Source organism: Amblyomma maculatum, chromosome 8, assembly GCF_055883805.1.
Source record: "Amblyomma maculatum isolate TAMU_Amacu chromosome 8, ASM5588380v1, whole genome shotgun sequence".
In the NCBI taxonomy this organism is placed as follows: Eukaryota; Metazoa; Arthropoda; class Arachnida; order Ixodida; family Ixodidae; genus Amblyomma; species Amblyomma maculatum.
In genome coordinates, this window is record NC_139351.1 from 98326785 (window position 1) to 98398873 (window position 72089).

The 72089-nt window shown below is 43.3% G+C and overlaps 1 protein-coding gene and 1 pseudogene across 1 annotated transcript; both read left to right on the forward strand.

Annotated features, from left to right (window-relative positions):
- The first annotated feature begins 7790 nt into the window (after positions 1-7790).
- LOC146181929 (uncharacterized) lies at positions 7791-9593 on the forward strand (annotated as a pseudogene).
- Positions 9594-11136: 1543 nt separating this feature from the next.
- Positions 11137-39827, forward strand: LOC146181930 (uncharacterized). Its single transcript, XM_084576932.1, has 4 exons — positions 11137-11255; positions 34340-34381; positions 34864-34912; positions 39625-39827. The coding sequence occupies exons 1-4, from the start codon at positions 11200-11202 to the stop codon at positions 39808-39810; spliced, it is 333 nt and encodes a 110-aa protein (XP_084433058.1). The 5' UTR covers positions 11137-11199; the 3' UTR covers positions 39811-39827.
- Positions 39828-72089: the final 32262 nt, after the last annotated feature.

Below are 72089 nucleotides of genomic sequence, written 5' to 3' on the forward strand. Positions count from 1 at the left end.
GGAAAAGTAGAAAGGTAGGCTTGAAAATCAATATACAGAAGACTAAGGTAATGTTCAACAGCCTCGGGAAGGAACAGCAGCTTACATTAGGTAGCGAAATACTGGAAGTAGTAGGGGATTATGCCTACTTAGGACAGGTAGTAACCGCAGATCCGGACCATGAAAAGGAAATAACAAGAAGAATAAGATTGGGATAGAGCGCATTTGGTAAGCACTCGCAGATTATGACTAGCAACTTACCGGTATCGCTCAAGAGGAAAGTATACAACAGTTGCATCTTCCCTGTACTCACCTATGGGGCTGAAACGTGGAGATTAACCAAGAGAGTTCTACTTAAGTTGAGGACAACACAGAGGGCTATGGAACGAAAAATGGTAGGGGTAACATTAAGAGATAGAAAACGTGCAGAGTGGGTCAGAGAAATAACTCAAGTTACCGACATTCTAGTAGAAATTAAGAAGAAGAAATGGACATGGGCAGGACATGTAGCGCGAAGAGAGGATAACCGATGGTCGCTGAGGGTAACAAACTGGATTCCAAGGGAAGGAAAGCGTAGCAGGGGGCGACAGAAAGTTAGGTGGGCGGATGAGATTAAGAAGTTCGCAGGGGTCAAGTGGATGCAGCTAGCACAGAACCGGGTTAAGTGCAGAAATATGGGAGAGGCCTTCGTCATGCAGTGGGTATAATCAGGCTGATGATGATGATGATGATAATGATGATATTTCTCATCATGACGACAAAGTTATATATCTCCTGGAATGTGGTATCTGAACAGTTCAGCACGGGAAAGAAAAACCTACACCATTCAATATTCTAATCAACAAACACATAACATATTCACGAACAATGCGAGTAAATTACATTCTCTCGTACACTTCAGTTCTCCGATGTCCACGACGTGGCTGGCTATGTGTAGTCACGGAGACGAAGGGCGACTGACTGGGAGTAAACGAACGTAAACTGCATATAACACTAACAACAAACAGTACAGCACATCTTATATAGAAGATAGAGGCGACTTCGCTTCTTGTAAAAGACACAAGCTCAAAACTTAGCCCCGCTTCACAAGTTGCAATGCTGAATAACGCTCAAACTAGCGTTGCTAATCTAGATAGAAATAAAATGTTTAGAATGACCAATCACTTGATTCGAATATTTATTCGCTTTAAATATCCCATTAGTATTGACTTTAATGACACAATAGCATAGTTTCACAAGCAACGGAGCTAAGGATTTGGCACAGCGAGACACGAAGTATGGCCATTTCATGCCTATTCACACATTTGCCACTTACAACAGTATGAAGACGTATGGTAGCTGTTGCCAGTATTCATCTACGCAAAGCTTAATTCTTCTGTGAGTGTGATCAATATCAAAATGCACAACTTGCTCATCTTGATCATAGAGTTTTCAGCAGCAAAATCAGAGTACAGACTGATATATTTCAGTGAACTGCACAAGATGTCTTCTCCGCCGATAGCTATTCTTTAGGGGGAATCAGATTTTAGAGCGCAAACTTTACAGCTACCATTCTCCAAGGTCAGTCATATCTACAATTTTGTATATACAAATCAATATCCAAATGAAAATTTTTGTTTTCTGATATATGGTACAGCAGTGGTCAAAACGACGAAGATAAGAAATTCCAATGCTTTATAAAACCCTCGGCCGGTTCTTCACGAGGGACTAAATGGACAAAATCGTCGACTGTAAAATACTTGTTCTCTTCGATGAGAACAGCTAGGTCTATTACTGCATTGCAAGGGTAGAGATGCTGGACACCAGTTTTGTTCTCTTGTGGCGCTGAATGGATCATGATTTGTATAAACGAAGGTGCTCAAGCACCAGCTTCATCTTCGCCGCGCCACAGCTATGCTGCAAAAAGCATATCAGCGACTGGATTTACCCTTGCCCGATAAACAGATCAATTTTCCGGCCCAGGCGCGACAGCCCTGTGCTCTAGCAGCAGCCGATCAAGCCTCATGTAAAACTGCATCTCACTAGCGTTGTGTAGCAAACATCATTTTCTTCATCACATAGCAACTACAACAAAATTTTGCGCTCTCCACTAAACACCACCGTATTCATAAAGTTTCATCTGCGACAATCATTTGCTTCACCTCGGGAATTATGCCGTTCACATACACCATATAGGCGAGTGCGGGCGGAGCCCCGAACCGAAGTGTTGGGGGAACTCAGCAGGCGGCGTGAAAAAAGGGTGGCCTTGCTTAGAGGAGGTCACTCTCGATAAAGTCACAAAACGCAGCCGTGACAACAGACTACCGGGACCCCGACTACGCCCTTGCCGAGATTTTTATAAGGCGCAGCAGCGTCCAAAGATCGAAGCATCGACAACGATTGCGGCTCCAGCCGATGACTTACGCTTGTGAAACTTGGTTTAGGGACAGTTGAACACCTGTGCTTCTAACTGTACCAGACATGTATCGCCGTGTAATACTGTCATCCCCAAGCTTCGTTGAACATGTTTACAAGCTTCCGTTTTCAGAGTTGCCTATGCTGAAGCCTCAAGCACGAAAGGATGCATAAATATAGGCAATGTGCGTTAAACTAGACATGTGTTTCAAGCGCATCAATGCTTGTAATTTACTTTCATACAGAACCAGCCGCCTTTGTCATGTATAAAAGCTTGTTCGCGCTATCAACTGCTCACATAGGAATTCAGGTCCTACTGAGTGATAATCGCCAACGGAATGGTTTTCTTCTCGAATATTTCTGTAAGGAACGTGATGGTCAGCAGATTACAGTATTTTTAGGCGCTAACGTATACAGCTCGTTCGTTCAAAAAGCCATCGCCGCAGCACAGTTTCAGTTGTAGCACTGTGACGGTTGGAGTGCTGTATTTGAGGTGGTGCCCCTGCCCTCCCTGCATTATTCAGGTGTCCTGTGAGAACAGTTGCAGATACTAAGCCTTCACTTTCCTACAAACTAGAGGGATGTTACCGGCCTTCGGGGCTGGGAACCACAGGACTTTCGCCTTTTCGGCGGAGGCTCCTTTGCCACTGGCGTACTGTATCTGTTGTGCACACCGTCGTTACACTTGCTGTCGCTTCTGTGGCGGACGATGGTTGTTGTATTACACGTCTTTCTCTTTTCCCCCCTAATCTCTCTATAGTTTTCTGTCCGCACGAGGCAGAGCCGGCGGCTTAGCTACCGCCAGTTGGTAGACCCATGATTTGTCCTTTTCGCCATTCTGCGGTCACAACAATAAGAACACTACAAACCTTTTCCCCGGAGGGGGAATCTGTTAAAGCAATGTTTGCGTGTATTGTGCGACACCCTAGACCTCCAGCACCTACGCTTAGCCGTGCGTTGCACCGCCGTGTTCGTGGAAAAGGCGATCCTGGTGTTTGGATCGAGGCTGAGTGTTCATACCTTTAAGGTCATTTGGCAGAGGCAACAAACCACTTTGGCCCACGCTTCATGTTGAAGGCACCTCCGGGCTGATCAACCTGGGGCAATTCGGTAGTCGCATTTTCCCACCGTCCCTAATTTTCCTATCTTCTATCCTACAGCGGGCATGTCTCCTTTTTTCTTCTTTTAATGATTCTTCTTCCAGGGAGCGAGGGTTAATCACGTGAGAATAACTACCCTGAGCAACACAATAATACGCTATAGCTGCAGAGTACAATTGGCGTGGGAAGGAATTGCTTGCAAGTTCCCGTACTATTCTTTCTTTGGGTTCTATGGTTGGTGGATGACGCTGTGGCCGAACACTATATTTTTCATACCTTCTAAATATCTCCTTGATTATCGTCACCCTACTTAAAGCGCTGCACCTCGACAGCTGCAAATTTTTCGGCCACAAAATAAATTTTTCTCGCTACAATGTTGTTCATTGCGAATACCCAGAAAAAAACTGCACAATTTAGATATCTTTTCTTGGTCTCCACAGTTCTGACGAACGCTATTGGAAAAGACTATAGTAATAAAAAGCTGCCCAATATTGATCGCCTCCTAGAAATCTTCTATAAGTCGATGTTTCACTAACTTTCTGGAATCGCATCGTTCGTAGGAACATCGTTAAATGTCCATCCACACAGCTTCCTAAACACTGTTCGTAGAAAGATCTCTGATATTCACCTGAGAGATTTTACTGAGGATGAACTGCTTTAAGGGCTTCAAGACCAAAATGTTACAAATGTCTATCGGCTGAAAATAAGACGCGAAAACAAATAAATAGCAACTAACCACATTGCACTCACTATTGAATCAATCATTCTACCCGAGACTGTGGAAGTAGGCTACATAAAACTAAGTGTAAGACCCTATATACGAAATGTACGTCACTGCTATAATTACCAATGGTCACAGCTCACACAGCTGCCGGGGTCACTCTAACTCTGCCAAATGTGCTTGTCATCACCATACCGCTGATACCTGGCAAGTACAACCATATCTTTGCCCAAACTGTGTAGCCGAACATCCCGCTTATTCTCGTCTTGTACAGTTTAGCAAAAAATGCCATAACCCTAAAACTAACACAGATCGCCATATACGGAGAAGCGAGACAGCGCCTTTTGCTGGTAAACTTTCAACATACCCCGTCATGCCGCAACAGGGCGGGTGTCACAGCGCACTCCAGCACCTGTATTAGCCACACTTAGTGAGACTGCATTAGTGGCACTGCCCCCCAGGCAGAAGTAGCTGACAATACTCTGCCATCCGTAGTGAAAAGGCAATTCAGATTCTTAGGTCAGCCGGTCACAAGGCCGCTCCCCACCCAGGGAAGCCTTACTCAAAATGACACCTGCGTCCTACCAGATCAACCTGCACATGAGAAGATGCGATGGACACAACATTCCTTCACCCCTGCAACAGCTGTGGCGGCATTTTCTAGAGAAAAGGAAGTAATGAAAATCTGTAGCTAGTCCAAAAGACCCACACACAAAAGATTTAACCCTATCCCCAACCACCTTAAAACATGCAGTTGTATTTCATTGGATTTGTCGCGGACTTTTATAATAACTTTGATGTAACAGATGCCATAAATTCATTTGCTTTCGTAGCTTTATGTCCCCAAGAAACACACTAGGCACCCCAAAAACATTTTCAAAAAGTACGAGGTCTTTCGTTGTAATCAGGGGCAATCAAATAGGCTTTCTTTGTGGCCCTAATTCAGATTGATCTGGCAGAAGCTTTTGATAAGATGCGTCATGGTGTTTTGTTTGCTGTATTTGAGAGTGCAAACATTGCTGATGTCTTGCTTAAAGGCATTGAACTATGTTATAAAGAGTCTACTACAAGACTGTAATCAAAACTTTACCAAGCCTATTCGGCTTAAATCATCTGTTCGACATGGCTGCCCGCTATCGCCTTTGTTATTTGCGTTATATCTTGAGCCCCTATGTCGTAGTATCACCAAGAACAAAGCAGTTCATGACCTCTCACTGTCGCAATGTAAAATTAAGAGTCTGGCTTATGCTGATGACATTGCCCTTTTCTGTTCTGATAAAAAGAGTGTGATTGAGGTTTTGCGCGTAACTGAGCGTTCTTGTGATAATTCGGGGGCGTCTCTTAAACCTGATAAATCGAACGCGTTCTGATTGGGTCACTGGGGTACAAAACCTAATTTTTGGCCGGCATAAAGTGGGACGCCTAAGACTTACAGTATTTGGGGGTTCCATTGCATGAACATTGCAACAATGGAGTTAGGCGACAAACTAAGGCTTCGATGGGTAGGAAAGTTTGCAATGCCTTCTTGATTTCGAAGGTTATCTATGTCTTGCAGCTGTTGCATTGTGCAAGAAGCAAGGTACTGTCAATGTATGAAATGTTTTCTACTTTTATGTGACGCTCTGAATGGGAGCCTATCCGTGAGACATTTTTTTTCTCCCTCTGCAGGCTGGTGGAGCCGGTCTTCAGCACTTGTTTGTTCATGAGCTTGTTTAAAGTTTTTTTTTATAGAGCAGCAAGCCATCCTTTCCTGCTAGCTGTGTTTAATAGACAATTAAGTGCCCGTTTGCCTAATGTTTTCTTAAGGAAGTTGGCAACACATTCCATTTCGTCACCGTACGGTTTCCATTAGAATACCTATACAGTCTATTCAGAAGACAGATGACCAAAGTTCTTATTTAGAAGTTATTTCCTGTACCAACGTATTGGCACTCTTATTTCGCTTTTCTAGACCAGTATATTAATGCGGGTTAAACAGATGTATATACTATCAGCCGCAAAGACTTTCTTTTTAAATTTCACACGTCAACCTTACCTGTCAAAACGTAGTTTCGTGCAAAAGGGACTTTTGTGCCATGATCAGTGGATTGTCGCCTGTGTCAGCAACCAGAAACTATAGATCATTTCTTTGTGTATTGCCGTGATGCAGTGTTTTTTGGACAATCTTCAATGGACTCTCAAAAAGGACTTTTCATATTACGCCTTATTCTATAAGATTTTCGTCTGCAATGCAAGCTTCGGAGGTGCCATGTTATCTGTTTGTGCTCATGGGACTGTTTAGCTTGTGGAAGAGTCGCATGACAGATCGCTACGCAGAGCCACCACGTTTATTGAAGTCTGTTCCAGTGTGCTATGGTACGGGGGGTACATGCTGCAAAGGATCGACTTCCTGCCTGGTCACCTTTACTAGATGCATAATGTATGGGCAAAGAGAGAGATCGATGCTGGTGTGGCTGTATATGACAGGTTGCGGGATGCGACCTGGTTAAATCGGCCTTGTTGTGGCTGTAGGAAGAAAGAAAAGAAAATGCACGGGCCTGCTACTGGCTCTGTAGCTGAGCCACCTTCGCTGCCTCGTGCGGACCGACGAGAAAATAGACAAGAAAGAAAAAAAGAGGAGGGAGAGAAAGACGCGCGCCGCAACAACAGCCGTCGTCCACCACCACCGAAGCGGTGGCGGGTGCAATGACGGCCTACAACAGACAAAAATCAGTGACAGGTTAGCTCCCGCCGCAAGCGGCGGTGACCCACCTGTCCCAGCTCCACCAGGGCAAGACAAATCAAATGCAATAAAGAGAAAAAAATTCCCGGCATGGCGCAGTTGAATAAGGCGCTCGGCTGGAGGTCCGATTGATGGAGGTTCGATTAGTGGAGACAAGATTGTTATTTTTCTGATGACGTAATCAGAATGATTGCCAAGTGACACACCAGCGCACAGTTCCGTCGCATTTTGATGATAGTGGTCTAATATTTGATCAAAATCACATTCTTGTATTTGCACTTTGTCCTGTGCTTGAAGAACAGCGAAACTAGCCACAAAACCAGCGCAATGACAGTCATAAAAATAGCAGAAGATGCGGGTCGAAAAAGCGAGTTTTCCGAATAATTTTTCAGTTTTGAGTTTTTGCCTGTAAAATTAACTTTGAACATTTAGCTACAACTTTCTAAAATATCAAGGCAAAATTCGATCGTGAAGTTAGTAAAAAAGTCAATTTTATTGAACCACAGTTGCTCGAGAACGTGCTATTTTCCGCGCAAATCGTCAACTTTTGTGCGCCTATACCTCGAGAACGCCGTGTCACTCGCCGTAGCCGTTTGCTGGGTGGGGTTGAGTAAGCCTTTCTCTTGTAGATAGCATTTCTCGCAGTTTCATATCTCGGATGAAAATAATAAAACAAATTTTCCGCGCAGGCTTCGAGCTTCCCTACTGGACCTTTTAAATCACGTGGTGCTCTAGAGAGGCCGCCATTGGCCCGGACTGATACGACGCTGTGGCGAGGCCTAACTCCTGCTTTCGTTTTGTACAGCATCTCGATCGTGCTACATGGTGCTCTGCTAGGGTTTTTCAATGACTTTCCGCATTTGTTGAGTTCGCGATGAACGACACGCAAAAGTGCAACTTCCAAGCTTGACTCGAAAGTCTGTGTCGAAGAACCCGTTCCGAAGATGCCGTCGCGGACCTCACCGGAAAACTGCATCGGAAAGCAGTCACCCGATGCAAGTTAGCCCTAACCAGGCCAACGGACACTCGGACGAGGTCGATGCCGCGGTGAACTTTCTGAGCGCCTCAAAGGTGAAGATTGGACTCTTCAATGAAGATAGAGCAGCGTGCGGTCATCGATATTCTACGAGTGCTGCGATATGTGAGATTAGCGCACTTACGGAGCTGGTAAGCGGTGCTGCTTGCCCTACGGGCCGCACCGGTACACTTGCGGTACGCGAACCGGTGGAAAAGCGAAAGGGCTTTCGGCTTTTCTTGAGCTGCACTGTGAGAATAGTGAGCGCCCAGCATCGGTGCTTTCTGCTGTGCACACCTCGAGCCACGTAGTGCCCTGTGAACTTGCGGAAATCGGGACTATCGGAATGGAAGCTCTCACGACAGCTTTGCCGTCAATGTGAAGGTGGTGGTGGCTGCGCGCGCGATTGGCATGGGGCACGTACAGCTGTCGCAATTTTGTGCAATTCTCGGCCCGCCGAACCAATTACACCCCAAGACCTTTGCTGCGATTGGCAAGGAAGTTCATGGTGCGGCCATGAAAGCAGTGGCAGAAAACATGGAGAAGGCTAAGGGTCTCACAAAAGAAATGAGTGACACGGATATTGCCGTTATGTTTGGCGGTACGTGGCAGAAATGGGGCCACAAGAGCTATAACGGCGTTGGCACCGCTGTGTCTGTAGACAGTGGTTTGTGCCTCGATTTCGAGATTCTGTCATACTTCTGTCTTGCGTGCAGTCGGCACCAAGACCTTGGAAGCGAAAAAGAAATCTGGCAGGCGTTCCATGGCCCGGTTTGCGAGAAAAACACACAATGCTCCTCTCACGCCATGGAAACGGAGGCCGCAGTGCGCATATGGACGCGGACCCCCTCACAAAATACACCACTGCGCTTCACCAAATTCCTAATAGACGGGGAGAGTAAAGCTTTTAGTGCAGTTTGTCAGGCAGAAGTGTACGGCGAAACCTCCATCGCGAAGGAGGACTGCATTTAGGAAGTTGAAGACACCTCTTCCACTTGGTGAAAAGTTGAACGATAGGAAGATTCAGAAGTTGCAGAACTACTATCGAATTGCTATCGCAAGCAACAGAGGTGATCTGCAGAAATCGTATCGTGCCATTTGGGTGTCATATTGTCACCCCTGTTCCACAAATGATGCTAACAGCCACAAGTTCTGCCCCGAAGGAGTGGAATGGTGGTGCAAGCACCAAGGGGCTAAAGCGATGAGAGAGCCTGCACCGGACCACACCCCACTTCTGACGAAGGCACAGGGGCTAGCTCTGCTGCCCATATACAAGCACCTCACTGACGAGAAGCTACTCACTGGCTGCTTGCCGGGGAAGACCCAAAATGCGGTCGAGTCTCTGAACAGTAAACTCTGGCTACTGTGCCCAAAGACCAGCTTTGCTTCCAGGACTGCTGTGGAAACAACAACTGTCATTGCTGTTTTATGGTATAATAGAGGACACACAAGCTTTGAACAAGTGCTTGAGGAGCTTGTGGTGCTGCCACCAACAGAGCTTGATTTCTTGGGGGATTCCCGGGACCAGAGAAGAGGGAAAAAAATGTCACTCCGCCAGACTGCCGAAGCCCGAGAGCATCACCGTAATATGGTGAAGAGAGCTCCACTGACAGACTCTGTTCGAGAAAATCTCGAGGGGTCAACGGGCCAGGGGAGTTCTGATCTATCTTTGCAATGTTTGCTACTTATTCCTCTGTTGTGGCAAGAAGTTTCATGCGCCTTAGTTGTGTTTGATGTTTGAAACTTTCAACTGTATTTTTTAAAAACTATTCAGAATGTTGACACATGGTGCCCAAAATATACACATTGGTGTTCCTGAATTTATTTTACAAATATAGGATAAAATGAGTAAATGTGAAGTAGCTTTCGACATACTGTATTACCAAAGCAACAGAATGAGCTATTGCAAGGTGGTTTAAACATACATTTCATTATCAAAAACGTGTGCACAAAAGGCCCTATATTGTGCTTTTTTGGAAACTTTTACACAAAAACTAATAAAGATATGTAGAAAGTAAAACATATTTGGAATCATCACTAAAAACTCTATAAATGGCCAAAGTTTCATAACCTTAGGTTTATTATTAAAGGAAATGTGTTTTCGAGGAGAATTTCCGCTTAAGAGCGTCTCAAGGAGTTGTTTTCGAATATTGTCGTTATAATGGTATAGTCTTATGATAAATGGATGCATACCGTTTCAAATCTGCTTCTCCTTGAAAAGCTATGCTTGCGGTCACTGCTCACTCACTCCTCCCTCCAAGATTTCATAAAATCAGGCAACCTTTTTTCATTCATTTAATCATTTCTTCATTCTTCATCTAATACTCAACTGATGCCCTGGGGCAATAAATATTGTTACAAAAAAAAAAACAAACTATGCTTGTCTTGGTTTTGTGGCGATGTGAGCAGTCCAAATTTACGACACTGCTTCCAACGGTGGCTTGTATCAATACAAAGCGCTAAGTTTGCGCATGCCTTTGCCGGTATCAACTATAAAAAGACTGCAACCTTTGTGAATGTCTGGTATTTGCGCTCAGTAGCGTGCGATTTCTATGAAGTAAACTGTTCTAAATCGATCATAAATAAAAAGAATTCCAAAGACTCTCTTCATGATTCAAACCGAATTAAAAATTAGCGTGGATTCCAACATCTCCAAGAGTATGCTGATCAATGCAAACCGTAATCTAGTTATCAAAAATTTTGTTACTTTGCACGTAAAAAATATGAATACCATGCTTTCTAATATGCACTTCTATTCAATCTTCTAAAGGTGAGGTCATCATTTAAGAACATAAAAATTCTTCAAAAGATGTTGGGCCATTTTCCAAGAAAAGACGTAAGAATAATTGAGGGACGCTTATTATCTGTCACTGAGCGTATGACGTGAACTGCCACCTATTAGAGCCATGCTAGTGGCTTCGCACTCACAAAGCCGAGGTCGACATCACTGACGCGGAATTCTGGGGAATATGATGTCATTAACAGCATCGCTTTAAGTTCAGTGTCTATGATTTCATATTTATCTGCGTGTCAGTTCCAGTGTGGTATAGCAGCATTTCAAAATATTTCGTTCCCTGCATTTTAACGATGTTCTTACAAAATAGATCTGTGTCACAAATAATAAGTATATAATATACCGCAAAACAGAATACTTGACATGCGATATAATGCTAATAAGCATCAGCTTTAGCTTCAATATATATGTCACAGCTCTAGCCGCAGCAGCAGAAAGTTCTCGTTACTGCCGGATAAGTTGGGAGCTCCGAAAATGAAGTTGACAATTCTGCCCTTGTGTTTCCTTTTGGCATTGGTTGTTCTGTCTGAGTAAGCATAAACTATTTCTGTCAAAATGTATAGTGCGTTTCAATTTAGGTCTCCAGCAGAGAAAACAAAAACGAGGAAATCTTAGATTAATAATGAAAGCAATTCCTCTCTAAATGATGCAGTGTTATCCATCCTCGCAACTAGCATCTGTGTATCCAGGAAGTTGGAGAAAAGGGGTAACGTCACTGATGAACCCATATTCGTAACTAACGCTAAGGAATCTGTGACCTCAGAGTCTTTCATGTTTTGTTATAATCTACGAAGATCTCCAGGAAAAAATGCCGAATGCAGAATTTTTACAAGAAGCAGCACCACATCAGGTTATAACGCAGGATATGTTATCACTGCTCACTGCTACTCGCATCTTTTAGGCTTTTATTCCGAGTTCTCGCAAATATATTTAGCACGTAGGATGCGGCCAATATCGTATTAAACTCACTACTGTATGCACTGAACTTGATCGTTGCATCTTCCCGGTATGCCTCACCCATGACTGCTCGGAGCTTTAGCCAATGTATACCAACCCTGCTAAATAACTTGCTTGATGGAGCATAACTATATGTTGTAGATATTTAAAGCTATTTTCGTATAGGTAATAACCGAATATTGTGCAGTACCACCGTTTACCCTTGTTATTATTGATTTGATCTGCTGAACGACGAGCTGATTGATAATCTGTTCACTCGCACAATCATGTCATTTTTACCGCAGCTGTTCTTTTCAGTGAGCATGGCGGCAATTTTCAGGCGGCCCGAAAGAGTGCAGGTAGCCTCCATGCCTGTTTTGTCATGCAGGCTCAATGCCTTCTGTCATCACCGCCGTCGTCATGACGCGACACTTGGAGACCGGATTATAAAATACAGACGCACATTCAATATATCACCACACTCCGGATTGCGTCTACCCTTGCAAGCGGACATAAAGAGGTTGAAGACGACGACGTCCCAAATTCAGCGTGACACGACAGTGTGAAATACCGTAAATTTCCCGCACGAATCTGCCGGCTAACGAGATAGAGGCTAACGCAGTGGCAGTCAATGTTGTTTTTTTGCTCGGCCCCGATTGGAAACACTCCAACAGCAAACTTTTTATTTCAGTATTTTTCGCAGCAGATTCGAAGGCAGATGTAGACCGCCTTTTTCCCGGCTGTTACTACCAACCAGGCCATTGCACGTGGTCTCTTGACGGCACACACACACAACAACGACTGTGACACAAGCGTAGCTTTGTGAGGAGCCTCGATGCATCGAAGACAGGCTGGGCTTTCTTCAGAACGCAGCATAATAGTGCCACTGCAACACCAGCTAGTCGGGTGATGTTCTGCCAGACAAAGTGCTCAATTAGAGGAAGTTGCGAATGTATACCTTCCAGTATTCGATCAAGGAGGGTTCAAATGCTTGGATACCTTTCGGCAGGGTGCTTTCCAGGCTCTAGACGCCATATGTCATGGCCGTGTAATCACTGTTCAGTGCTTTGTGTGACATTATGTGTCCACGTGGCATGGCGTATGGTTTTATGTAATAATACGAATATTGACTATTTATGCTATAAATAAGGGCTTAGAGCTTTTTTCAATGTTGTCTGAGGCGCCTGCTTAGGGCCTCTCACCGTGCGGTGCTCTATGCTCACTTTAATCGGGCTTATAGGTTTGCATTTGTTTTTATTTTTTGGCGTAATGCTTTTCTAGGTTGTGCCATTTTTCTCTATTTCTTATATCTTTTCCTTCATCTTTTCCTTTTTTTTTTGCTCTGTTTATGACACCTCATAACGGTCTCCTTTTTGATTTTTATTGCATTTCTGCGCTGTCATACTTGCCCGCCGTATAGTTTGATGTTCACTGCAGCAACATTGGCATAGTCTTTTACTCGTATTTTTTGTCTTGCAGTTGCTTCGCGAATTTTGCATCGTTTTATAAGGAGTCTTTCCATAGGGTCCTAGTTTGAGCATCGATAGCTTTTTGCGCCACATTCAAACTGTCTCGAGTCACTTCGTTTCACCTTTAACCTCGTGCATTTCTCTTTGCATCGGGGTGTGACACACACGCTTAAAGCGAGCGCTTTCGCAGGCGCTCTCAATTGGCGGAATGCACTCTTACGCCTTCGTTGGTTGCCCAAGCTGAATTCGGTTCTTTGTTTTACTTGTTCCTTTTTCCCGCACTACTCTGGATGCTCTACCTGTGTGCGTTGGTATAGACCTATTGTACGCGTAGCGAAAGGCGCCATCTCAGCCTCCTCTCTCTATAGATGCCTTCCTCATGCCTTCGCCTTCTTTGCGCACGCTGATTTGTTTTAAGTAAAACGGGCCTAAACCTTTACGTTCAAGGATATTTCAGGATGGACAGGACGCATGCTTCAAAACACACATACATATATATATATATATATATATATATATATATATATATATATATATATATATATATATATATATATATATATATATATACAGGGCCTTGAATATTTGGGGGCTGGGATTTAAGAAATTCCTATGCAAAATCTACTAACCCATTCGAGCTGAAATAACGTTCACAAAGTAGCAAAATATCGTCTACATTATCTGATAAGTGATTCAACATCGGTACTTGCCTAGATTTTCCGACATCGAGAAAAAACTGCTCTCGGCGGCGTGCACAATTTTCGCAGAAGAGAGTCGAAAAGCCATTTTAACATGGTGCGTCATCTGTCGGGCAGCGAGGCAAGCGCGCCAACGGCCGGGATGGAGCTTGTCTCACTGCTGCATATATATATATATATATATATATATATATATATATATATATATATATATATATTAAGGGGAAATGAGGGTGCTCGTTATAATACATGAAGGAAAGAAGCCAACAGTCGGTGAGGCTAAAGAAAGCGTTGGGGATGGGGATGATTCTTTGTCTGTTTTTTTGTTTACTTGGATAATCACAGAAATTAGTAATGTAATCTGTTTAGGGGAAAGATAATTAGACGCAAAGTAGAAGAAAAAACAACATGTCGATGGTGGGAACCAAACCCACGACCGTCCGAATATCGCGTCCGGTGCTCTTCCAACTGAGCTACATCGGCCGCTGTCCCCCGTGCTACTTGCTTGCGTATTTATGTTGTCTGTATACGAACCTTGAGAGTGTTCACCAGCGCCACCCTCAGCCAAAGCGGCGGACGTGGAACGTCCTTTAAGCGGCCAAGTACGTTAAATGTTCTCGCATACTATATATATATATATATATATATATATATATATATATATATATATATATATATATATATATATTGCACGCCAACGGGTTCGAATCTCGTTGCCGCGTAATTCTCCACCGGATTAAAAAAAAGCAAAAATCCGCATGTTGATGGAATTGATAAACAGGCTTGGGTTGCGACTTGATGCCACTGAACACCTCCGGCAACGCACACCCTCACCAGAACAGGATTTGGCCCCCTTGGTGCAGTAATTGGTCGCAACCTCCCAGGAATAGCCTTATTAAACCCCGGCCCTCAGTCACCAGCGGTTGCAGAACAACTTGCCACGGCGGCGGTCAGACCTGTGACGCAGCAGGGGGTGCTAAGAATGCCTGGCTCCGCTGAACAGCCCGCCATTGGAAACTGACCCTGGCAACGTTTAACGCTAGAACCCTAGCTAGTGAAGCTAGTTTAGCAGTGCTGTTAGAGGAACTAGAGGGTACGAAAGGGGATGTCATAGGGCTTAGTGAGGTTAGGAGGCCGAATGAGGCATATGCTTTACTGAAGGATGGGCATATACTGTGTTATCGAGGTTTACCGGAGAGGCGAGAACGAGGAGTAGGTTTCCTTGTCAGTAAGTATAGAGCGGGTAATATAGATGAATCCTATAGTATTAATAAAATGGTGGCAGGCATCGTACTTAGACCTAATAAGCGGTATAAACTGAAAGTTGTACAGGCCTATGCACCTACATGTAGTTATCATGAGCAGGCAGTTGAAAGCTTCTACGGAGATGCAGAATTGGCAATGTGAAAAGTAAAGACGCAGTATACTTGTACTAATGGGCGACTTCAATGCCAAGTTAGGGAAAAAGCAGGCAGGAGACCAGGCAGTAGGTGACTATGGCATTGGTTCTAGGGATAGCAGGGGGGAGTTAATAGTTGAGTCTGTAGAGCGCAATAACTTAAGAATTATGAATACCTTCTTCAGCAAACGGAAGAACCAGAAATTGACATGAAAAAGTCCTAACGGAGGTACTAAAAATGAAATCGACTTCATAATGTGTTCAACTCCCGTCATTGTGCAGGATGTAGAGGTAATCGGGAAAGTGCGATGCAGTGACCACAGGATGGTGAGGTCCCGAATTAGCCTAAATCTGAAGAAGGAACGCAACAGATTAGTAAGAAAGAAGTCCATCAACGAATTAGTGGGGAGGGGGGGGGGTAGAAGTGTTCAGGATCTCGCTACAGAATAGGTATTTGGCTCCAACTGAGGATGGCGACATTACCCTAGCAGCAATAAACAATAATATCAGAGATCTCATTACTGTGTACGCTGTAGAAGTAGGCGGTAGAATAGTTACAGAGGATGCCGGTAAGCTTTCTAAGGAGACGAAAGCTTTGATATAAGGAAGTATTATACGGAACAAATTGAGCATGCTGTAGAGAACGGGGGACGCCTTAAAGCAATGAAGAAGAAACTGTGTATAGGCAAAAAGCGGATGTATGCTCTAAGGGACAAGGCGGGCAACGTCATCACGAATATGGACACGATAGTCAAAATAGCCGAGGAGTTTTATACAGATCTCTACAGCAGCCAAAGTAGTCAGGACCGTATTGATATTGGCGGTAGGGAAAAACAGTCAGACGTTCCACCAGTGACGAAGGACGAGATCAAGAAAGCATTAGAAACTATGTAAAGGGGGAAATCAGCTGGAGAGGATCAGATAACTACAGATCTGTTGATGGAGGGGGGATATCGTGCTAGAAAAACTGGCCACCCTTTACACGCAGTGCCTGGTGTCATCGACGGTACCGGAGCCAAGGAAACATGCAAACATTATCCTTATTCATAGGAAACGGGACGCTTAGGACTTTAAAAATTACAGTCCAATCAGCTTACTGTCTGTTACGTATAAGGTATTTACTAAGGTAATCGCTAATAGAATCAGGACAACCTTAGATTGCAATCAAGCAATGAATCAAGCAGGGTTTCGGAAACGGTACTCTACTATCGATCATATACATACAACCAGCCAGGTGATAGAAAAATGTTCAGAATATAACCAGCCCTTTTACAAAGCCTTCATTGATTACGAAAAAGCATTTGACTCAGTAGAAATATCGGCGGTGGTGCCGGCATTGCGAAATCAGGGGGTAGACGAGTCGTACGTGAAAGTGCTGGAAGATATATATAGTGGCTGCACAGCAACCATAGCTCTGCGTAAAGAAAGTAACAAAATTCCCATAAAGAAAGGTGTTAGGCAAGGAGACGCGCTCTCGCCAGTACTATTCACAGATTGCTCAGAGGAAGTATTCAGTGACTTGGAATTGGAGCAGTTAGGGATAAGGGTTGATGGAGAATACCTCAGTTATCTGCGATTTGCTGATGACATTAACTTGCTAAGTAACCCAGGAGATGAACTACAAAGAATGATTGGTGACCTAGAGAGGAAAAGTAAAAAGGGTGCTTGAAAATCAATGTGCAGGAAACTAAGGTAATGTTCAATAGCCTCGGAAAGGGACAGCAGTTTACGTTAGATAGCGAAGCACTGGAAGTAGTAGGCGAATATGTCTACTTAGGACAGGTAGTAACCGCAGATCCGGACTATGGAAATGAAATAACAAGAAGAATAAGATTGACATGGAGCCTATTTGGCAAGCACTCGCAGATTATGACTAGCAGTTTATCCGTATCGCTCAAGAGGAAAGTATACAAAAGTTGCATCTTACATGTACTCACCTATGGGGCTGAAACGTGGAGGCTAACCAAGAGCGTTGAGGAAAACTCAGAGGGCTAAGGAACGAAAAATGGTTGGCGTAAGATTAAGAGATAGGAAGCGTGCAGATTTGGTCAGAGAAATAACTCAAGTTACTGACATTTTAGTGGAAATAAAGAAGAAGAAATGGGCATGGGCAGGACATATGTAGTGCGAAGAGAGGATAACCGATGGTCGCTTAGGGTAACAAACTGGATTTCAAGGGAAGGGAAGCGTCGCAGGAGGCGGCAGAAAGTTAAGTGGGCGGATGAGGTTAAGAAGTTCGCAAGGGTGAAGTGGATGCAGCTACCACAGAACTGGGTTATATGTATATATATATATTGTTTTACATCGTGTGATATATACATTTGCTCACTTGGTGCTCTTATTTATTTCAATCTATTAATTTCTAACTATTCTCATCATTACATAGTCATACTTTTTGTTGAAAGTAGCGAAAGGATAGAAGGATAGAAGGATAGATGGTTTCAAGGAACGTTATCATTGAGCAAGCTTTGTGAAGCCACATTTTCTACAGTGCGTGCGGAATCTCGCAAATACAGTTCTGCTCGCATGCCTAACGTGGTGTACAGATTCGTCCGCTCTCAGAGTAAACACAAAACCTCGTGGCGACTGACTTCGGAGGAGTACTATCGCGATCTTTTCGACGTGCACCAAAAGTAAATGACTGCTCATTCGAGGCTCCAACTTATGTCCCTTTTCTGGTGCTACTTTGCTTCGTCTTACGGCCGTGTTAGCAGGAATTCGGCTTTGAAGAGAGGCACCACCTCCTCGCGTGTTCACCCAAAGAGTTGACGAGCCTCTAGATGTATGTATGTATGTATGTATGTATGTATGTATGTATGTATGTATGTATGTATGTATGTATGTATGTATGTATGTATGTATGTATGTATGTATGTATGTATGTATGTATGTATGTATGTATGTATGTATGTATGTATGTATGTATGTATGTATGTATGTATGTATGTATGTATGTTTGGTTTGGTTTGGTTTGCGGGGTTTAACGTCCCAAAGCAACTCAGGCTATGAGAGACGCCGTAGTGGAGGACTCCGGAAATTTCGACCACCTGGGGTTCTTTAACGTGCACTGACATCGTATGTATGTATGTATGTATGTATGTATGTACGTACGTACGTACGTACGTACGTACGTACGTATGTATGTATGTATGTATGTATGTATGTATGTATGTATGTATGTATGTATGTATGTATGTACGTACGTACGTACGTACGTATTTATGTATGTATGTATGTATGTATGTATGTATGTATGTATGTATGTATGTATGTATGTATGTATGTATGTATGTATGTATGTATGTATGTATGTATGTATGTATGTATGTATGTATGTATGTATGTATGTATGTATGTATGTATGTATGTATGTATGTATGTATGTATGTATGTATGTATGTATGTATGTATGTATGTATGTATGTGTGTGTGTGTGTGTGTATGTATGTATGTATGTATGTATGTATGTATGTATGTATGTATGTATGTATGTATGTATGTATGTATGTATGTATGTATGTATGTATGTGTGTGTGTGTGTGTATGTATGTATGTATGTATGTATGTATGTATGTATGTATGTATGTATGTATGTATGTATGTATGTATGTATGCATGTATGTATGTATGTATGTATGTATGTATGTATGTATGTGTGTGTGTGTATGTATGTATGTATGTATGTATGTATGTATGCATGTATGTATGTATGTATGTATGTATGTATGTATGTATGTATGTATGTATGTATGTATGTATGTATGTATGTATGTATGTATGTATGTATGTATGTATGTATGTATGTATGTATGTATGTATGTATGTATGTATGTATGTATGTATGTATGTATGTATGTATGTATGTATGTTCTCTTCTGCAGAGCTCAACCAACAAATCAAGAGCGAATAAATCTAATGCGAAGGTAATAACTTATTTGCTTGCCGGTTGCTCAAACCGATTGGACTTGTGCACGAATGGCAGAAATACAATTTTTTTTGCTTGCTTAATTCAGGTAGGACTTATTAGGAGGAATTAGCCGTCTTCTGATCATTATTAGTGACTGGGGAGGACATTTAAGGTGTATACGCCACTGTACCATGCGTTGTCCTGTCATTGTGAGCGTGTTGTGTTTTATGTTAGGTTACTAATGGGGTATCTTAGGCAGTATAGTGTCGTTAAGCTATTATAGAGTTTTAAACTTGTGAAGGCGATTGAAAATATAAAAGGGCAAGAAGATATTTCTGCTACCTCAGCGTTATTCATAACGTTGATACATGTTGCTGCGAGTTTATAACCATGTCTTATTATGTGGAAAGTGCCATAACTTTCACTGAAGTAATTCGTGTTGGTACCCAGGATCAGGTACACGAATAACCAGCACAAGAACCTTTTTTGCAGGCCATTGGTAAGCGTAACACACTGCTTCTTAAAGTGTAAAACATTATTAGGACAGCGCTCAAGCTATAAATTCACTTGTCTTCTCGCAGAGCTGGTAATTTGTGCTGCTATATATACAGCGCTTCAAAGGCGGGAGAAATGATAAATTGTATGTTTTAAAGTCTTTCCTTCCATGCTTGGATATAGGAACATGCCACTGCACAGGTCAATAACTATCGAATATCCGTTTAGAATTTTTTTGATTACAAGCAGATGTATTAAGTAGGCCACCCTGCGAGTCACTGCTGCAACAACCATGACGACGTCCACGTAAGGGGTGGACAGCAAGGAAGGTATACACTTACAGCTAATCTCATTCCTCTCCTCTGTGTGAGAGTCCCTAAGTCATGAGATCTGACGGCGGTCCCGGGGACAAAAATTAAGAGTTCGAGTTGCCATATGTTCGATATGGTTACAGCTGTCTGACCCATGGAACCTGTAAATTTAGTTTCAAGGTTCAGATTGGGCGGAGCCACAAGCATTATGTATTGCACCATAACTACTATTTGCTACGGTTAGAGCCATGGAATTGCAATGCGTAATGGAATTGGTTGCGTAATGAATATTTTGCAGTTTGCGCAAGTTTGTTTGTTGGACATCGGCTATCGAAACCGTTCCTACCGTCCGATCCAGATAACAATAATGCATAATAAATCTTAAGTCCTTTTCGATAATGTCACTGCTTTTGATTCGTTACTTCATCACTCTGCCATTGCTGGTAATTCTTGTATTGCATGTGAAAATAAGAAGCTGGCCGGTCAGGTTGTCGCAACTCATGATAAATTAGTTCCAAGGAGATCTAGTTCTCTGCATTATAATTATTTCAATTACTTCATTATACTACTGCTCATTCAATTACTCTTTTATTTCCGCACATTCTAATATATCGAGAAGTGCAACTTTTTTTACATCCTGTGGCCTCCGCACGTAAAAAGCTACTGAAGAAAAAATGGAACGTCTTCTTGACGTCGGGGAGGCGCATGATGGGCCTGTGTGGAATCAAATGTGACTATCCGCACGTGGCTAAGTAGGGGATCTAAGAACACGGCAGGAATGACTGGTCTCTGGTTGTGGTGTTTGTTCACGCAAGTTAAGTTTAAGACAACATACACCGCCGGGGTGGTGCCGTGGTTAGGGAGCTCGGCTATTATGCCCAAGAATGCGGGATTGAATTCCGGCCTCGGCAGCCCCTTTTCTTTTCGGCGGAGGCGACAAGCTAGGCGCCCGTGTGTTGTGCGATGTCAGCGTACGCTAAATAACAACATATAGACTAAATTTCTGGAGTCCTCCACTACGGCGTCTCTCACTTCCTGAGTCGCTTTAGGACGTTAAACGCCGCAAACCAAACGAATTAAGACAACATACACCAGCGTCTAGGAATGCCAGACAGGGCGTAGAGGAATTGACTGCACCACACCGCAAAAAAAAAGAAAAAAAAAAAGAGAAGATTGATGAGTTCAAAGAAAAAGCAATTAGTGCAAAAAAGGTTAAGGCGGACACTTAAACTCCATATTTTAGGGTTTGACGACCCAGCATTAATTCATTTCTTCTGCGTATCCCTCTGAGGATACTCGTTGTCATACATGATAAAGCGAAAGAAGGAACAACAAATTACAGCTAGGGGCATATCTATACGGGCAACCGCATATTTTAAGTTTATCTCCCTACTCTTAGCCGAGAGAGCGATTGGGGAGCAACCACCAAAGCTGGACAACTGCCCACAGCTGCAAAACGAACGGGCCCATTTTGCGCCTTAACAATATGATGGGAGACCTCATTTTAATATATGAATTTCGAATACAGAACGTTGAACGACACTTCATACGTGCGTTAAATTATGCTTATTCCACTGCACTTCAAGAAGCCACCGTGTTTTCCCCGCCTCGTCTAGAGGAAGGCAGGGTTATGATTAGAATGCTTGACACTATACAGCTCCTCAAATCAAACGCCTACACTTAAGTGTATGCTCAACCTGTAGCACACAGCAAGAAAAGAAGCCCGACAGTTTGCAACTCTACAGTTGTAAGACCATCAGTGCGCGTGGTGCTTGCGGGTACAACCAACGATACCGGGCGTTCATTTCCAACTTCACGAAACTGTGGGGGTGGGAATCCAAGACTTAGCGAGGAGCTCCTTAAATGCTAGTTTGGACCGTACGATGTAGTTCACCGTTTTAGAGATATGATATTATTGGGAGGTTGTCATGCTTCGCCGAGATGGTGCAGTGCTTAAGTTGTCCGACTACTGTTCCGTATTAGCCGTTTTCCAACCCGACCGCTGGCTGCTGCGCTTCGATGGATGAGAAACGGAGAGGCGTCCGTGTGCTGTGCGATGTCAGTGCACTTCAAGCAACCCCGGGGGTCTTAATTACTCCGTAGCCCTCCACCACGGCACCTCTTTCCCTGTTTTCTATTTCACTCCTACTTTCCTTCAGGTGCCTATAGAACACGTGAGATAGATGCTGCGCCTTCCCTTTCCTGTGAGCCACTTATTATATTAAGAGCTTCCATCCCTACCGCGTACATCAACCCCGTAAAACTGGTTTCTTTGATGTTGGTCACGTGGTTTGTCTGAAAGCTTACTGTGACCAATAGGATCACGTTTCCTGACCCTTTTTACTGTACGCACGGTTTATACTTTTATTTAGATATGTAAGCGCATGCATGCGCACAGAGCAGATGAATCTTTCCGGAGGAGAGTAGTAACATGCGTACCATCTATCGGAAATATTCAAGTGACGTCATCGACTCCATTTTGTGGGGCAGAGCACAACGTCGGCTTGCACTGCTGACTGTGCTCTTCACCACAAAATGCAGTCCATAACGTCAGCTGTCCAAGCCGACACAGATAATGGAAAGCCGGTTAAATATGTCTGAAGTGTTTTGCAATGCATCATGCACAACAAAATGGCTGCCTTTGTGACATAGGTGTATTTTGTACTAGGATTAAGAGAATATTATCAATAAACATATTTTGTGAGGCTCACAGATGAAACCATGTGTCAACATCGTACTCGGCTCAAATAGACGCGCTGGTTGGCGCATGTTGCTATGAAAGTCCCTATTGCCTAATAATACTATAACTCGGCAAAATTATAATGGGCCACATAAAATGTACAGACTTTCTTCGCTTTCAGCTTCTGCCTTAGGAATAATATCGGGATGAAAATTATCGGTATTTTATTATTTATTGATTTTCTGCTACAATTGTTATTTTCTACTATGCGCGTAGTGCGGGGCGGATGACAAGCTTGGAGATAGCTGTGGCAGGAGAGAATGTGTGTGCGTTCCAAACCCCAAAGGACAACATATACTACCGCATCATTGCATATGGTCACCAGCTAGAGCCATATTTCAAGACAAGGTCCGGGAGAAAATCCGTGAAAAAATAAAAGCTCAATAAAAAGCTTTCTGAGCGAAGATCGGTTTCTTTGAGCCTCCACTTACTGAAACGATCGCGAACAGTGGGAGCTGAAGACAAAGATCGACAATTATAGGAACAGTGTCCGAACAACAGTATGGACATTATCACTCACAATAAATTATTACAAATGTTTAGAAACAAGAATACCTCAAAAACATTTCTTGTTTCGATAGGATATGCTGAAAAATAATGTTGCAGCGACCAGCACTACCAAACATAAATGATAACGTTTTGTTAAAAAAACGATAAACGATAACATACTGTTGTTCGCAGATCCGGACCTTGAAAGAGTAATCCACATTTCAAAGGAAATAACAAGAAGAATAAGATTGGGACGGAGCGCATTTGGCAAGCACTCGCAGATTATGACTAGCAGCTTACCGGTATCGCTCAACAGGAAAGTATACAACAGTTCCATTTTACCTGTACTTACCTATGGGGCTGAAACGTGGAGGCTAACCAAGAGGGTTTTACTTAAGTTGAGGACAACCCAGAGGGCTATGGAATGAAAAATGGTAGGGGTAACATTAAGAGATAGGAAGCGTGCAAAGTGGGTCAGGGAAATAACTCAAGTTACCGACATCCTAGTGGAAATTAAGAAGAAATGGGCATGGGCAGGACATGTAGTGCGAACAGAGGATAACCGATGGTCGCTTAGGGTAACAAACTGGATTCCAAGGGAAGGAAAGTGTAGCAGGGGGTGGCAGAAAGTTAGGTGGGCGGATGAGATTAAGAGGTTCGCAGGGGTCAAGTGGATGCAGCTAACACAGAACCGGGTTAAGTGGAGAAATATGGGAGAGGCCTTCGCCCTGCAGTGGGTATAACCAGGCTGATGATGATGATGATGATGACAAAGGAAACTTTTCGCAGTGAAATTCCACACAAAATGAAAGGTTCCAAATTATTTGCTAAACATTTGGTCCTTAAAGTGGCCTTGCAACCAGGGGCGAAACCTTTAAACACTCTGATTCGGTTGCCTTATCACAAAATTATTTACTACCGACCTTAAAACTCACTCGAAAAATATCACTATAGCAATTATTTTGAAGCCTATACTCTCCTCTTCCACAAGAAATACATTGCCAAGAATCAAGACTGTAATGTTGAAGCTAAATGTACACTTTAAACTCGAGGCATATAGTCATTTCATTTTGGAGCCGAAGTCTGCGTAGCATGAAGATGACGTGACATGAATTGATGAACCGTTTAAGAGAAATGTTCACTTAGTGCGCGACAGCTGGCGCCAGTCGTACAGCTGCCATTTCAGGCCTTTTAGTGCTGAATCACTGGTCTGTTTAAAGTTGAATGTGAAACGTATTTTAAAATGGTGTGCGAATTCGATGCTTTTAACATGCTTAGTGCTCTCTGATAGCTGAACTCTGGCATTGCGAATGAAATTCGAAAATAAACGCGTCCGGATCAGCCCTCGGCATGTCCTGATGGCCACTGCACGTAGCAGCAGGACAAAAGAGATGTTTAGCTTTCCAGAGCTCATTTTTCCTTCCGCTCGTCCTGTGACAATGAGCAGTCCATCGTTGTGCACGCGTCAGTACCTGGTGGAGTGAAATAAGACAAAATAAAAAATGACACCTACTTGGCATGCACAGGGCTCGGGATCGTGCCATGCCTTTAGAAGTCTCTGATATTAGTGTGTATTCTTGGTGGTAAAAACCCCTTTGCGAATACGACAGAAGACGTACCGAGACCTTAGTTGTCCTTAAAGAGCGCAGCAGCGAAGCGGAATAAAATACTTCGAACACTTTGTAAACAAAGGAAGAATATGATTTGTATACTTCAACTAATTACCTACGATAATTGCCTCGGTCACTAAGTGTGCTGTGAATTGCAGAGAAAGATACAAAATGTAGGTACTTCACGGAACACACCCGTACTTCCGAGCAGCTTTTGCCTTATATTGGGACAATTTGTCCAAAATGTTGTACTACTCAAACCACTTCAAAAAATTTATTGTTTTGCTTTGGATTCAATTAGGTTAACGGACAATAAACTAATATATGGCTATAAGTGGGAGTTCACATGCACAGACATGGGCACGCTTAAACGTCATGCTTTCCTCTGGGCCAGAAAGTGCTCTCTACTTATATTTAAGGGCAACAATATAGACTACTAAAAAGAGCGGCGACGCATAAAAACCTTACGCAGCATGTAAATGTAACATTGGCTCCCCAACGAGGGTCAAGTCCTTATCCTTATCGTACTAAAGGTAAAAGGGAACAAAGTACTGATACTGACTATAAATTTCTTAAGCCATCAAACAAACAAGCAGGTCGATTTTATCTACTGCCCAAGATTCACAAGGTTCCCGCCGAAGCATTGTTAACTACAGACATATCAGGAAGACCAATTGTTTCTAACAATATTACGCCGACAGAAAATCTCACAATATTCCTAAATCAGCACCAAGCCGACTTCTCGACCTAGCTTTCTTCGTTTTTGCAGGCCACACTACACTTTCTCCGAATAATTGAGTGTATTAATAAAACTAGCAACCTTGCTGATGACTGTATACTTGTCACGCTGTACGTCACAACACTCTGCACTATAGTACCCCTATCAATGAAGATGTCAACGCTCTTCCTCAAGTAATATTAAATACCCCCCCCCCCCCATATGTCCCTGAGGATTATCTATCGCTCCTTAAACTAGTTCTAAGTTTGATTTATTTTGAGTTCGATTTATGCTATTATCTGGAGGCATTTGGAACCAGTATGGGTAATCCATTCGCGCAGACCTACGCGGATATTTTCATGGGAGTTCTAGAATCGAATATACCAAATTCATTTCCGGAAAACAAAAAACCACTTATATGACTTAGCTATATTGACGATATTTTCATGATATGGCAACATGGATCAGAATCACTCCAGTCGTTTTTCTCGCATCATAAATATTATTACAGTAGCCTTAAATTCACTTGTCAGTCGCCACAAGTCAGTCTACATTCTAGACACCACTGTGTCAGTGGAAAATGGAAAACCTAAACGTTCCTTGTACAGAAAGCCAACAGATAAGCAACAATACCTAGATTTTAACAGTCGTCATCTGAGACACTGTAAGCAAGGAATATTTGTAGGACAGGCGACACGGCTTAGAAGAATATGAAGTAGCGATAATGACTACCTAAACGAACTACATTCATTGAAAGCAACACTTATTCAGAGGAAATATCCCGGTCATGCGCACCGCACCTATTGCGCCTTTCCGGTTTCCGCGCATGCGCACTAGTGGCCTGTCTAACACACGGCGAAACGCTCTGGTCGTATACACGCTATATCTCGAGGAGGTGGCTGCTAGGCAGCGGCGGTGATAGCGATGCAACTACGGTGGAAATAGTGCCAAGGCTAAACCCCTCCATCGCGGTCAATGTACCTTTCGCTACAAAAACCACAATCTAGTAGGTTAGACTCATTACCTTAAGAAATAAAACTATATACAAGAAGCGACAAATTGCACACTGGGCTTCAGTGAAAGAAACCTGTAAGCATGGCGGTACGTCTAATGCCGTCACAGTTTACTTCTATTGGGATTCTACATTCCCAGTACGTTTTCCTAAATCACAATAATTTGAAATAGTGGAGCGTGCTGCTGCTAGGGCGATTTATTTATAAGCTTCTCCCGGCAACCAAGGGTGGACCTTCTGCTCATTTCATAGTTGCGAAGATTTGATTTCATTTATGGGGTTTAACGTCCCAAAGCGACTGAGGCTATAAGAGACGCCGTAGTGGAGGGCTCTGAAACTTGAGACCACCTGGGGTTCTTTAACGTGCACAGGCATCGCACAGCACACGGTTGCCTTGCTTTTCGCCTCCATCAAAATGCGGCCTGGATTTGATCCCGCATCCTTGAGTACAGTAGTTGACTGCACAACTGCACCCCCACGACGAGTCAGTAAGGAGTAAGCCACATGTTTAATATCAAGCAATAAACGCATGAAACATTATCCAATTATGGGCATCACTAATATTAGACTTCATTTGTGGCCCTCAGCCCGGTTACCAATTACTGAGCTAGATTGTAAGGGAAAAGATAGAAGTTTCGCTTTCGCTTTTTCAATCTAGTCAATCATAGGAGATTCTAGCGCGTGCTGTGCCTATAAATTAGAGATTTTATTGATTTCAATCGGAATCTAGAGAGTTGCAGTTGCTGCGGGGCAAATAATAAAGCGACCCAATCAGTATCATACGTGCTTATGTAGTTGAATGTTGAAATCTGAAAATTTCGAAATCCTGTATTTCCCTCTGCATTGTAATTAGCCTCGCGGCGAGAACTGGGCCATCACACGAAACGCGCTAATTTTTTCTTGATTTCTAGTCATTTGTAATGACGCATGGGACAAAAGTTTCTAAATTGGAGTAATTTTTGCGCAAGGAAACAGATCACGAGAATCATCCAAATGCGTAAACATTGGTTGCAGCATGGAATGTATTTATGTCGTTTCAAGGGCACACTTTGCAACGTGTAATAATTGTATTGCTTCGAAAAAACACGCGAGGCGTGTTTTTATTGTTGCTCTCAGCACCAACAGCGGAAGGTCAACATTTCTTGCAACCTTGTATATTAAAGTCAGAATTCAAGACGTGCGGAGCAGAACACGGCACCTTCTTCGGTTTTGTTCCGAAATAAGGACACGACGACAGACAGTTACTTTAAGAACGGAGACAAAAGCCTGTTGCGCACTGTCCTGTGCTCTTGAAGTATACTATGAACATTTATGTGGTCTGTGTGCTTGGCTCTGGACTGTTTCTGAAATAGCGGCTGAGACACACATGCCATGCAAGATAGGTCATTCGAAGACTGCATCGCGTCGTCGACATTGCTTGTCTCGACACCTTAACTTCTATAAATGGCCTGTAGCAGGAAATTCATCCGGTGACACTAACCGAAATTCTCCGCCACGTACGTCTCTTGTACTGAAACGATATGACTTCGGGTTCTCCTGACCTTCGGACCTGTCAGGCATAAATAACCTCTTCCACCGGATTTGGCATATAGACTGATGGCTTAGCTATTTCTCTCTTTGACCTATGGTGAGAACAAATTTTTACTTTGATGGAAACAGGAGGGGCTCCTCCGTCACTCGTTGAAATTGTGAAATAGTTGCAATGCCTTGCGTCGGTCGTCAGTAGGACCTTGCAGCACAAACATGAAGCGATGGTCTCTATAGAAGGGCGGAAAAATTTCAAACCTCTCCGGAGAATAGCGAGGGTGCGGTTCGCCTAATTATTTTCGTTATGCGCTAAGATCACGAAAGATTGCATAAAACGATAAGTTTGAGATATCCATAAAGTGACACAGATGATATTACAGAGTCAGCAAAACAATTCATAGGAGTTACATAAAAATGGGACGATGCACAATTTTTCACAGGTATAAGCAATAGTATCTTTCATTTGACTCGTTCACTTAAGATGACAGCTTGACAGGTGTCTGTCAACTGAGCGTGTAAATTTTTCCGTGTGTACGAAAGACAACGAGGGGCAAGCTGCAATATATTACAAAACATTGTCATATATTAGGAGTCCTATTTTTTGGGAGGAAAGGATTTAAACTGATATTCATGAATGAAAGTAAAGAAAAGTTAAATGTGTGGCACCCTCCTTTATTTCGTATAAATTATAACAAATATCCTGCTACAAATTTCGATTTTCTGAAGTACAATTCAGTTGTGGTCAAAAAGGCGAAAAATTAGTAATCACATTGTTTTCGGAAACACTTGTTCAGAGGGCACTAAAGGGACGAAATCGGCGGCGTATAAAGATTCGTTTTCTAAACATGCTTAAGAGAAAATTATGCCCATTCTTGTATTAGAAAGGCAGAAGTGCTACATACCTGTTATTGTTCTCTTATGTCCAGGATGCACCATGATGTTTATAAATGCAGGTGAATCGTGCATCCAGAAGCATTCACAAATGCATGCCTGTGGTCTAAAAGTGTATGCCTTTATTCTACGTGTTTGTCTTTCATCTGTTTGTTGGTGCGGTTTGTTCGATTTAAGTACGAGCAGTTCTTCGACGTATGGATGGGCCGATGTATGCAGTGTACTGTGTAGAGTCACCTTATATATATATATATATATGTATATATATATATATATATATATATATATATATATATATATATATATATATATATATATATATATATATATATATATATATATATATATATATATATATATATATATATATATATATATATATATATATATATATATAAGGTGGCTCTACACAGTGCACTGCATACAAGAAGGAAAGAAGCCAACAGTCGGCGAGGCCAAGGAAAGCATGCTTTCCTTGGCCTCGCCGACTGTTGGCTTCTTTCCTTCATGCATCATACCGAGCACCCTCATATCCCCTTCATTTATATATATATATATATATATATATATATATATATATATATATTTGCGTGTGTGTATGTGTACAAAACACGTCATGACAAACGTAGCGCTGGTTTTCAAGGTGCGAGGGATGCGCTGAAAGGAAAAGACTGTGGGGGAAGGCAGTAGGTGTGGAAAATTTACATTATGCTCCATTTTTCAGTCAAAATCTTCCTCTTGGCTGTTGTTGAATTCGAAGCATGTAGAAATGTATTCCGAAAATGTACTGGATGTGCAAGCGGAGGCACTTGGGGACTCCTGTAGTACCTCACGATGGAGGAGTATTCGATGTCATCCAGCATGTTCGCATTCTCAGCGTAGTTGTATAGAGAATGACAAAACATATTCTCCCTTAAATATATAGGTTCTAAAAAGTATTCATAGAAATCACTTTTATGGGAAAGAACAGACAAAATATTCTCTTATAATGCCGCTAACAGATGATGGTAGTTACCCAGTTTTTCCATGCGTCGCAAAATGTTGCTTTTAATCTGCATGAGCTCACAGTGAGTAGGGGCGAGAGGCGCAGAAAACCATCGTGCGCTTTTGTGAAAATACCTTTCTGGAATCTACACATAATTTTCTGATGCAGTCAAGAGCAAAATTGTGTTACTAGATTGTATTCTTTTGCTTGCAAAGCACCAGTTCCTATTGTCATAAAATCTGTGGAATGTGTTAGTCACAATAATTAGCGGAAACCATATAGCTCCACGAGGAGTACTCTATGGTTAATTCATGGTTATGGTGAATCTTTTGCGGATGTTGAAAACAGCGTTAGTGAATTATTTATGATTATATCGTGGTGCTTTTCTAAAGCTTTTGTGTATATGAGCGTCCAACCACAGGAAGCTGCATTGCGGCGCGGTTGAATGCGGCGCGAAGTTTGCGCGTAAGTTCAAGCAAGTCGATGGCGAATTGTCGGTAATGGTTCTGTTTCCTGACAGCCACGGGAAAGCGATGTTTTAACTGTGATGTAGTGCATAATGATCTCCAAGTCTGACTACGCGTCGTGTGGTCGCATATGATTTCATTCGAATGAAGCCGTTACAAACAAATCGAGAGGCAGAACGCTTAGTACAGAGGAGTACTCCTCTTCGTCTAACGGAACTTACAAGTAGAGCACATTTGAAGCATTAAAAACGGCTTCATAAGCATTGGCAACTCGAAAATATGTTTACAAATGCTATCTATAACGATGCGTAAAGATGGGTACAGAAATTAAAAGGTATCCGAATAGCAGCGCTAGCCATTCTTCCTACAGGAGAAATTGCCGATATCTGGGCATCGCTGTAATAACTGGAGGCGATTGCACGGGCAGCTAATTCCGAAAATAAAACCTCTGAACTACTGATCTAAAATAGAGAATGCAAATGCTGCAGCCGCATAATAGCGAATTGTAAGGTACAGGATAAACCACTACAAGATGCATGCAGGCTTGTTACTGACAGGTGTTTGTAGAAGGTGATTAGCAATTCCAAACAAATCGGATGTCAAACCGCTGGACCTTTGGACGTTAAATATATATTAGCATGCTTTGCATTATTTATTATAATATTTATCCTATTATCTAAGATCAGTTACTGCTTCCTCTTTCTCATATGAACTCATTCAATGATCACAGCTTTAAGGTAGGGATCCCGCACTGTGAATCACACTTTGCTTGAATTCGTTTATTTTTTGAAGAGCAAATGACTGGAGCCACCTCCGTGCCGTTGCCATCAGCGATGCCAAAACGTTCAAGGAGCCTACTAGTGCTTTTCTATGCTGCTCCTCTCTGTAATGCCTCTTGGCCTCGAGAGTATTGGAAATAAATAAATAAATAAATAAATAAATAAATAAATAAATAAATAAATAAATAAATAAATAAATAAATAAATAAATAAATAAATAAATAAATAAATAAATAAATAAATAAATAAATAAATAAATAAATAAATAAATAAATAAATAAATGCAATTGTGTGACATGCTGGAAAGACATTATTATGCTAAACAATGGCAGAATGAGAAAGAACCTAAGATGTTAAGCAGAAGTGCATAAATACATGAATGTTTGCCTCTGATTGATTGGTCCATATAATAACAATGGTGCCTTATTGTATGTTTCTTGACGGATTTTCCCTGCTTCCTTTCAAATGTTCTTAGCATATAGATTTTCGCCAAGAAGAAATATTCCGCGATGAAGCGAAGATCAAACGTCATGACCTCTGACAGGATTTCACTATATGTACACTTCTTTTGTATAAAACTGAAGCACTAATAAGAGCAAGGAAACATTGAGGAATACGTTCTATTTGCTGTCGGATGAATAGGAAGAGCCAGAGATGGAGCTTTCAGTTCGTTCACTGTGTTTTATCTTGGCATTGGTTGCTATCTCTGAGTAAGCATCAACTGTTTTCTTTTTGTTTAGATCACCTTGATTTTAAACGATAGATATGGATGGGGAATATAGATAGCAATATCAGGACATTTTTTTTTACTTTTCATGGCACCTCTGCATGCAGGTAGTTCGATAACAGGGCGTATTATTTTTGATCACTTATGATTTAGTAATTAAACCTAGAGAACCTTGCACCCCGATCATTCTTTCTTATTTTTGACATTCTTAAGTTTTACGAGAACATAATCGTCAGGTAATAGCTGCTTCAAGAAGCTTTTAACAAGGATACCCATAGGTTAAGTTTCCTATTGCAAAACCCAGTAAGAAATCAGTAAGTTTTTCGCGCTGTTCTTGCCCCTTTTTTCGCGCTCGATTTGCTGTGGACGCTGCAGGCCTGCGATATTCACTGGAGCAGTGACGCGAAGACACTGGGTGCGCTGGTACGATGGGGAAAAAGGCAGGGATTAGCTTTTTGACGCTGGGTAGGTTGCTGGCCTCCACAATGCGCCGAGAGAAGCGCTGTGTGTGAGCTGGGGCCGCTCTGGTCCCAGTATCGTTTAGGAAATAGTCCGAAGTCCGGAAACTGGGAGGCGAGAAATAAGGCGCACGTGAAAAATGTTGTTGAAGTAAGCGCTTTTTGATTCGACGTCGTTGCGCACATATATAGAAAACAAAGACGGACACGATCCTGCCGGTTTCTATAAGTGAACATCTAGGTGTCGTTCACGTTACGTATACATAAAAAGAAAAAGAATAAAGAAGACATAAAAAGGGGAAAAGAAAACTGAGACCACACGAAAGTAAATGACGCGAGCGTTATGAAAAGCAAAGAAGCCATGACACATGGGTCTCCTTTGATCATGCGTGGAACATTTCTTTGAAAGGTGTAATAAGGATGAAAAGCACTTCCCTGTTTTCCCCCTTTTTTTTCTTCTTTTTCTTTTTTTTTTGCATGTGTACGTACTGCCCCTCACTGTCAGCAGTTTAGCCATGTGCCTTGGTATATGCTTATTATTTCGATGTTTGGTGATGCACTTTTGCGCACGCGTGGGCTCCGTAGGATTCTCGATGATGTCGCGCCGCCACATGTCAATGCTTTATTGTTATTTCAAAGCAGTTGTAATCTCCATCATGACGAATGTGTGATTGCTTGAGTGTTACCTATGTTAGTTTTGGTTTATTATTAGATGGTCACCGTGATTAGTACGGATACAGATTGACCTAGCCTATAACTATAGGCACTGCCTGTAACCTGGTTTTTTCTCATGAAGGCTAGTCCCGCGGCCGAAATCTCGATACATTCGCTAAAAGTAAAAAATACTTCATATTGCTTCTTGTTGTAGTTGCCTTGTGAAGCCCGGCTCTTCTCAAGAAAGGCAGGGTTCTTGCCGAAACATGGACTAAAATAAAACTAAAACTAAAGCAGTATCAAGCATTTTTTACATGTGCATACGTCTAGCAACCAAGAACGCCTACTTTATATATATACTTGAAATAAAATGGACCAGGTGAAGAACACTATAGTGTTCTTCACTTTGTCTATTTCTTTCAAGCATATCCAACCTATCCCTAGGAAATTCTTCTGCCTTATATATATATATATATAGGAAATGAGGGTGCTCGTTATAATACATGAAGGAAAGAAGCCAACAGTCGGCGAGGCCAAGGAAAGCTTTCCTTGGCCTCGCCGACTGTTGGCTTCTTTCCTTCATATATATATATATATATATATATATATATATATATATATATATATATATATATATATATATATATATATATATATATATATATACGTGTGTGTGTGTGTGTGTGTGTGTGTGTGTGTGTGTGTGTGTGTGTGTGTGTGTGTGTGTGTGTGTGTGTGTGTGTGTGTGTGTGTGTGTGTGTGTATTCTGTCTTACAAATAGCGACATTCCAAAGAAGGAGGGTTGCCACACATGGAAGACACAAAATAGCGAAGTATAAACTGAAACAAGATGAAGTTCACGCTTACAATTATTGTGACTTGTACAACAAAATTGATTTCGTTTTCGTTTTTGCTCTTCCGTGTTACAATTTCTCTTATAATTAATTAATCTTCAAATATTTATATTTTCTGTTGGCATTAAAGACATGGCATTTTGAGCCATATTTCCTATAGTGTTTGTGGAACCTCGTAGAAAACTGCCTGCTGGCAATCCAAGCAGTGATGTAGGGCGCGAACATAGGTAAACGGAGTATCGCGTTGGCGTTGAAATTTCAGTAACGAATTCTGTATTTGATATAAGAAAACGTTGTTTGTCCAAATGCAAGCGCACTGACGTCTATTACCGTACCAGGGCTGCCAGTTTCAATTATGCAACGCATAAAAAATGTTAGAAGATAATAGCGCGCACGATTTACTTTTCTTTTTGTCCCTGTGCTTGTTTGACGATGCAGGAATCATTTTGTTCTCACACCAAGCTCAGCATTTTCATTCTCTTTTACAGAGCGCAACCGCGACGGCAAGACCGACAGAGAATATCAAAATGGTACTGATATATTTGCATACCGTTCGCCAAACCTGGAAGGAAGAAATGTCCTGAAATGGACAAAAATGCTAATATTTTTGTTTCCTTGTTAAATTCAGTTTTCCGTACCTAGAGAGACTGGGCGTTTTCTGTGATTTCTTTCAGTTGCTCTAGGGAGGAATTGTCAGGTATACTAGAGTACAATGCGGTGGCCAGCAATTGTAAATGTGCTGTGGGCTTTCTTTTGTTACAAAGCACGTGCATGTGACAGTCATAGAAAGGAATTTTACAGATGTAAATATGCGACGTCAGCGGAAAAACGTTTTTATGTTATTTTAAAGTGATCAAATTCATTAATAGCTGAAATATACTGAACTGTGTCGCGGGGGTTTGGCTTTCTCTCTAAGTTTTCTTTAGAGGGAAAGCTTGCTGCGAGTTTAGTACCGTATCTCAATATGTCGGATGTGGGATCATATTTATTGATGTAATTATTTTATACCCAGGGTTCACTACATGAATCTCCAGTACAATAACCGTCGCTGCCAGCCCTGGGTAAGCGTCATTCACAGTTTCGTATACTAAAAAATGGTAATGCATAGGGCGCAAATTTCCAATCTACCTTGCCTATCCTAGACGTGCATGGTTACATATGCAACTACAGAGGTGGAATAATCAGCTACTGCACATGGAACGCGAATTATTATCTAAAGGCGGAAGAAACGGTTAGTTTTGTGTTATTACATGTCGGACGTCCACACAAGTATATTTTGCATATAGGCCGACACTGAGATATGTTGTGTAAACAAGTAGGCCACCGCCTGAGCCGTTACTGTATTGAGATGGACTATGACCGCATCTATGACGCAGCCACTTAAGGGGGGCGATAGCAAGGCAAGTATACACGTATAACAAAACCCATTCAACTCGCTCTGTGTAAATATACCTGAAATACGTGTCATAACTTTAGGCGCCTGGTACAGTTACCAAGAGCTATAGGTTCCTGGCATTCGGTACGATCACAAATGTCTGAGGCATCTTACCTTTATCTTTTGTCTAAAGGTTGAAATTGGGCCGCGACACAATCGATATGCATAATACAATAAAGACGGTACAATGCATTTGCTACTGTCACTGCAGTGAAATTGGAGTGTTGAGCCATTAGCTTGCCTAATCGATAGTTTGCATTTTACGCTACTGTATTTTTCGGTTGTCTGCTATTGCAGCCGTTGCTTCGGTCACAAGAACGTGACAATACGTTTATAGATAAGATTGAAAGTTATAATGTATGCTAATTTTGCTGGCTTTGATTTGCGACTGCATCACTCTTGCAGGTATTTTTTGCATGCAATATGAAGCCTAAGGCATGCTTGCCGCTCAAGTTATGTCATCTCTTTATGACAAATTAGTTCCGAGGAGGCCTACTTCTCTACTTTACAATAAATTTAACTTCAATTCCACGCATTATTTCAATTCAAAATCACCACCAAAACGTCTCACCAAAGCATGTCACCAGGCAGTGTACTCATGAACGACACTTAAGAAAAAAATGCTGTCCACGCCAGGAATCGAAATAAAATAGTTTTCTGTCCGAGTGGAAGCATCTATAGCTACTACTCTGTGCCGTCTTCCTGCTTATGTGTCGACTATTATTCTCTAGCGTTAGAAGGCTGGATGTTGATGAGCGATGTAAACAAATGAGAACATTAAAATGCAAGTAAAAACTAAAGTAAAATAGAACAAAAAAATTATGTAAATAAAGTACCACAAATTAAATAAATAACAAACTGAAGCACTGACGGCGCGTTTAGCGTCAGGACAACAGCATCAACTACCTGTACTCTCACGCTTTCGTATTTATTCAGTGCATCTTCCCTGAAATGTTTTCGCGCTCAACACTAACCCGGATTTTATGCCGAGCTACGCTTTGAGTTATTGCGTTAAAAGGATAGTGCACGTAAGGCATCACAATTATTACTATGCTCTCACTACTGTGGACATTTAGAAATTTTTCCCATGCCTTTTTTTGTGCCTGTCTGCAGCATCTGGCAGGAGCCGCTCGCTTGGGCACTTGTTCAGAGATGGGAATTCAATTGAGCAGAAAAATCGCTTGTTGATTTAGACACGCAAGCGTCTTGCAAAACCCGGTCACTTTAGCAGTCTTTTAGAGATTCCTGGGTCTTAGCGAGAAGCTTGTGAAACGCTACTTTGGTCCGCCATACCTGATTTGCCGTATAGTTGATGCAAATATATTTTGAACTCCTGATAGTACCACAAACAATAATCACGTAAAAACGCTTCCTACAAGGTGTCAACATGGTTCAGTTGAAAGCTAACTATGGGGGATTGGAGCACGTCTTTGGGATATTTTTTCTTTACCTATGTTTTTCAAGTTTATTGAGCCCTAGATGGGCATCGGAACAATTCGTATTTCGAAAGGAGACTGGTATCATACCGGTCATTTACACTTGTAGCTGCCTGCTCGGGTCCGATCGGCAACAGAGAAAAAGAGAATTGTGTCGAATGCACGTAACTGTCGTCGCGGCGTCGCTTTGTTCCGCTCTTGCCAACCCACCTATTCAGGATTTCCTGCGCTTCCCAGTTGCCTTTTCACCTTCCGTACAACCGGTGACACTGTCTACTTTAGGCGACCTTTGTTGTGTTGCACATGTAATTGGAAGTTTCGTTTCACATCTTCCTGGCACTTTGAACCTCCGGTCACATGTGCGTGACTCAAGAGATGTGTACGGAGGGATGAGAATAAAGGAGAGGGCGACGGCGACATGGCTCTTCCCGCGTGACATCTCGACTCTGTGTCAGAGCTTGATTTCTACTTTCACGTAATGTGGAAGCTTTCGACTGCATTATAACTAGATGTATGACTCAGAACACCCACAAGTTTTCATAAAGCCATAAATACAACCATAACCTGTGACAATATCTACTATATGGGTGGTCTTTCAGCTAATATGGCAGCTAACGACTGCATTCCATTGAGACGTGTGACACAATACAGGCACAAGATACCATATATAAATTATCCCTTGAGATGTTTTCGCCTTCCGCGACAACCTGTGGCAATACCAGTTTTGGGCGGTTTTTCACGGAATATGGCAGCTTACAACCGCGTGCTAATGAGATGCGTGGCACAAAATAGGTACAAGTTACCACAGAGAAATTATCTGTGGATATATTACCACCCTCAGTAACAATCTGTGACAACATCTACTTTGTGTGGTCTTTCCCCGTGTGAACTTTTACGTAATTTGGCAGCTCACAACTGCATTCCAGTGAGATGCGTGACCAAAACCAGGCTCACGTTACCGTAGAAATATAACCATAGAGATATTTTCGCCTTCTGCGAAAAATGTGACAATATATAATTTGTGTGGTCTTTCGGGCTATATCGCAGCTTAGAGAGATAACCATATGGATCTTTTCACTTTCTGTGACAACATCTGACAATATGTATTTTGGGCGGTCTTTCGTGTAATATGGCAGCTTGCGACCGCATGCTAATGAGATTCTTGGAACAATACATGCACAAGTTACCATGCAGAAATTATCCATAGAGATATTTTACCTTCCGGCACAACCTGTGGCAATATCCATTTTGGGTGGCCTTCAACGGAATATGGCAGCTTACGACAGTGTGCTAATGTGTTGTGTGGCGCAATACAGGCACCAGTTTCCATACCGAAATGATCCGCAGAGATATTTTTGCCTTCTGTGGCAACTGTGACAAGATACATTTTGTGCGGTGTTTTGCGTAATATGACAGCTTATGACCGCACACTAATGAGCTGTGCGGCACAACACAGGCACAAGTAACCATAGAAAAATAACAAAGAGATATTGCGCCTTCTGTGATCACCTGTGATAATTACTTTTAGTTGTGCTTCATGCAATACTGCAGCTTACCACTACATGGTGAGATGTGTAGCACAACACAGGCACAAGATACCAGAAATTATCCATAGAGATATTTTAATTACCCTCATCTGCAAGCATATGTCAATGCCATACTCAGCTTGAATAGATGCGCAATCTCGTCTATTTTTTTCCTTACATAAAATCCCCCAAGCTTAGGAATGTACAACGCAAGGTCATATTAATGGTCCAAAAAGGTGTTGTGCACAGTCGTCTTTTTTCCGGATTTTTGTCGCGAAAGCAACACTACGACAGCCAGCTCGGCTCATCGCGTATGCTTGTATGCCGTAGCCACAAATAACAGGCACTACGAAACCGTGGCAGGAGCTGCCGACTTGGGTCTCTTGTCTCACATTGCATGATATGTCAGAGTCTTCATACCAGGACCCTGGTATTCACAATACCCCTATAGGCCACTAAGGCGCGTTCATACGGTTTGGTGACTTTATATGTTGGCTGGAAGCCCACGCTATCGCAGTAAGGTAGAAAGTTGGGCGAGTTGGTAACTAAACATGATTGACAAAATGCACTGCGCTAAAAAAGACCGCGACTAAGCACTTGTCCAGTTCTTTATGTGCTTAGTCGTCGTTTTTAGCGCAGTGCATTTTTTTCAATCATGTCTACGCTACCGCGTCTTACTCTTAAAGGTGGAGCTTTAGTGTCCCCCATATTTAGATGTAATAACCGCCTTTATCACTACGAACTAAAACACCGGTGAACTTTGATGCGTTCAATGGAACGCGCTCCAACAGATGGCTCCGCTGTCGACGCCGTTGCCGTCGCTCTCTAAAACTTTGCGAGCCAATGTTCGTAGTAACCGCGGTGTATATATCTCCCCAGGCAAGCGTTGAAACTGCTTTGGACGCTCTGGCTACCGGAATACCTAGGCGAACTAAAAAGGTGGTGGTTGCCGTGACGGGGGTCATTAATAAGTACAAGAGCGCCGCCTTTGTTCAAGCTGCAGAGGAGAGTTTCTACACGAGTCGAGCCAGCACCAACCTCTAACCACCATACATTAGGGAAGCAGTTTAGACTTGGTTTTACACATAGCCTCGGCAGATACAGAGCACGTCGTCAGCAGAATGGAAACCAAGTCCCACTACTTCACTGATCGTCGCAGCGTCATCATTAATGCAAATAATGGTTTGTCTATACAACAGAGCTAAAACAAGCACTTAACCACAAGCTTAGCCATGCAGCCGTTGCTTTCTCAATTCAACTAGGGTTAACCAGAGCTAAACCACAGCCAAGTTTTTCGAAGTCAGATAGGTGAAATACATCCGAATATTATTACTAATGGCTGTTATGTTACAACTGATATTTTCTCTTTCCTGTAGTGCGGCCTGAGAAAGGGCCTCGGAGATCCATGTGACGACCGCAAAAGCAGATATGACGATTGTGTCTGCGTGGCAAACGCTAAAGGAAAGGGTGTGCTACCACTCGCTTGCATATGGTCGCCAGCTAGGACTGTAAGACCTAGCCAGAATCGGCGGAATATTCATCAAACATTTAATGCTCAATAAAGCAAGTTCTTATTAAACATGCGTTTGTCTGCATTTCCACGTACAGAAATAATTACGAATACACAAAGTTGAGGACAAAAATTCGGGATTACAAGGGCAGGCTTGAACAATAGTACGGCCATGACCGCTCAAAATAAATTTTTAGAAACGTTTGGAAACTGATAACCCCACTGAATATTTTCTTGATTACTAGATGTGGTAAACAATAAAACCGTCAGTGTCCAACACAGTGAAAATAAGAGTGACGTTCCGCTGTAGTTACTTTTAATCTTTAGACTTAGTGTGCGCCGCCAGGGACGTTGCTGGGATGTTTACTTGCGCGGAAGTCACAGTATAGCGACACGGTATAGCGAGGACATGACTTCAGAAGGTTAAGATTAGGACAGAAACCTATAAAAGAGATTTACAATAAATGCAGCATGTAGCAGGCATACAGACTGAACTGCCTACAAGGTAGCATTCCTTACTCGACATAACCTAAGGTGCTGAGCAACTAGAATTAAAACACAACAAAGGACTGGTTCATCGGGCTTAGTTTGAAGCCAGCATTTCGAAAAACCTCTAGTCGCCATGAAAGTCAAAATTTATCGTTCGCGGCTAGACGCAACAAATTCTGTACTTCAATCGTAAGAATCCGCTATTCACACAATACACGTACTGGGAAAATCCCCCGTGCTATCTCAGTGCAGGACAACACCCATTTGTCTGGAAACGGTGCTTGCGTGAACAGATTTGATACAGTCGTGTCGTGTGGGTTCATGTGTGGAGCCTCGGTCAGCACGCACAAAGCCGTCCAATCTCCCCCTTGCGGGACTCACTGACTGACACTGAGTAAGATGGAGTCCAAAGACAGACTCCTCCCGCACCACAAATGTATCGAAAGTAGGGAAAGTTCCGGAATTCGCGATATAAATGAATAGGTTCATCCGGGCAAACGTTTTTGATTAGAAGTTATTAAATGAAAGGGGAGGATGCTACTCAGCGACCCACTGCAGAGGAAACGAGCCCGGGGAGACCCTATGTATCTCCCCTGAGAAGTAGTGGAAGAAATAGGTTGTAGGGGAAGGGGTAGTAGGAATGAGGATAGGGTTATGGGAATTTGGAGGGGAATGTTGGCAGCATAGGATTTTGACTGACAAATTGAGTCGAGCTCCCTTCCGGGCCTCCGTCGAGGGCGAGCACTCTCTCTTATCCGAATGTGCGGCCTTCGGCCCCAAGATCATTTCTCCACCACAAAGGGTTTGCCGCGCTTCCGGAGTCTGAGAGAGGTTCCCTTCATGAAGCTGCTTTTGAGGTTTCCCTTCCTCCAAGCACAAAAAGATAGTCACTGATGGATACTCTTCCCCGGTGTTCGTACTGACTGAAGTTTACTATAGTGAGGCTGCCAAAAGTAATGAAAAGTAATATGCCACTAGGTATAACGGGCACTGACTGACAGTCGCCAAACGGTACATGGTACCTTAGTGGCTTTCCGTGCTTCGTCCGGCAATAAGCTGCGCTTCTCTATCTGGCCACCGTGCCAGCCGGCTTTTATCCTTGAAGTAAAACTTCCACAAAGCGCAAGGTCTATCAGTCAGTCAGTTCAGGCGTTCAGTCGTGTCCGAGTCTTCGTGACCCTATGGACCATGTCACGCCATGCTTTCCGGTCTCTCACTATCTTCTGAACATCACATAGCTTCATCTGCAATGCCTCGAGAATGCCATCTAACCATCGCGTTCGCTGCCTACCCCTTCTCCGGCGACCCTCAACCTTTCCCAACATCAAATCTTTCTCCAGCGACTTCTCTCTTCTCATCAGATGACCAAAGTAGCTGAGCTTTAACTTTAGAATTTGACCCTCCAATGAGCAGTCAGGGTTTATGGTCGACAATATCGACTGATTTGATCTTCTGGCAGTCCAAGGAACTCTTAAGAGTCTTCGCCAGCACCACAATTCAAACGCGTCAATTCTTCGGCGGTCAGCCTTTTTCACAGTCCAACTCTCGCATCCATACATCACAACTAGAAAGACCATAGCACGGGTTATACGGATCTTGGTTGGCAGACTAATGTCTCTGCTCTTTACTAGGCGGTCAAGGCTAACCATTGCTCTCTTTCCCAGAAGCAGGCGTCTCCTAATTTCATGGCTGCAGTCTCCTTCCGAGGTCTATATCCTCTTGCTTTTCGTGGCCTTTCAGGGTAATCTTCTGTGACCTGTCTATCCCTTGCAATCAAGTTTATCGTTTCGGCTACAATTGAAGCGATGTGGTTTGTATTGAAATAACCACCAAAATTAAGAATGTCTCAGCATTTCGTCTTCAAAGAGGCAGCGCGATTGAAAGCGCTCAATGTCTACCTGAGCAGAGATTTAGAGGTGTGTAAAAACACTCTTAGAGCGCAGCGGTGGCGTAAAGGTAGAACATTTGCCTCCCATGTAAAAGGACCGTGGCTCGAATCCCGGTGACGAGCAATTCTCCACCTGATCAAAAAAAAAAAAAAAAAAACGAACAAAACTCCGCGTGTCGATGGAATTGCATAAACAGTTTGTGGTGCGACCTGATTCCGGTGAACAGCTCCGCAGTCAACTCTCTCACTAGAATAGGATTTGGCCACTTGGTGCAGTAATTGCCCGTAACCTCCTATGATAAGCTCCATAAAACCCCAGCCCTCAGCCATCAGCGGCTGCGGTGCAACTGACCATGGTGGCGATCAGACCTGTGACGCAGCCGGGGGTGCTAAGAATTTCCGGCTCCGCTGGACAGGCCGCCATTGGAAACTGACCCTGGCAACATTTAACACGCTAGAACCCTAGTTAGTGAAGATAGTTTAGCAGTGCTGCGAGAGGAACTAGACAGTGTTAAATGAAATGTCATAGAACTGTAGTTGAATAGCAGTTTGGACGCAGGGATGTTAGGAGGCCCAATGAGGCATATACAGGATGGGCATGTACCGTTTTACCGAGGTCTACTGGAGGAGCGAGATCTAGGGTAGGTTTCCTTGTCAATAAGTATATAGCTGGTAATATAGATGAATTCTATAAGCAATAATGAGGGGATGGCAGACATCGTAATTAAGCTTAATAAAAGGTATAGACTGAAGATTGTAGAGGCCTACACACGTGCATGAAGTCATGATGACCAGGCCGTAGAAAGCTTTTACGAAGATGTAGAATCGGCAATGCGGAAAGGAGACGCAGTATACTGTACTAAGGGGTGACTTCAGTGCCAAGGTAGGGAGGAAGCAGCCAGGATACCAGGCAGTGGGTGACCATACGACTTGTTCTAGGAATTTGCAGAGGGGAGTTACTAGTTGACTTTGTAGAGCGGAGTAATAATAACTTCTTCAGCAAACGGAAGAACCGGAAATGGACATGGTAAATTCTAATGGGGAGACTAAAATGAAAATGACATCAGATTGTGTTATAACCCCACAGTTATGTAGGATGTAGAGGTAATCGGAAAAGTGCGATGCAGTGACTTAAAGACGGGAATGTCTTAAATTATTCTTAATTTGAAGAGGGAGCGAAACAGATTTGTAAAAAAGAAGTCTATCAATGAATTAGCGGTGAGGGGGAGGCCAGAAGAATCCAGGATATTGCGACAGAATAAATTTTCAGCTGTAACGGAGGATGATGATATTAGCCTAGAGGCCATGAATAATATTTTCCGAGATGTCATTACTGAGTGCGCTGTAGAAGTAGACGGTAAGATAAAGAGGACACCAGTAAGCTGTCTAAGGAGACGAAAGATTTGACTAGAAACCCCATAGTATGAAAGCTTCCAATACAACAGGCGAGATAGAAGTGGAGGCTAACCAGTAAGCGCAAAGTGGCCGATATAAGTAAGTATGACATGGAGAAAATTGAGCATACTGTAAAGAACGGGGGAGCCTTAACGCGCTGAAGAAGAAATTGGGCAGAGGCAGAAATCAGATGTGTGCGCTAAGAGGCAAGGCGGGCAACGTTATCCCGAAATATAGACCAGATGGTTAAAGTAGCTGAGGAGTTCTATACTGATCTCTACAATAGCCAACATAGTCAGGACAGTATTAAGATTGGAAGTGAGGAAAAGCAGTCAGACATTCGCAAGTGACGCAGGACAACGTTAAGAAAGCATTACAAACTATGAAAAAGGGGAAATAACTGAAGAGGATAAGGTGACTATATTTGTTGAAATACGGGGGAAAATATCGTGCTAGGAAAACTGGGCACACTGTATGCGCTGTGTCGGGTGTCATGGATGGTACCAGAACCATGGAACAACGCAAATAATATATTAATTCGTAAGAAATAGGACGCTAAGGATCTGAGAATTAGAGACCAATCAGCTTACTTTCTGTTAAGAAAGTCCCTAATAGAATCAGGACAACCTCAGATTTAAATCAATCAAAATATCAAGCAGGTTTTCTGAAAGGGTACTCTCCTATCGATCATATCCGTACCATCAACTAAATGATAGAAGCATATTTGGAATGTAACCAGCCCTTAGCATTCATTGATTACGAAAGAGCATTTGACTCACTTGAAACCTGGCGGTGATGCAGGCATTGCGAAATCAGGGGGTAGACGAGCTATACGTAAACCGACTGGAAGATATATGTATAGCGGCTGCACAGCAATCATAGTTCTGCATAAAGAAAGTAACAACATTCTTAAAAAGGGCTTTAGGCAAGACGACACTATCTTTTCAGTACTATCCACAGCTTGCTTAGAGGAAGTATTCAGGGACTTAAAATGGGAGCAGTTAGGGATAAGGGTAGATGGAGAATACCTCAGTAATCTGCGATTTGCTGATGACATTGCCTTAATACGTAACTTAGGGGATGAACTGCAAATAATGATTGATGACCAAGACTACAAAAGGAAAAAGTAGGCTCGAAAATAATATGCAGAAGACTAAGGTAATATCCAATAGCCTCGGGAAGGAAACAGTAGTTTATGTTAGGTTTTGAAGCGCTAGAAGAAGTAAGGAAATACGTCTACTTAGTACAGGTAGTAACCGCAGATCCAGACCATGAAAGGGAAATAACAAGGAAAATGAGACTGGCACTCTCACTCCCAGATTATGACTAGCAGCTTACCGCTATCGCTCAAGTTGAAAGTATACAACAGTTACATTTTACCTGTACTAATCTATGGGGCTGAAACTTGGAGGCTAACGAAGAGGGTTCTACTTAATGATGCACCAACTAGCTCGACTTTCAACGGTAGGCTCTACTTATGTTGAGGATAACACAGAGGGCTATGGAAAAAAATAGTAGGGGCAACGAGGAAGCGTGCAGAATGGGTGAGATACATAACCCCAGTTACTGACATTCTAGTGGAAATCAAGAAAAAGAAATGGGCATGGGCAGAAGATGTGTTGCGAAGTGAGGATAACCGATGGTCGCTGAGGGTAGCAAACTGGATTCCAAGGGAAGGAAAGCGTAGCAGGGGGCGGCAGAAAGTTAGGCGGGCGGATGAGATTAAGAAGTTTGCAGGGGTCAAGTGGATGCAGCTAGCACAGAACCGAACTAATTGGAAGAATATGGGCCTTCGTCCTGCAGTGGGTATAGTCAGGCCGATGATGATGATGATGACGATGATGATGAAAAACGACGATATATAAAAAATGCTTTTCTTTAAATTTCAGCGGCTCAAAAATTGGAAGGCCCATTGAAAATTTCTTTATGCGATTTCACGGTTTTATTAATATTGCCACTAATTGCTCACAGCTGTATTTTTTCTTTATCGAAAGATGCCGGCATGCAGCCTTATCAGTGTGGTTCTAGCGCACGGATCGATTCCGCATTTTTTTTGTTCATGCAGGTTGGTGTAATTCGCCACTTTAGCATTTCCTTTTTTTCGCGGAAGATGCGTCGATATGTTTCTCGAAGATTCCGGCCACTTGCTTGTGACGGGAGGTTACTCCGTGTGTGGCATCGGCGCTTTTAGTTGACCGTACGAAAACGCGAACGTAAACGGCAGCGGTGACATCTAGTATAGACGTAGTATAAGACGTGAAAAGGGACCTTTCTTCCTTCGAAAGTGACGCCGCTATGTGGCACTCCCCTGATGGGGCTGGGACAGGTAGGTCACCACACTTGCGGTGGGGGCCAGCCTACCACAGAATTTTTATCTGTTGTATTCCGTCATTGCACCCGCCACCGTTTCGGGGGTGGACGACGGCTGTTGTTGGGGCTCGCTTCTTTCTCTTCCTCTTTCTTTTCTTTCTTCACTATTTTCTCTTCTGTCTGCACTGCTACTGGTTATAGGTACACGCAGGTGATATCAAACGATTCGTCATGGTGATATATATGTGAAATGAGATTGCCACGGCTCCTGGCTTTCAACGGTTGTCGGCGGTGGCTGCATATTTAAGCCGAATTATTCCTGTGACATGACTTTTGTGATTACATTTTCACAATATTATGCCCTACGTTTATGCAGCCTCGCCGCACATTATTGTAGGAAATAATTTGCAATATGCCCATAAAAAGAAGGTCCGCCCCTAAACTCGTGGAAATTTACGAAACGCCAAAAAGCTTTTGGTACAATGTTTCTTTCTTGGCAAATATTTGCATAACCCGGCAAGAAGTTCAGAGTACAGCATCTTAATTCGCTGCTTCCAGCATGTTACCTTGGGTGCTTTTTCTGCATCGACTTGGAAATACCATAGTCTACAAACCATCATAGTCTGCAACAGCCCTCAATTATAGCATCAAAAATACAGAAATCACGTCATGCAAATGCACATAGATGCTTTAACGCAATTACCTGTTACCTCAAGCTATTTTGTAGAAAGAACTAGACCACCCTAGAACCTAAAAAATTGGCAGACAAATAACGCTTTCGGGATATCCCCCCCCCCCAAAAAAAAAAACAACGAAAAAACAAAACAAAAACGGCCCACATTACCCACGTAATGAAACAGGCACACCGGCAGCACAAGTAAAATGACAGTCGCGCCATGAATAAGCTTATTCTCAAATTTAGAGAAATTGTAATACCTAATACAATTTATTTTTATTTCGTGCTAGGTGTTCAAATCATAAAGCTGAAAAACATTTACCTCATTATTCTGTTAGCCTGTGGTTATTGTTCCATAGCGAAGATTGTGACGCCAGAAGTGCATAGGAAGGTTGCATCTTTGTGATGGTAGTGCAATATCTGTCGAATAAAGACATGCAACGAAATCCTGTGGTGCGCAGCGGTGTCGATAAATTATTTTATATTTCTATAGAGATGTCATAAAGTTACCTTATTTGGCGAGATGTCGATGACGTAACGATGCAACCTGGCCATAGCTGAGCACTCATTGTCTTGATGGGTGGATGACATTACGAGTGCGCTGGCATTTGAAAGGTTCTCAGTAAAGTGGCATATACACTGGTAATGCTGCGGGGCGAGAGCAGTTGCCTCGGTGGCATGTATATGAGTGCTTGCTTGTGTACAGGCATCTCTAGATAGCTCCATGTGTTGGGATAAGCAACTCCAGCTGTGGCTAAAGTAGTAAGATAACATCCCGGGATGCCTACGCTAGAAATTGACAATATACCATGGGTCCAAAAAATTACATAATAACAAATAAAGAAGCAATAATTTTCGCGCCACGTTGCAATAGCAAGAATCTGTCGAAGCAACATTAATCTAGACCGCTCGCAATTTTTACTAATGTGACCTAATTTAGATTTTCTTAAATGCAGAGAATTTAAAAGCTTGGAACCTCCAGCAAGTAAGGAGAGCTTCTGGAAGCATCTCCCTAAACCACAGAGAGCAGATTCTCCTCTTCTCATGCGAAGGGTGAAAGTTGCGTGTTTCTCATATTTTAAATATAAATTCCATTTAGGAATTAAAGATACAAGGCGTTTTTTTTTTATTATAGGCTTGAATCTAGTAAGTCCTTATTGTTGCTTCACAGCACAGTTCCCGATGCTCAGTCTGGAAAGACAAAGAGATTGAAATTATATTTAATGCAGGAAACACAGTAACTTATTTCGACATTGATGCCCGCTCCCCAGCAAAGGCGGAGTTTATAGAATTCCAGTAAAAACCCAGGGAGTAGTGCTTGTTGCGGCAGACGTCACAAGGAATTTGAGATATATGACGCAGGGTTCTATTTTTAAGAAATGCTGAAATTTAGGAAATTTCAAAGGAAGTTTGATCAGAATTTTTTGACTCTGAAGGCTCGAACTTCAGATTCTGTGTTTTTGAAGAGAATTGGAAGCAACAGCTACGAAGCAGCGTTTTCCTCGTTTTATCATTTCAAACTACGAAATTCTGTAAACTTAAATTTTAACATTGAAACAATTGTTTTTTTGCCGCCCGAAATACAATGGAAGAAAAATGGTCGATTGAATGCCACCTTAGTGAAAAGAGCAAGAGTCACTGCTGCTTCAGGTTTACCACGCCGCTTTTTATATGCATCATCTTTGGGAGCAGCATAGATTTGTGATGTTTTAGAAAAACATATTGTAATATTGTTTTTGTATTGTTTGTCGAACTGCCAAGAGAGGCCGGAATAGGGACTCCTTGCGCCCATATTAGAAGTTATAAATAAATTGGTGACATTAATTAACAAAATTCTATAGGACATTTGTGGCTGTGACGACTAATTTTCTGCGCGGTTTATGACAGCTAGCCTGTTGTAGGAATAGGTATTTTACTGGTAACATCATAGTTTTCTGTAGTTACAGCAGAAACTTCTTTCAGAACTACAAACTCCAGACACGCACAAAAGAGAAAAGCTTCAGTACCACAGGCAAGTGCTACAGAATTACAGAAAAATCTCACATTTGCGGCATAACTTCAGAATATTGTGTTGTACAGTTGACAGTTTCTCTCTTCAGAGCTTCCTAACAATATCACTTTTGTATTACAGCTTTTTTGGCTTCCTAACTTTGATGCATTCAATGAAATGCTGGTTGTGTTCGAAAAGGGGCGCGCGATCTACCGTCAAGACAGGTCATGACGTCACCAGGTGATTCATGCATATACGAAGCTGACCCCGCCGGGCGTTCGATTCAGGCTTCCGTGAGACGGTTTTCATTTAGCGCTTGCTCGAACACCGCACCACACAGCATAGAGTAGCAGACTCAGATGTCTAGGATGCGTTAGTACAGCGTTGGTTAGTAGAATCAATTAATTTACAGGATAGACAAGGTCCAGTGTCTGTCACAGTTCTCCGCGGACACATGTCATCATCATCATCATCATCATCAGCCTGACTATACCCACTGCAGGGCGAAGGCCTAGCTCTCCCATATTTCTCCACTTAGCCCGGTTCTGTGCTAGCTGCATCCACTTGACCCCTGCGAACTTCTTAACCTCATCCGCCCACCTAACTTTCTGCCGCCCCCTGCTACGCTTTCCTTCCCTTGGAATCCAGTTTGTTACCCTAAGCGACCATCGGTTATCCTCTCTTCGCACTACATGTCCTGCCCATGCCCATTTCTTCTTCTTAATTTCCACTAGAATGTCGGTAACCTGAGTTATTTCTCTGACCCACTCTGCACGCTTCCTATTCTTAATGTTACCCCTACCATTTTTCGTTCCACAGCCGTCCGGGTTGTCCTCAACTTAAGTAGAACTCTCTTGGTTAGCCTCCACGTTTCAGCCCCATAGGTGAGTACAGGTAAGATGCAACTCTGTTATATACTTTCCTCTTTAGCGATACCGGTAAGCTGCTAGTCATAATCTGTGAGTGCTTGCCAAATGCGCTCTATCCCAATCTTATTCTTCTTGTTATTTGCGGATACATGTGGTCACGCCGTAAAGGAAGGGAGGAAGGTGGGAGTGAAAGAGGAGAGGGATATAGAGGTGCCGTAGTGAAAGGCTGCGATCCTCCGCACTATAATAGAATTCGCCTCATCACACTTTTAATGTATATAGACTTAGTATGGGATGATGATTGGTTCGGCAGTGTCAAATCAGGAGCTTTATTTTTATTGAAACTGCGAAATGCAATGTTTTGTTGACAATTCAGTCAAATATTTCCATGTCCTCAACCTCATATTGCACGTATTTCTCAAAGCGCTATCTGGAATTTTTTCATTTCATTTTATTACCTTAAAGACCCCTCGCGGGGTATTACAAAAGCGGTGGGATGAGCAGAAAAGGTACAAGACAATGAAATATATGTGATCATGTACAAAAAATGTTGGTTAGATTGCTAGCAAACGATAAAGGGCAGGTGATGTCGATGATATGCTGGGGAAGGCCGTTTCAATCTTTAGCTGCACGTGGGAAGAAGGAGGCTGAAAAAGTGACAGTTCAGGCACGTGGGCGAAAAACTTGAAGCGTGTGGCTAGTGCGGTGGGAAATGTAAGATGCTGGCGTGATGTAGGGGGCACGGTTAAGTGATGAGTGAAAGAACTTGTGGTACAGTGATAGCGTGGGTACTATTCAAAAACGCCATTCTTGCATTACTGCGAGTAATGGAGAGATCGATCTTCACCGTATATGTTTTTGGTACAAAAGTGCCTCATGCCTGGCATGATGGATTCCGGCCATTTTTGAGTTCCGGTTTCTGTCCATATACGAAATGATTGATTGTTGTCACGCGACAAGCGAGTCTAGCTACGGTATACATGTTTCTATTCTCATTTGCTGTGGAGGACCATCACTACCGAGTACCATGACCAGGGAAGGTAGCAGCTTATTAGTAGTAATTAACAGTGATTATACCTTGTGAACAAGACCAGTTGGACAGCTGCCACGTGACCAGCAACCTACCCAAGCCATGCCAGTGGTTTTCCACTCCCCACCGAAGCCCACAAAGCCGACAAAGCCGACGATGTATTTTTAGGAGGAGAGATGCATTGCTAAAATTAACGTCTGCCCTTTCGTAGGCATCTGTCTTTCACTTAAAGGACGCTATGTCAGGATTTCAGAACATTTTGTTCCCTGTTTTTTAATGATGTTCTTCAACAGTAATTGTGTCATCAAGAGGCCAACGAAACACTAAACGCATTAAAATTCCGATAAGCTCAGGCTTTAGTATAAAAGTCAAACGGTGATCAGGCCCCAAAGCGTCCTCTTTATTAAAGAGGAGTAAGGAGCTCTAGAGATGAAGTCGACAATTCTGTGGCTGTGCTTTCTTTGTGCGTGGGCGGTTATCTCCGAGTAAGCATGAACTGTTTCTTTAAGTACGCATGGCGTACTTGAACATGTGCTCACCAGTGTCATTTTCATTCCAAAGGTGTTAGGCGAGGAGACACAATCTACCGTATTCGCAGCTTGCCTATAGGAAGTATTCAGACACTTGGAATGGGAGCAGTTAGGGATAATGGATGATAGAGAATACTTCAGTAATCTGCGATTCACCGATGCCATTGGCTGGCTCAAAAACTCAGGGATGAACTGCAAAGACGGATTGATGACCTAGAGAGGAAGAGCAGGACGGTATACCTGGAAATAAAGACGCAGAATACTAAGGTAAGGTTATATCAAGAACTTCTGGAAGGAACAGCAGTTTGCAATAGGTCAAATGACTGGAAGTGGTAGGCGAGATCGCGAAAAACAGCTCGCTTCCCTCTCTCAAGGTCCCGATGAGTCATATGCGCCTTACACAGAAGCCATAGTTGCATTTTGCCGGCTAATTAGTCTCACCATGATGGAACCTGAACGCGTACACAACGTCTTAAAAGGGATCAATTCTGTGGTTTTTCACACCTTAGTTGTCCAGTATCCTTCAAGTGTTGATTCCATTATTACGACCTGCTGACGCCTCGACCAGCTGCAGTCCTCACGATTGCAGCCCGGCTTCGCAACTGCCCCGACCTCTGCTGACTTTGATCTGCGGGCAATCATTCGAGCGATCATCCGCGAGGAGCTCCAAGCCCTCAACCCTTTCTGTCGACACGGGTGCGATCATTCTTCCGCACCTTCTAATGACGCCAGTCTCCGCAACATCATTAAAGAGTTAGCAACAATCACCCACGCTATGGCATCCGAACCTCCTGCAGCCCACCCAGCGCCGACCTACGCGCACGTCGCTGCATCCGCCCCTCTTTTGGTTTCCCCGCCCAGATCGCACCAACCTACAATCACGTCAATGCAATGGCAACAGCTAAACCTGCACCACCCTAATAAGCACTTTGGCACCCCTCCCGACCAGTCTGCTATTACTGTGGCATTTCAGGACATATATATCCCGCTTCTGTCGTCGCCGCCTTCAGAACGAGTGCCGTAGTTACGACACCTTCGAAAGTGGCATGCCTTCAACTTCATACTATTACCACCGGTTTATTCCAAGCCCACCTCGACGATCCTCCCCATCTCCAGTATCCTCGTCTGAAACTCGTGGGAGCCATGTATCCCGATGCCGGTCCCCATTTTCATACCGCCGCTCAGTTTACCCTCTCCGATGCGCAACAGCTCTCCCGTCCGCCATCCGGAAAACTAAATGTTGCAGTTTCCGTAGGTCAAACTTACTGCAACACTTACTAAAAGTCCTCCTGATCGCCCGTATAATGTGATTTCTATTTTCGCTGAATGATTACCGGTCGAAGCTTTGATTGATACAGAGGCTGCAATTTCTGTCATTCACGCGGATTTGTGCTACCGTTTGTGAAAAGTGACGATACCATATGATGGGCCTGAAGTCCGTGGAGCCAATGACTCCCCTTTGCGCCCTTCAGCGATGTGCACCGGACGAGTTGTTATCGACGGCGTCCGCCATCATGTGCAGTTTACTGTGCTCTCACCTTGGGCGCATCTGATGATTTTTGGATGGGATTTTTTGTCAAGCTCTTCAGCGTTAATTTCTTGTGGTGACCGTGTTATCCATATGACAGCGATTTTTCATCCGACTTTCCTGAACGACATCATCCTCTCGTTGCCGCCGCTGATACTGTTTTGCCTCATCAGTGCGAAAAACTACTTACTGTTGTTTCTGACCACATCACTGACGGGGACGTACTCATCGCACAATCCCATCGTCATCTTGCACGCGGCATCGCCTTCCCGTTTAGTCTTGTCCGGTCACTAACACCTCACATGAATCGCTCGAGCTCCCAAAAGGAACTTCTCTCGCTTGAATGGTGGATGTTTAACCTTTGTCCCTGATGGTGCTCACCACCCCTCTGCCTCAGCAACGTGTTTCGTCAGACGTCTCACTTTCTGTTCTCACAAAGAGTATTAATCCTAACCTCACGCCGAACCAACGCCAAAAACTGCTGCCATTGCTTCGACGCCACCAAGCTATTTTTGATGCCACTTCCCCATCACTGGGACGGACTAGTGATGCCTACCATCGCATCATTACTGAATGTAACTCTATCGTTCACCGACGGCCTTATCGGGTTTCTCTCTCTGAACGAAAAGTAATTGAATAAAATGTAAATGACATGCTCGGCCGCCATATTATTCTTCCGTCAACAAGTCCATGGTCCTCCCCAGTAGTGCTAGTTAAAAAAAACGGTCCCGAATATTTCTCGACATTGGACCTCCGCTCAGGTTATTGGCAATTACCTATGCACGATGACGACAAAGCAAAAACTGCTTTCGCAGCTCCCGATGGCCTTTACGAATTTAATTTTATGCCTTTTGGACTTTGTAACGCACCAGCAAAATTTGAAAAGACGATCGATACTGTACTTCGTGGCCTGAAATTGAGAGCCTGTTTATGTTACTTGGATGACATTGTCATCTTTTCCTCAACTTTTACCGACCATCTCGCGCGCCTGAATGAGGTCCTCACGTGTCTCGCTTCAGCGGGCCTTCAGCTCAACACCAAGAAGTGCCACTTTGCACAGAAGGAAATTAAAATATTGGGACATCTAGTCAGCCATGACGGCATTCGTCCAGACAATGATAAATCATCGCGGTCTTGAAATTTGCTCATCCACAACAGATTACAGTATTGCGCAGTTTTCTCGGCCTGGCGTCTTATTTCCGACGTTTTATAAAGCATTTTGCAAGTATTGCTGCTCCACTTCATCAACTACTTAAAGCACGCAGCCCTTTCGTGTGGACTGAACAGTGCGAAGCTGCTTTTAATAACCTGAAGCACGCCCTCACATCAGACCCTGTTCTTGGCCACTTCAGTGACAGCGCTCGAACCATCCTGCACACTGATACCAGTGGTCTCGGTCTTGCCGCTGTGCTACTGCAGCGCGATGAAACTTCGCGTGAGAAAGTGATTGCCTTCGCCAGTCGGACTATGACTCCAGCTGAGAAAAACAACACCATTACCGAGCAGGAGTATTATGCCGTCGTCTGGGCTGTCCAAAACGTTCGCCCTTACCTATACGGTTGGCACTTCACAGTTGTGACCGATCACCATGCTCTTTGCTGGTTGTCTTCGCTCAAAACTTTGACAGGCCGACTTGGCCGTTTTATTCTACGCCTGCAAGAATACGATTTCGATGTCACTTATGAATCGGGTCGCCAACACCAAGACGCCGACGCTCTTTCTCGCTGTCCACTTTCGGAATCGGCTTGCTGTTTTTCTTCCCAATGCATTTCCACCTATGACCACAGCCGACCATCTCTTTCCAGTTTCATTTGACGACTCTGAGAACAAACACGCTCTCCGCTCACAGCAATTAGCCGATGCCTACTGCCGTCCCATCATCGACCGCCTTATTGGCGCTTCTGACCCACCCAATGCTCGGCCTCGCCTACCACTTCGCAATTTCAAGCTCGAAGATGGCATCCTACGCCGCTTCGTGTATTGCCCTGATGGAACTCGCTGGATCCCAGTCGTGCCGCGTGTGCTTCGCCCACGTATACTGGCGGCTCTCCACGATGACGCTACTGCAGGTCACCTCGGTGTTGACAAAACCTACGACCGCGTGAAAAAAACGATTTTTTTGGCCTGGCCTATCTTCTAGCGTTGCCAAATACGTCGCATCCTGCCCTCTGTGCCAACGTCGCAAACGGCCGACTTCTTCACCCGCTGGCCTCCTATAACCTGTTCCCTGTCCCGCCACGCCATTCGACGTAGTCAGCATCGATTTATATGGTCCCCTACCTCTCTCCGATGGGGGTAACCATTGGATTATAACAGCTGTCGACCACCTTACACGTTACGCTGAGACAGCACCTGTACCGACCGGTTCCGCTCAAGAAGTAGCAAATTTCTTTTTGCGATCAATTGTATTGCGTCATGGCGCTCCTCGGGTGCTCCTAAGTGACCGCGGGACGGCCTTCTTATCGACAGTCGTTGCCAAAGTTCCTTACGCGTCATCCACCCTTCATAAGGCAACCTCAAGCTACCATTCCCAGACTAACGGGCTGACAGAGCGATTTCACCGCACCTTATCGGACATGATCTCCATGTACATCACACCGGATCATCGAAATTGGGACACTATTCTACCATTCGTCACTTTCGCCTATAACACAGCAGTACAGCGGACTACCGGTTATTCTCCATTTTTCCTTGTTTATGGCCGTCCTCCCACTACAGGTTTCGACGCTTCTTCTCTACGCCCGACTACTCCACATCGGTACCTACCCAGTTCTTATCTCGTGTGGCCAGATGCCGTCATCTTGCCCGCCTCAACACAGCAGCGTGCCAGGAAGAGCGCAAGAGTCGTTACGATTCTATGCATCGCGTGGTCTCTATATCGTCCCGGTGACGAAGTACTGCTTTATACACCACTGCGCACCCCTGGCCTAAGTGACAAATTCCACCACCGCTACCTTGATCCCTACAAGATCATCAGCCAAACTTCTCCAGTTAACTACAAAGTCACGCCTGTTGATCCCCCAGCCGATCGACGCCACCGCGGAACTGAAATTGTTCATGTTTCTCGCTTGAAACCATTCGTGCGCCGCGGTACATCGGTTAGTTAGGAGCGGCCAGGCTGGCCGCTTCCGACCCCCCGGGCAGATTGTGTGAGCCTTCTGTGGACGTTCTTTAATTTGCACATGCCATCATCTTCTTTCATTTGTTGTATATATATATATATATACAACATATATACAACATATATATATATACAACATATATACAACATATATATACAACATATATATATATATATATACATGTTGTATATATATATATATATATATATATATATATATATATATATATATATATATATATATATATATATATATATATATATATATATATATATAGTGTGTGTGTGTGTGTGTGTGTTTATAAATATATATTCCTACGAATAGAGACTGGCAAAAGGGTCGAACAGATGAAAAACTTCAAATAGAAGAAAGTGAACAAAAAGAAAAATTCTCTCAGGTTTTTTTGAGCAAATTTATTTCTTTGTGGTTCTCTTGTCTATTCTAATCTTTTCTAACTTTCGCGAGCTTTAAATATTCATACTTTCTTTTGAATTTAGCGACAGGGTGTTAACAGAATGGATTTGCGGAACATCTATTATTTCACTTCCCTTTCTGAAGCCATATTTCGTATAGTCTATGCGGAAACCCGTAAATAATGCTCTGTTCGTACTCCTAGAAGCATTATACATATATCATGATGCAGGAATAATTTTTTCCAGCATTAGCCTGTCTGTTCTCTGTTCCAGAGCACAACCATTTGGTCGGGAGTGAAAAAATATGTTAAAAAGGTAATGACGCCTCTGCAAGCCGCTTCTTCCAGCCGGTAGAACGCGTGCATGACTGGCAGAAATAATAATCGTTTTGTTTGCTTGCTTAATTCACTCTTGCTTTATCAAGTGGCACTGGCCATTCTATGATCATCTTCACTGACTTTAGGAAGGAACGATCAGGTGTACTTGTATGCCATGCTTGGTCCGGTTGTTGTAAATGAGCGGCGTGTTTCCTGTGAGGTTACGAAGTACCTCACAGAAACGAAGTACGTAGTATATTGAAGCAATTTGAGAGCGTAATCATATGAGGTGAATGGAACGTAAGAAATCGCAAAATATATTTCCCTTAACTTAAGTCTCTTTTACTTTAATAAAATGTGTCACTCTCGTGTTAGTTTATTGAGGAGTGTTCCGCAGAGCCAGTTTTATCGAAGTTTAATACGATATCATATTATGCTGTAAGTGCGCCTTCATTTGTTGAAGTAATTTATTTTTATGCACAGGATCAGTTCAACGAATAAACTGCACCGTCACCGTCATTGCAGACCTTTGGGAAGCTTAGCTCTATGCTTTCTTTATTGTAAAACGTTATGAGCACAGCGCTCAGTCTGTAAAATAATTTTTCCTGCCGCAAAGGCGCTAGATGGTGCACCTTTAGAAATTACATTATCTGCTACTGCGCGTCAAGCACGAATTAGTATCTGAAGTGGGAGAAATACTTAAATGTGTTTTACTGTGAAGCATGTCATAACAGATGTTAATAGTTGTTGGATGTCTGCATAGAAATATTTCCATAAAGGCAGGGGGAGAGATATGGTGTGGTAAGAAGTAAGCCGCGTCCGCGACGCATCCTCTTAAGGGGTGATAGCAGGCTAAGGCTGACAAAATTTTAATCACAATAAGTGGGAGAAATAGGGGAAGTCAGCTAGCATGCCCCCGGCTGTGGAGACTTTTGGCTACCGGCCCATTCGACGACCTTGAACTGAATGCCAGGGTCATCGCTGGACCTTAGCTTGTCCCAAGCTTCTTTAGAGGGATCAGGCAAGAGCTCTGAGGGAGGCTTATGGGCTTTGCACGCCCAGATCATATGCTCGAAGTTGTCTTTCTCCCCGCAAAATCGGCAGAAGGAATTCATATCCTTATTTATGAACTTTGACATGTAGTTCGAATTGAGGAGGGTCCTCATCTGTAGCTGTCTCCATATGACTTGTTGTGTGGTCAGTGACATTTATAACAAACCCCATTTGTTCCGCTGTGTGTGAACATGCCTGAACTACCAGACCTCACTGAAACCCTGCGGGATAAACAATCAAGAGTAAGACATCCCCGACAGCTTTCTGAATTTGTTCATATTTAAATTCAGCTTCAAGGCTCAATTTGCTTGTGACCGCTAGCAATATACTTTCACTGCAGTGATCACGCTCTTCATTTGCCACTACGACCGCCGTGGAACTCCAGCAAAGTTGTTGCGTAATAGATAATTTGCAATTTACGGAAGTCTGTTTGTTGTCTTCTAATTCAAATGTTCGTTCTGGCACTACCACGTGACAATACTTTAAAAATATACCCGCAAGTCATTATGCATTAAAATTTTGACGCTTTGTATTTTTGCTCACATCAACCTTGCTGCTATCACAACTGTGTGAGTGACTGGTGCCTGTTCAAGCAAATTATGAGAGTGAAAGTGGCATACACCAGCTTCCGGAAAATTCTATATGGCGTAGAAAGAGGGAGGGCTGCAAATTACGAAAAAAAAGTTGCGAACGATTACGTGACTTCCAAACACGAAATTTGAGCGCAGCTCATCAGCTATTCCCCCTTTTTCGCTAGATTGAGGCAACGGTTTCGAGCAAAACATGTATGTACAAAAACAGATAACTATTTTATTTTTCACACATATTGCTTTGAGAAATACTCCACTAGCAGTTCTTGACTTTCATAAAGGAAGCTTTGTGCAGGCTAGCCTCCGCCGCAAGCGGCGTTAACCTACCTATCCCAGCCCAATCAGGGCCACGACCAGCCACTCTCCAACCCCCTGTCTCCTCCGTCTAATGAGGAGCAGCGCGCATATTTTGTACCGTCACTCAAAGTTAGGGTGCCTCGATGCCTTTCGCCTCCGCCGCGCTGGAAGGCAGCACCGAAGGGGCGCATTGCAACACCGCGCCGAAACGTCGCCATCACCACATAGAAACGCCGCGCCGCACGCACGAATGGGAACCATTTCATGACGGTATATGTCGCTCGTTACATAGAAATCGCCCATGGCCTAGGAATACAATAAACCGAGGTAATTATAAAGGGCAATAAAAGATGTTTAATACCCTCTTCATTTTCTTATTTGCCTTAGGAATAAGATTTTGGTGGAAATTGTCGGTATTTTATTATTGATCTTTGTTCTCTTACTATTTGTATTTTCTCTATTTTGCGTAGTGTCGTTAAACGAGAGGCTAGGAGATACCTGTGGCAGCGTAGACTGTGTGTGCGTGGAAAATCCCAAAGGAAGATATTTGCTACCACATTATTGCATATGGTCACCAGCGAGAGGTGTACTTGATGACCAGTACTGGCACGAACGTCGTGACAAGTATATAATGCAAAAACAATAAAGCATGTCCTGGACAAAGATGAGTTTCTGTATGCGTCCACTCACTGAAATTATCTAGAATGGACACAGCTGAAGACACAAAATGAGGATTGGTGGAAAAGTGCCCGAACAGTGATGCCCACATTACCCATTACAAGAAATTGTTGGAAATTCTTGGGAAGTAGGAGATTTCAATACAATTCTTCTGGCTGGGAGGACACGTTGATAAAAACTAGTAGTTACCAGCATTCTCAATGATCAACGCTATACTAAAGTCTCGTTACAAGTGGGGAAAGTTTTTCACAATGAAATAACCACCAAAATGTATAAAATTCAATATTATTCGAGATGCCTGATTTCGGCGACACTTCTGTAGTTTATGAAAATGAAAAACAAATTTGTAGGGAGATAGTTGCGATTTTTACATCGTTAAGGCTAAGGACACGACTGTGGCTAAGCCGTCGGTTAACCTTCATAGTAAGGAATTCGCTCTTTTAGATAACTCGATAGTAAGACCACGACTGAAATATTTTCGCCCTCTGACAGCATTGCTTGAGTATTGTGGGCGCTCATCTCAGTGCGAAGCTTCGCTGTATTCATTCCTTCAATAAGCCTGCAGTCTTTAGTCCAGCCTGGTCTTGTTTTCTTCTATTATCTCCGTCGTGTCTTTTGGTTGGTTTAAAAGTAATGCTTATCAACTCGCGCACTCGTCAACCGTGTGAACGTATTGCCATGCGGAGACGAACTGCGGGAGTGAGCGGACAAGCAACTAGCTTGCCTGCATCTAGCCCACAGACGTCCCGCGTATTATATGACAGGGCTGATCCCTCGACAATGCAGTCGAGAAGTGCGGGTATTTGCACAGCAAACTGCCTGCGTAGAACCTTGAGCGGACCCGTAGCAGATGTGTGTGGGCAGACAGCTGGCATGCCCGCATCTAGCCCGCAAGGCCTCGCGTAAGACATACCAGGGCTCAGCCGGGGGCACTGATTTTGGCGACGTGGGCACCCCTCAGCCACAGACTTTTTTTTCAGGTTTTACTCATAAAGCATACAACGATATTTGTTACACGGTTACACTAGGAGGCCCCAAAGTAATAACTGCTGAAAGGGGGGGAGGGGGAGTCTCCTAACTCTAAGAACATACCGATTAATACACATCACAGCAAACAGTGGTCACAGAATACGAATGCTAAATATAATAAATTGGTTGGTTGGTTTGTGGGGTTTAACGTCCCAAAGCAACTCAGGCTATGAGAGACGCCGTAGTGGAGGACTCCGGAAATTTCGACCACCTGGGGTTCTTTAACGTGCACTGACATCGCACAGCACACGGACGCCTTGCTTTTCGCCTCCACCGAAAAGCTGCCGCCGAGGCCGGGATTCGATCCCGCGTCCTTAGCAGTAGCAAGCAAATCAGTCAAACAAAGCTAATAAATAGCACATTCATTAGTACACTAGGCATCGAATAATATGTTCATATAGTGTTGTTTATTACGGGCGCTGAGTTAATGTAGAGAAAATGATTTAATTTCGAGAAAGGGCTCAGCAATGATATGCTGGCAAATGTAGTTGTAAATTTGTCATAGGTAGTTTGAGCTTTGTAAGAAAAAAATTGTAGCGTTCCGAAAATCTGGTGTTATTTCTATTATTTATTTCACCAATCGAAATGGCTTCACCAGGGATATTGCGGGTTGCTAATCCGTGCGTGATGAGAGAATGCTTGAAAACAAAATAGGCGGAAAGGCAACATAACTAGCTGGTGGTTAAGTGGGGCTGAAGGGAAGTGTAATGGGCTGAATGCCAATAATCTAACCGCTTGGGTTTGAAGGTGCTCTATGTGATCTAAATATGTACAATATGTGTTACTCCGGGAAAATATGAAGCAGCACTGAGCAAGGGCAGAGGGGGAGGGAGCCTCAGTTCGCAAATCGAGCCAACGTTTCGACAAGTTAACTTGACAAGACGAAGACAAGTCCCCTTATCGAAACATTGGTTCGGCTTGAGAACTGAGTTTCTCCCTCCCTCTACCCTTGTTGATTGCTATTTCATACCGTGTAGCCATCTTCTTTCTACCGTTCTACCCTTGATCCAGGAAGAAAAGCAGTATGAGAGATAACTATGTATACGAACATAATATTGTTACGTGGTGGCATGACAAGCGATGAAACGCGGCGACACAAGAGAAACAGAACGACGTGAAGACATTACGATGAAATAATGCTTTATTGGCCAGCGGGCCTGGCGCGAGCGCTTCGCCCCGCACCTCTGCCCGCTTCGTCATCTTCGTAGAATTACCCGGGGCCACCGAGCGATTCTCCCGATCGATTGCTAGAATTTCAATGCATGAAGCGACGATGAACACACACACAGGATTGGGACATGAACGCTGGACACAACAATGAATGCGAAGATGGGAAGAATGCTTGCACCGGAGCATCAAGTCCAATCTTCACCGTTTGTCGAAGGCCAAAGCTCATGGACACGCCGAACGGCTTGGGCGGGGGTGCTGTCTTCGCTCTAGTGGTCGTGAGGTCGCTTCGTCGTGGGGTCGGTCAGGTCGGCTGTGGGCTCTTCCTAGTCGTCGTGTGTTGTGGTCAGAGCTGCGGACAGGGCTGAGGAGAGCGGCTGGTCGGGTCTGAGCACAAAGGGCTGGGGCAAAGCTGGGCGGAGATCTCCACGGGCTCTCGGCCGATGGACCCGGCTTACAGTTGGCTTCGACGGTGGAAGGCGAGGATGGAGATGAACCGCACCTCCAACCAAATGTTACGTGGTGGCATGCGATGAAACACGGCGACACAACAAAAACAGAACGACGTGATGACATATGAAGATGAAATATGCTTTAATGGCCAGCGGGCCTGGCGCGAGCGCTCCACCCCGCGCCACTGCCCGCTTCGTCATCTTCGTAGCAATATAGAGATGTGATAATATGTGGCTGAAAATATTAGCGCGTTTTCATAATTCTACGAAGGCGAAAGGAATTATTTTTCAGCAAAACGTGAGCATGCAGATTAAATTTGATATTTTTATTTAGAACAACACAAAGAAACGTGACTGTGTCTGAAGGCAGTAGGTCGTTCTCGTTAAGATGCAATCTGAGGTCAATGAAAAATAACGAACTTGGTTTTTGCAGGAATAATAAGCACAAGGATAATTGTGCACACCCCTAAAATGTTATGAGATCAGCGTTAAGATTTGGTTCTAACGTGGTCAAAGTTTTCCAAGATGTGAAAATTGTGGTTTCGACTGCGAATCATCATCACCATCAGCCGGTCTATACCCACAGCAGGGCGAAGGCTCCTCCCATATTTCTCCAAATAGCCCGGTCCTGGTCTTGCTACGTCCACTTTACCCCTGCGAACTTCTTAGCCTTACCCGTCCGTATAACTTTCTGTCACCCCGTGCTACGCTTTCCTTCGCTTGGAATCTTATTTGCTACCCAAAGCGACCATCGGTCGTCCTCTCTCCGCACTACATGCCCTGTCGATGTGTATTTCTTCTTGATTTCCACTAGAATATCATTTGCTCGAATTATGTCTCTGACCAAGTCTGCACGCTTCCTATCTCCTAACATCCTCAACTGAACTTCCTCTGCTTAGAGAGTATAGTTACCATGATTTAGCGAGTCAGGCAAATGATTAATATATATAAAGAAAAGTAGCGTGCCAACAATAGATTCCTGAGTAACTCCCGTGTTTATGGACTTTTCAGACTGTTACTATTTACTTGAATGATTTGGGATTAGTTGTAGAGATAGCTCTGAAGAAGTCTTAAAGGTGCACAACGAATTCTTAAGTAGGATAATTTGTGCAGAATTATGCAGGAGTTAATTTTATCAAAAGCTTTGGTTAGAGCTAAATACTGCTCCAACAATAAGAGCATTCTCAATGGCATATTTAATTTTTTCTGTAAAATAAAAGAGAGGAAGTTCAGTTGAAAATGCTTGATGCAAATCAAATTGGTGAGGTGGAAGTAAGTTGGAATTAAATAGTTATTATACGATTCGCGTAGAGATTAGTTTGTCGATAATTTTGCAAAAAAAAGAATGCAAATTTGACAAGAGTTTGTGATAAATTCTTCGTAGCCTTTTTTAAACACAGGAGTAATTTTGCCAACCTTTAGAACGTAAGGATACACAAGAACAAAACACTTTATTCGCTATAGCTGCTAATATAGGTGAAGGTTTTTCCACAAGTTAAATTTTGAAATGATCAATGTAGTCTAAGAAGGGCCCCGTTGTTTTCAGCCAAAAATTCTTCGTTTCACTTCATCTGTAGATGGGAGACGCAAGTGAGAAAAAGTCACAAGGCAGGTAAGGCAGATATGGCTGATCATTCAGCTCTACCGACGAAGCAAAATCATCACTGAAGGCACTCGAAACGTAGTTAGGTTGATTGTATGTTTAATTGTTCGTTTTAATTTTAGTGGGATGGGGGTCAGACAACATATTAAGAAAATCGTTAATAGTCAGCCATCGGGTGCGGGTTTCATAAGCATTTTTCACTATTCGGCTTGATAGTAGTCACGTTTAGCGCATCATTCTGTGTATTTGATAAGAAATCGCGTTAGAATGTCTGTGGAGCTTATGACAAAGGGCAGTGTTAAATGGCTGTAACTTAATTCTCTGTGAAGATTATTTTTATTTTTCATGGCTCGCAGCAGACCTTTGGTAATCGAAGAATTTCGGTGGCGATTTAAAGGACGCTGAACGGTGATGTGACGTCTACAGCAGGTAATGCAGACAGCAGCCTTTGCTGAAAATAGGCTGAACGTTTTCTTGGGACAACAGCGCAAATAATTTGCTTACATTTATTGTAGGCAATTATCGTTTAAGTCAAACATTTATGATTACAATACTGTGCAGAACCTATACTCATAAAAATGGAGTAGTGATGAGTAATAGAGTACTCATTCAATTACGCCAGAAGTGTAATCTAAGGCAATGTTAGAGAAATAATGTTCAGTTAAAGTGCTAGGACCGGAAGGGGCTCACACCTGGTCGGGGCTCAATTAGGGATGCTAAACCAGAACCGAGAAGCCAGCTTATCCTTCAGCACAAGATGGACGCATAGAATTAATAATAATGACATTTATGTGGTGCACTTTTTATAATGTTATTATTTTCATCGAGTAAGATACCTAGATTTTTGCTGAACTAGCAATTGAAGACAGTGTACGAAGAAGATGGCGCTTGATAATGGAAGCGATTATTGTACCGCGATTATGGATGGGCATACATTTGTAATCAACTTCTAACCAAACAGACTCGCTTTGTCGAAGGTTAAATGCAAAATCAGCACGACGCATGCATTGCAACGATGGCTTTCCAAAAATGGCAGAGCCGTCGCCACGGCAAATATTACGACTCAAAAATTCTGAAATATAAGCTTGGAAACTGTACAGACTTTCATCTGAGAAAATGTGTGGTTAAGAATGGAAAAAAGTGTCAAGTTCATCATTATGCTTACGAGGACTGCGGATATCACAGTGTATCATAGATAAAAATGGCGGTTTTTCTTTTAGCAGTTCTTGTGTTTCAAGGCATAACTAAATATCAAAGAAAACCACGGTTACTCAACTTGAAGAGCACGAAGAAAGAAAAAGATGGAATGGTTGGACTGTGAAAAAGGCTGACCGCCGAAGAATTGACGCGTTTGAATTGTGGTGCTGGCGAAGACTCTTGAGAGTTCCTTAGACTGCCAGAAGATCAAATCAGTCGATATTGTCGACCATAAACCCTGACTGCTCATTGGAGGGTCAAATTCTAAAGTTAAAGCTCAGCTACTTTGGTCATCTGATGAGAAGAGAGGAGTCGCTGGAGAAAGATTTGATGTTGGGAAAGGTTGAGGGTCGCCGGAGAAAGGGTAGGCAGCGAACGCGATGGTTAGATGGCATACTCGAGGCACTGCAGATGAAGTTATGTGATGTTAGGAAGATAGTGAGAGACCGGAAAGCGTGGCGTGACACGGTCCATAGGGTCAGGAAGAGTCAGACATGACTGAACGACTGAACTGAACTGAATTTTTAGCTCAAGGGCCTTCTGAAACAAGCGTTTCTGTTCAGGTGTCAGATGGTCGTTGACATACAGTGCCTCATCGTCTTCCACTGAAACACCAATATCACTATTTTTCAGGCTTGCCTTTTTTGCGTTTCTTGCAAATTCCACCTTTTTCGTTCTCAAGCAAAACGGGCTATAATATTAGCTCCATGCCTAGCTGGAACACGATGAACAATGTCAATGACGGCAGCCGAAATGGTGCATGCAACTTTCCTTCCAAGGGTCTAGATTAGATGCCCGCATAGGGGTCTCAGCCTACACCCCGCAGTTCTGCGTGGGCAAGCAGCTAGCATACTCGCGTGTAGCCCACAAGCAACCACGCAGAATATATCAGGGCCCAGCTCTCGTCTCCATAGAGGCGAAGTGTGGGCCCCCCCAATGCGGGCTGTGCGTGTGTTGCCTTGCGCAGACTTACAGCAGCTAGGTGTGGGCAGATATGTCGTATGCCAGCGTCCAACCCACAAATATTCGGACAGCGCTTAACTCCGGGTTGCACAGTGGTTAAGCATCGGATGAACAATATATAAGTGATTCCAACAATGCCTGATTTGGCTCCATGTTACGAGCAATGAAAGGGTCAGCGACCTTTCCACATCCGACCTGCCTCTATCCACCAATCCAAATAAGCGGGCTAAACTAAAGCGGGCTAAAAAGGTAGCATCGCGAAAAGACGAGAACGTGAAAAAGAGCACCAATAGGTGCTAACTCGCAACTAAAGTTTATTGAAGCAAACATAAAATATTTAGATAAGCCAAGGAACACCGCGAACTACTCGATCATTAATAAGCAGAAGCAAAACATGTCACAGAAATTCCCAAGCAGTTCCCTTATGTAGATAACCAAACGCACTGCATGTGAACGCGATGGACGGCTCACTAACACATTCGTCAACTATTCGTAAAATGTATCTAGCTTCAATGACTTCCCAGCTGATTTGCAATGAATGACCAGCCAAAAGACGCGTAGCTGAAAGTAACGGAAAGCAACCAGCACATTCCTGGCAATGCACAGCCAAGTTGATAACTTTAACTATATCTACACACGTATCATGCTCCCGTAATCGTACGCTTAAACACCTTGCAGTTTGACACGCATAAACAGTATCCGGCTCACAAATCCTTAGGTATGGTGCGTATAAAATTACTCATGATTCACTGGACATGCGTGCTTTTCCCGAGTCACATTCACCAATTTATTCTTGACAGTTTTAAGATGATAGCCTCGAATGGCTCATGCTCTCGGCCACGATCGTGTCCGTCCGTCCGTAACGCGTTCGTTACTTGTGAGGCGGTAGCTGGCAGCTTATATGGTCGAGCACTATGCTGAACATAGGGCATCTTGACAGCAGCTTCCAACTCGGGCCTCTCCTTACATATGGGAGGGTGATATCAGAATCAGTCTGCCAAGATCCTTGCATTCATATTATCCCCAGGCCGCGCAGGCACGCTCATACGGCTCGGTTAAAGCGGACTTTATATGTTGGCTGGTATATTACGCTATCGCATCCTACCGATCCAGGCGTCCTTGCGGCGCCTTTCATTTGGCTCTTCCTGGAACGTAGCCCAACACAGCATACAGAAGCAGACGCAGTAGAGCAGGCAATAGCGGCGTTTAAAATTGGTTTACAGGAAAAAAGACGTATTATCTGTCGCAGTTATCCGCGCACACATTAACCTTGCCGCATCCAAAAGGAGGAAGGTGGGGCTGAAAACAGAGAGAAATAGGTGCCGTAATGGAGGACTTCGGACCACCGCGCGATAGAGGCTTTCGCCTTATCGCAGTTTGGTGATTCAAAGTGCCCTTTAGAATGTTTTTATTAGTGACTGAGGGCACCACCGCGACCACATACCTTCTAGCCACATATTAAATGTTCTGCCACTATCCATGTACATATGGCAGCACAACTGGTTCTTTTGTATTACACTGCGCGGGTCCGGTCTGCTTGGGCAAAAACGGGTTCAATTTCTTTAACAATTTGTTGCACGCTCTTTCAGTAACGTGGACTGGAAAACCTGAGTTCGTTAACCTTGAAACTTACTCATTAAAACTGATCGTTATGCAGTAAAGCACAACTTCATCAATACTGAACCCAGGCTGGATACGGCAATGCTATCTTTGACAAACTTTGAATGGTTAGACCTGCAATCAAGTAACGGTATAACAGTCTTAGGTGAATATCGCCAGCACACATTGTGCGTACAAAACATCAAAGTAACGCGTCTTTATACACAGCAGCTCTTTTGTTCAGCCATTTGTTCCATCGTAAAGCTAAGAACAGGGTCTTGCTCCTTAAAGAACTTAAGAGTATTCACAGGCCTTAATCTATTACACCTTTTGCAGAATATTAAAAATCATATACATACCTAGGGATCTTTTCCACTAACCCATGTAAGTTCTTGGCATTCATTCTGTCCGCCGTCCTTATGAAATTATCGCTGAGCAGAGGGGCTACTTTCGAACACATACAGATGCCAGACTTCTGAGCATTTACCTAATTGCCATACTTTACAAACATGCTCTTTAAATAAAATGACGGTAATTCAAAAAAAAAAAAAGACGCAGTTCGAATTCCTAACATTTCTAAACGCAAGCTGTACGTTGTGCTCTCAAAATACACATACACAGGTTATTCACGAGGCCTTCATTTGGTACAGAATATAATAGATCCTCCTCATCGACAGTAACTGCTGGACAGTCGCCAGGATTTTACTTTCTTATTTTCTCAAACCACGCACTCTTAATTCGGTAGAAGAAAGGGCTCTTCAAGACGCAAGGTAGACAGATGCTTCTGCAAATAATCCGAGTCAAAACCTTTGCCACGCAACGTTTTCTGAAATAATCGCTCTAAATGGCTCACCTGGCTTTCGTGCCAATAACTTGTATGGGTTAAGGGAAAAGATGTTTCGGTGTGTAGATAATGTTCTGTTCTATAAAGTGTGTGCCAGATTACTGTCTGCAAACATTCGTTAGATTTTTTAAAGCAAGGCCCCAGTCTTAGTTTTACGATGGAACAAAAGACTGCACAAAAACAGCTGGGTATTTGCGCCATCTTGAATATGGAGCGAATATATCTCATTATGCTGTCAGTCCATGACTGCTGCTCTATAGCGAAGATCCCGGTGCCAGATGTGCTAGGATTAACTGCTTATTTGTGATGTTAATGCGATATGTATCGAGTGCAGACAGGCAGAGGAATCCTGTGGTGTGCAGCTGCGTCAACAAATTCTCTATATTCCTCGAGATATCATAAAATTACCTTTCTAGTCGGGATGTCGATGGCGTCACAATTGTGCGTGGCCTAGTCAAGTATTTACGGCCTTTATGAGTGGATGGCACCACGAATCTGCTGACATGGCCACTTTGAAACGTCTTATGGCAGGTGCATATGCAATGATCATGTTGTGTGGACGAGAGCAGTGGCTCTCTCGGTGATGAAGGCAGCTGCGTTTGTTCGCGCAAATGTGTGTAGACACGTTCGCGTATTAAGACTACATATAGCCACAATCACCTGCGCCTGCGTCCAGCATAGAGGCAACAGCCCCAGGTAACTATGAGAGATATCAACCACCCGCTACAGGTGCAGAAGGTAAAAAATAAAAATAATGAAGCGATACTTTGCACGCTAGCCTACAATAACCGGAATCATATGAGCAACATTGTCTCTAATTGGATCGACTTTACATCGAATATGGCTGAAGAATCCTCGTAATTGTTCTTAACTGCTAACATTTTATGTTTGGGACCACCACCAAGTAGTCAGGACATTTCAGAAGCGACTTATCGCGGGAGCGTTTCAACCTGTTTATGTGCAATGGGTGCAAGTGGCATGTTTAAATGTTTCTATAATAATTGGCCATTAAGCATTAAAGACATGAAAATGTCGACTAGAGGAATTAATGTGTTAAATATCCAGCGAGAGCGAAAAGAGTGGCGTGATTCGGAGACTAAACAGAGATAATTCCAGCCTTGGGCATCTTAGGTTCCCGATCCTTATGAATGAATGCAAAGCCTAAGATACAATATGCCCCATAAGAGCGGCGCTTTCATTCCGTAGGCAACATAGGAATTTGATTCTCTTACTTACTGGTGAATTGAAACAAAGTTTTAATATATGTGGCCCACTTATGCCTTCCAATGCGCCCTGATAAATGTTCACTGAAACGTTTTATCCGTAGAAGAACGCTACAGTAGAAGTAAAGTAAAGCAAAGTAACAGGGCCTAGTCGTCTGTGGCAAAATTGACCCATTTTTACGGGCGACTAAAATGTCAGAACTGCCGACTAAGGATAGTTCGCGTTCTTTTCAATGCTTATAAGACAAATGCGACGCACTCATTCGAAGGGCGGATGAATTGGCATCTGTTTATGTTCATTTTGGTGCTCTGGACGCATTAGTATCGAACTATGAAGGCGAACATTGTAAGTTGAAAAATATCGTGGTATATAAAAACAGGGCTTTATTTCGGCTGTTGCGCTATCACGTGTTCTATTGTGTTTTATGGCACGTAGGAAACTCGGGTCGTTATGCGCCAAGAGCAAGGCTTGATGTTTTCCCTTAATCTCATGGTTGCTTTGAATGTGGCCTGTTAGCTGGAAAGCATATATAAGACAGTCAAAGCAAAACAAACATTTTGTATACGTCTTACAAGTTGCCATAGCAGTTGTGACACAAGCCCGTTGTCAAGGCATCAATGCGGCCAGTGGGACGACGGCATAGACACCAGACACTTTTCTGGCGAGTCGTCTCCTTTCAATCGACTCTGGTGTGTTATTTACACGTACAGCACCACTAACCGTGTTTCGTGTGGCGTCAGATTTTCTCTGTTTCTAATCAAGAGTGTGACAAAAGCATTTTCTCACCACCGTTACTGTGGGGGGACATAGTTAACCTCCCAAGTTAGCATCTAGCTGCTAATAAACTGCTATCACACGGCATAACTGGTTTAATAGGAATAACTGGTTTAATAGGAATGTAACCCCGGCTTATTTTTGTCGACTATTGCTTCTGTCAGATTTGCATCGCCCACAGTAAGCTGTACTTTAAAGTGCTGCCGCACTTAGGCAATGAACACCTCATGGTGAAGGCATGCAGTGCTCATTTTAGCGCTCCGCAAAACTCGAGGAGGGGGGGGGGGGTGGTGGTTCTTTACTTAAGGTGCTTTCTTCTGATTAGTTATCTAAAGTTGTTGTCTTCCACGCGTCTCGAATTGCCAACAAGCCTCTCGATTCACCGGATACTGCTGAATGGGGAAAAGTTTAGTGACGCTCTGCGCCCTGAAACCTGCAAAGCTTTTTTTAAAAATTAAAATTGCTTTTGTTTAGAGGACAGTAGCTGATACTTTGGCATACATTAGCTAGTAAAACAAATTCCGAGAACAATGTGGAATCTTCCCCGCTGAAATGCGAAAGTCTGAGCGTTGCTGCTGTACACGGTGCATCGCGTTTGCTCTCATTATCATTATCATCTAAATTCACCGTCATTATCATTGCTGATGTCATCATTGTCATTATCGCTAATTGCAGCGTCATTGTAATCGCTACTATCATCCACACGGTACACATGAAGAATTACGATGAGCGCTTCACGATCCCAGGCGTGGCACAGTTGGTTAAACCACTCGGCTGGGGATCCGAGGGATAGAGGTTCGATTCCTGGTAGAGACAGGACTTTTGGGCTTCTGATGACATCAACAGGATGATTGACAAGTGCACTCCCGCGAAATTGCACTATGACCAAAAATTTCGAAATTGCTGCCTAGCCGGATGTGACGTCACATTTGCTACAGTGTGACGGAAGCAAGCGACAGAATCGTAGCCGACAGTATGAGCCTTTAAACGCTTTCGTCTTAATAGACGGCCAGCTAATAGTACAGCTTTAATGAACTTCACATAGATTGCAAGGAAACAGCGCACTATTGAGACACTGTAAATAACATATTCGCCTACTACTTCCAGTATTTCGCTACCTAATGTAAACTGCTGTTCCTTCCCGAGGCTGTTGAACATTACCTTAGTCTTCTGCATATTGATTTTCAAGCCTACCTTTCTACTTTTTCTGGAATATGTGTACTTAGGACAGGTAGTAACCGCAGATCCGGACCATGAAAAGGAAATAACAAGAAGAATAAGATTGGGATGGAGCTCATTTGGCAAGCACTCGCAGATTATGACTAGCAGCTTACCGGTATCGCTCAAGAGGAAAGTATACAACAGTTGCATCTTGCTTGTACTCACCTATGGGGCTGAAACGTGGAGGCTAAGCAAGAGAGTTCTACTTAAGTTGAGGACAACCCAGAGGGCTATGGAACGAAAAATGGTAGGGGTAGCATTAAGAGATAGAAAGTGTGCAAAGTGGGTCAGAGAAATAACTCAAGTTACCGACATTCTAGTGGAAATTAAGAAGAAGAAATGGACATGGGCAGGACATGTAGCGCGAAGAGAGGATAACCGATGGTCGCTGAGGGTAACAAACTGGATTCCAAGGGAAGGAAAGCGTAGCAGGGGGCGGCAGAAAGTTAGGTGGGCGGATGAGATTAAGAAGTTCGCAGGGGTCAAGTGGATGCAGCTAGCACAGAACCGGGTTAAGTGGAGAAATATGGGAGAGGCCTTCGCCCAGCAGTGGGTATAATCAGGCTGATGATGATGATGATGATTAAATAACATATTGATGAGGAGGGCATAGTTTTTCGATGGGTCTTAAAATGTTGCTTTTAGTTTACCCTGAAGGCGCACCTAGTGGTGGATACTAACACTGAAAACTATTTTCGCGCCTACAATAACACCATACTACGAACCTCCCATGCTACAATGAGTGCATTAAGTGTGAGCCGAAAGTATGTACTTGATGATGATTCCACCACCAATGCTGCTTGCCAGCAAGCTGTCGACGGTGTCTGCGGTTTGTCAGTCTGTTTCACAGTAGCGCCGTTGAACCTCTGCCCCGTGCCAGGAGCACCACTTAATACCGTGCGAGTCAGAATAAGCTGCCCCACACCGAACAAGCTGCGCCCAGTACGGCCATTGCATTGCCGCCGTCGTCTGCGCGACACTCCTTCAGGACTTTGACGTCGTCAAGCACAGTGTTTGCCGTAAACCTTTTTCTGTTTGGCAGCACGTGTCGCCAGTCCGGGGCTACTATTTTTAAAATTACTT

Excerpts from the sequence above, each read along its gene's own strand:
- LOC146181930 (XM_084576932.1), top strand. The coding sequence starts at position 11,200 with ATGAAGTTGACAATTCTGCCCTTGTGTTTCCTTTTGGCATTGGTTGTT. Across the intron at positions 34,382-34,863 it reads CGACAGAGAATATCAAAATG|GGTTCACTACATGAATCTCC; the intron begins GTACTGATATAT and ends TTTTATACCCAG. Across the intron at positions 34,913-39,624 it reads ACCGTCGCTGCCAGCCCTGG|TGCGGCCTGAGAAAGGGCCT; the intron begins GTAAGCGTCATT and ends TCTTTCCTGTAG.